Source organism: Dama dama, chromosome 12, assembly GCF_033118175.1.
Source record: "Dama dama isolate Ldn47 chromosome 12, ASM3311817v1, whole genome shotgun sequence".
Taxonomy (NCBI): Eukaryota; Metazoa; Chordata; class Mammalia; order Artiodactyla; family Cervidae; genus Dama; species Dama dama.
The window spans coordinates 4,819,002-4,891,090 of NC_083692.1; the positions used below are offsets into that span (position 1 = coordinate 4,819,002).

The 72,089-nt window shown below is 40.6% G+C and overlaps 1 protein-coding gene across 2 annotated transcripts; it reads left to right on the forward strand.

The window, feature by feature from the left end:
* The first annotated feature begins 6,798 nt into the window (after positions 1 to 6,798).
* GALC (galactosylceramidase) lies at positions 6,799 to 58,122 on the forward strand. 2 transcript variants are annotated; one of them, XM_061156492.1, is made up of 17 exons: positions 6,799 to 7,115; positions 18,020 to 18,088; positions 18,348 to 18,411; positions 19,938 to 20,051; positions 24,543 to 24,682; positions 26,724 to 26,762; positions 28,509 to 28,639; positions 34,144 to 34,299; positions 35,232 to 35,356; positions 36,766 to 36,893; positions 43,078 to 43,167; positions 43,888 to 43,974; positions 46,047 to 46,197; positions 47,437 to 47,617; positions 52,737 to 52,900; positions 54,264 to 54,340; positions 56,277 to 58,122. In XM_061156492.1, the coding sequence occupies exons 1-17, from the start codon at positions 6,906 to 6,908 to the stop codon at positions 56,421 to 56,423; spliced, it is 2,073 nt and encodes a 690-aa protein (XP_061012475.1). In that variant the 5' UTR covers positions 6,799 to 6,905; the 3' UTR covers positions 56,424 to 58,122. The 2 variants fall into 2 exon arrangements, with proteins under 2 accessions (XP_061012475.1, XP_061012476.1); XM_061156493.1 differs by lacking the exon at positions 6,799 to 7,115 and adding an exon at positions 17,704 to 17,847.
* Positions 58,123 to 72,089: the final 13,967 nt, after the last annotated feature.

Consider the following 72,089-nt stretch of genomic DNA (forward strand, 5'->3'; position numbering starts at 1 on the left):
TGTACTAGACGGATTCCACTTCAGATGCCAGTCACAAGACTTGGGTCTCCACTACTTTGGACCAACTGGCTGTAATTTGGGAGCTCTCTGACCCCTTCCTCAGGGTCAGTAATTTGCCAAAATAGCTCTTAGAATTCAGGAAGGAGTATTACTGACATGTACTAGCTTATTATAACTGAACCACTTGGAGAAGGAAATGGCAAATCACTCCAGTATTTTTGCCTGGGAAATCCCATGGATAGAGGATCCTGGAAGGATACAGTCCATGGGCTCACAAAAGAGTCAGGTGTGACTTAGTGACTAAACCACCACCACAACTTAACCACTGTTAGCTATTATTATGGGCTGAATTGTGTCTGCCTAAACTGTGTATACTGAAGCCCTAACCCCAGTACCCAGAATGTGACTGTATTTGGAGACAGGACCTTTATAGAGGCGATTAAGTAAAAATGAAACTCTTAACATGGGCCCCATCCAATCTGACTGGTGTCGTTATAAGAAGAAGAAATTTGGGCACACACAGAGACACCAGGGAAGCACATGCCCAGAGGAAAGGCCGTGTGAGGATGCAAAGCGATGGTGGCCACCTGCATGCCAAAGAGAGAGACCTCAGAAGAAACCGAGATTTCCTACACCTTGCTGTTGAACTTCAGAACTCTGAGAAAATAAGTTTCTATTGTTTAAACCACTGTTTTGCTGCATTTGTTATGGCAGCCCCAGCAAAGAGTTGGTACTGTTCAAATTCATTTTTAGCAGGCAGAGGTAGACGTTTTCTGGGTGTGTAGAGCTGGCATACCTTATATCTGCTCAGTCCAATATTGGGACCACTGATCATGTGTGGCTGTTGTGCATTTGAGATGGGGCTAATTTGAACTGAGACGCGCTATCTGTATAAAATGACTTGCCTGGTGGCTCAGTGGTAAAGAATCCACCTGCCAACGCAGGAGACACAGGAGATGTGGGTTCCATCCCTGGGTCAGGAAGATCCCCTGGAGAAGGAAATGGCAACCCACTCCAGTATTCTTGCCTGGAGAATCCCATGGACAGAAGGAGCCTGGCATGTTACAGTCCATGGGGTTGCAGAAGAGTCAGAAGTGACTGAACAACAACAATCTATAAATTACAAGTCTAGATTTTTGAGAACTTCATAAACCCCCCCCCCCAAAATGTTTTACTAATATATATTTATATTGACTACATTTTTATCAACAATACTTTGGATTTTTGTTTTTAGTTGCTGTCCAACTCTTTTGTGACCCCATGAATATTGAGCTAAATAAGACAAATCGTCAAAATTAATCTCATATGCTTTTTTGGGTCAACTTTAATGTGGCTACTAGAAAATTTCAAGTTATATACATGTTTGCCCTCTAATTATTGGAAAGAATTGTACTAGATGTTTAAAAAAAAATCTTCTGATCCATGGGTACTGTTATTTTTTTATGCCTAACACTTGAAATTAGGTGGATTCTAGAATTGTTACCCTGGCAGGAGTGCAGAATAAGGTACTGACAATCCAAAGATGAATAGATGTATCATGGGTGAAACAGAGGAGGACAGCAAAACTTCCTGGATTTCCTTAATTTGAACTAATCCTTGGAGAAGAAATGGCACCCCACTCCAGTACTCTTGCCTGGAAAATCTCATGGACGGAGGCGCCTGGTAGGCTGCAGTCCAAGGGGTCATGAAAAGTCAGACACGACTGAGCAACTTCACTTTCACTTTTCACTTTCATGCATTGGAGAGGGAAATGGCAACCCACTCCAGTGTTCTTGCCTGGAGAATCCCAGGGATGGGGGAACCTGGTGGGCTGCTGTCTATGGACACAACTGAAGTGACTTAGCAGCAGCAGCAGCATGCATTAATGGGGATTCCCAGGTGGCGCTATTGGTGAAGAACCTGCCTGCCAATGCAAGAGACATAAGAGACACAGGTTCGATCCCTGGCTCAGGAAGATCCTCTGGAGGAGAGCATGGCAACCCACTCCAGTATTCTTGCCTGGAGAATCCCATGGACAGAGGAGCCTAGTGGGCTATGGTCCATAGGGTCGTAAAGAGTCGGACATAACTCACGTGACTTAGCACACACACGTGCATTAACAATTACCAACAAAAGAACTACACGGGGTGAAGGCAGTGTTTAAAGTTGGTGGGGGGATGCAGATATAGAGGCTGAGAATTCTTTGCGGTTATCATTTCCAGTCTCATTATAACCTGGTGTATCAGTCAGAGTTCTTTGCTGTGGGCAACAGCACCATCTTTGGCTAACCCTGAGCAAAAAATGAAAGACTGAGAAATTGAGATAGGGCACAGAATTGCTGCTGAGGCTGCAGAATCAGCCTTGTGAAATGGGCTCCTGGCAAACGACCAGAAGGGCAGCTCACGTCATCCTGCCTGAGCCCTTAGGATGGCGCTCCTTCCCCTACTGCCCAGGGACTTCCGGTCCCTCTGGGGCACCTCTAGCACTGCCTCCTCTGGACTCTGCTCCTGGCTGATTTCTCAGCGGCCTGTACATTTAAGCACGCTTCCAAGAACAAAGTCCGAGGTTTGGGGAACTGACTGAGGGGTCCTGGTCACTGGGGCTCCAGAGCTCACGTGCTTTGGAGGGTGAGAAAAGGGACAGAGGGGCGCCTTAGCTCCTGAAGGAGGTGGGATCTCCCTCCCACAACTCCCAAGACTCACACAATGGGGGATCAGCCACACACAGGAAGGCACAGATTTGGATGACCGTAGACAACAAAATTCAAACCAGTACAAAGACAGGAAGAATCCTTTCCCTCAGGATTGTCTTGGTTCTGTGGAGAGCAGTAAACTCAAGCATTGTGTTCTAGTTAAATCTGTATTCCACTGATGTTACTGTTCAGATAATAAGCCCTTCAATAGCTTGTAGGATATGCTGATCATTCTTCTAAGTGTTATATAAATATTAATTCAGCTGAATATTAACAGTTCTACCATCATCTCTATTTATGGATGGTTAAACTGAAGCCTGAAGAAGTAAAGAAACCTGGCCGAAATCACACAGCTAGCAGGTGGAAGGAGAGATTTGAAGCTGTGCAGTCTGGCTCCAGTGCTGATCGTATAACTACTCTACCACATTGCTTCTTATTCTAGCAGTTTTTATCTGTAGTTATACTTAAGAAAATGTTTAGCAAACAATACATAATTTATTCCATTATGTGGATTCTGTCCATTGAACTATCTTTACTGTCTGCATAAAGCCCTGAGTTAACTGAGAGAAGTCATGGAACAGGGAGTGATGTAATTAACAACTGAAATCAAACAACTTTTGTAAAAGTTGTAAAGATCAGATAAATGGCAGATGTTATAGGATAATTCATAAAAAGAGAATACTTCACACTTTTGACCCTGGAGGACTCTTACTTTAAGAAATGCTTCCAATTTATCTGGATGTAATTTTTTTTCTTATCCCCTTATATGATTATTTAGTGACTTTCCTAAAAATCAAACTTTTATTTTGTTGTGTCAAGAAATTGAGTCTTATACAGACCCCAAGTTATACAGGAATTTATCCCTATTTTCTAATAGAACTTTTATGTTTCCATTTTTTTTAAAAACATTTAGAGCTTTGTCCATTTGGCAGTTATACTTAGATGTGGTATGAGGCATAGATCAAAAATTTGATCTTTTTCTCAATATCACGTTTTAAAAAGCCCATCTTTCCCAGTGATTGGAGGCACCATCACACCAGTGATTTCTGTTTAAGTTCAATTTAAGTTTAATTTCAACACATATACTGAGTACCCACCTTGGGTTGCACATTGCTGCACTTAAGTACAAAGAAGAAGAAGACTTGGCCTGTAGCCTTGAATTTCTGGCAGCCTAATTCAGACTCCTAAAAGTAAAACCATTTCTGAAAGTGAGATAGCAGACTTTATCAGCAACGTTTCATCTTTCAGACAAGATTGTGCTCACTTTCCTCAAAAGATCATCTGATTCTGATCACATGTTCACTTTAGAAAACTGAGAAATTTGCTGGGGCTGAAATGCAGTTTGACACTCAGAAACACTGTTTATTTAAGAGAAAAAACTCCTTATTTTTAAAACTCATCTGACTTTTGAGAACTGAGAGACCCCGTTTTCTTATTGTCTGGTATATTTCAGGGATCCTGATAAAACAGGAGCGAGGGAAGCCGAACACACCGTCACTTGTCTGGTAACTGCTGTTTCCCTCTATTTCACATCTTCAACAAGTAGCAGTGCTGTGCCCAGCAGTTCAAGTCTCTCTTTCTTAGCTTGCACTTACTGCTTTTTTATTAGAAACTTTCTTATCTAATGGTTTCCTGAGCATAAATGAGAAATTTGAAACATGAGATGTTTTCCCTGATAAGGAATTTCTTTGGTTATGAACTAATAGGAACTAGTTGTACACATTTTCTGTTAAACATTCTGTTTCCTCTTGCCCAGCTTTGCACACTGCACAAATATTTATAGGGTGCCCCCCAAATACAAGGTACACCGGTGCACTACAGGATGACATATGCTGGGTTCTGGTTTCCAAGTTCCCAATTTTGCTTGTGTTGTATTTTCCCTCTATTTCCACCTTGGTGCTTCCCTTCTGGTTTCATTATTGTGCATGTGTTTTAGGGCTTTCCCCATGGCTCGGCTGGCAAAGAACCTGCCTGCCAATGCTGGAGATGCATGTAGACTTGGGTTCAATCCCTGGAGAGGGGAATTGCAACCTGCTCCAGTATTCTTGCCTGGAAACTCCCATGGACAGAGCTACAGTCCATGGGGTCGCAGTGCATATCACAGATAAAAAATCTCAGGGTTGGTAGGAAGCTTAACATTTACTTATCAACCACGTCTGGCATCCACTGGTGCTCCAACCTATGTTTACAAGTTTATTAGAACAGATGGATCAGCGTTCTGGGAAAGGAAATCCATGGAACTTGAATAGCTACACACTTGAATACAGTATAATCACATGGAATGGTGATTATAAGGAAAGTAGGTCAGATAAGTGCTGTATGGAAAAAAGAACACATAAAAGAAAACAAATGACAATATACAGGGAACTATATAACTTATCCTTCAAGCCAGAACATTTTTGAGGGTGAAAGGGCCACTATTAATAATTGGGTTAGGACATTAGACACCAGCTGCGAGTGTTTGGTAATAGTAGATCGACAGTAACTTAGGGAAATGTTAAGAGTAAGCATACTGGCCACTACGAACCTACAGATATCCTTAAGGGCCTGATGAGTGTGTTTATGGTACTGCTCAGATAAACTTTTCTTCTTAATATAATTGTAGTCTTGACACTTAAATTTAGGTTTGCAGTAAAGGGGCAAACAATCAGATTCCACATAGAACCCTGTAGACAAAGGCTCCCTCGGCCTAAATAGCCTTTGGGCCGTCTCCCTGCTTTTTGCGGTATCCCAGATTTGTGCAGGCACTGATAACCAACTCCATGGCTTTGTCTAGAGAGATATTGGGCCCAGAGATACTTTCTCTGCAGTCTCTCAGTAGTCTCTCCAAATTGCTTCAATGCCAAGGAAATCAGAAACCTCAGCTTAGTGTCAGATGTGACAGGAATCCCAGCACAATTCACAACTTTCTTACCAATTTAGGGGTATCTGCTGGGAACCATTTCAACTGGCAACAGAAAGTACCCTACGCAGCTACACAGTAGGTATCAGGATGATTTACCAGTGAACACTTCCTAAGTGGGTGACACTCTCAGCTCAGATTTACTGCGTTGTCTGTTTCCTTGTTTGTATGCCATTTAATCAAATGTCCCCCCTGCAGCTGGTCTTCTTGTTTCCTCTTACATAATGGGGAAACTCAGGCTCAGGAAGCTAAGTGATCCACCGGAAGTGACAGCTGAATGGGGACTAAGACAGAGGCTGTGAGCCGGGTCCTCTTTCTAGTTCAGCCACCTACTCGCACATGATACAAGTTCCCGGAGACGCTTCAGTTCAGTTGCTCAGTTGTGGCCAACTCTTTGTGACCCCATGGACTGCAGCACACCAGGCCTCCCTGTCCATCACCAACTCCCGGAGTTTACCCAAACTCATGTCCATTACGTAAGTGATACCATCGAACCATCTCATCCTCTGTTGCCTGCTTCTCCTCCCGCCTTCAATCTTTCACAGCATCAGGGTCTTTTCCAATGAGTTTTTCGCATCATGTGATGCGATGAATATCGCATCCAATGAATATCCAATGAATATTCAGGACTGATTTCCTTTAAGATTTACTGGTTGGATCTCCTTGCAGTCCAAGGGACTCTCAAGAGTCTTCTCCAACACCACAGTTCAAAAGCATCAATTCTTCACGCTCAGCTTTCTTTACAGTCCAACTCTCACATCCATACATGACCACTGGAAAAAGCAGAGCCTTGACTAGACAGACCTTTGTTGACAAAGTAACGTCTCTGCTTTTCAATATGCTGTCTAGGTTGGTCATAATTTTCTTCCAAAGAGCAAATGTCTTTTAATTTCATGGCTGCAGTCACCATTTGCAGTGATTTTGGAGCCCCCCCCAAATAAAGTCTGTCACTGTTTCCCCATCTATTTGGCATGAAGTGATGTGACTGGATGTCACGATCTCAGTTTTCTGAATGTTGATGCTTGGGGAGGTCCACGGTAGGCCATTCACTGCACGGCTCCCTTGGCCTTGGATAGCCATCTTTTTCTTTGACAAAATGCTCAGTAGGTGATGCCAGAGGCGGGGCACCTAAGTGACAAACGCAGAAACCTGCAGTCAAGCCCTGACGTAGGGCCCGCTAGAAAAGGCTCGCTCCCCACCCCCCACAACACGAAGGCGGCGGCGTCAGCGACCTGCAGCCCACACTCAACATGGCGGCGGCGGCACCCGCAGCCTCCTGCCCTTCTCCATCAGGGCGGCGACCGGACCCGCCTCCCTGGGCGCCCGAGTCATATGACCTGTCACACAATGGCTGAGCGCCTAATTCAGGCCTCCCGGCAACGCCGGGCGAAAGCCATGATGGCCGCCGCGGGTTTGGCGGGCCAAGCCGCGGTGCCCCTGCTGCTGTGCGCGCTGCTGGCACCCAGCGGCGCGTACGTGCTCGACGACTCCGACGGGCTGGGCCGGGAGTTCGACGGCATCGGAGCGGTCAGCGGCGGCGGGGTGAGGAGCGGAGCGGGGCGGGGGGCGTCCGGTCCCGCCCCGTCCCACAAGCCCCCGCGGCGCGGCCCCAGCGTTTCGACGCGCGCGCGTCGCCGCCTGAGGCGGGCGCCGGTCCGTGGCTGTCTAGACGCCGCGGCCGCGCGACTGTACCCCGCGTTTGTTGGTTTAAGATGACCCCAATAGAGACAGTTAGGTTAACCAGATGAGGGTCCAGAGGTTCGCCGAGTTAGTGACAGGTCTAGATAGTGACAGGGCGGGGGGCTCAAACCCTCCCTCAACTTGAGCAGGGGGGCCTGAGGGGAAGGGTCTCTTCACCTTGAGAGGGCACTCCGGGAGGCTCGCTCCAGAGATGGCCAGGGGCCCGAAGAGCGTCCGTCTGCCGGAGAGGATACCCCGGAGGGATGTTTTGACTGCACCTGTTATTTTTGGGGGGCGGGGGGTTGGAGAGTCCCGGACCAGGACTGCAGCTTGCGGTTGGGCTCTTTCCAAGGGGGCAGGCGTCCGGTAGGTTTTTGTTTAAAGGGACGACAGGTGCCTCTGGTTCTCTTTAGGAAGGTGGGAAGCCAGAAACTGGGGCATTTAAAAGTCTTTTTTTCTAATGTCAGGCTGGTCACACCAGTATCAGCTGATAGTCTCGGATTGTTGAACTGTTGGATCACTGTTTTGCCCTCGGATGGCAAAGGCCTAAGGGGGTGAGTTGCCCGCTGGAAGAGGCCTCGTTGGTGGCTGTTTATGTGTACGAAGAGAGGGAAACGTTAAGGTACATAAGAAGTCACCTGGTCTTTTTGTTTAAACGCAGACTGGCCTCGCCAGCTCCCATTCGTTCTTTAAAGTTCTGGCGTGGCGCCTGAGAACCTGCATTTTAACAAATTTTTAACAAAGGCACCAATTGATTCTCGTTGTAGGTATTGAGAGAACTCTTTTATTGATTCAAGGATCTCTGGAGCAAGCCTGTTTTTTTTTTTTTTTTTTTTTTTTAACGAATTTTTAACTTTAGAAATAGTTTCAGATTTACAGAAAAATTGCCAAGACCATACAGAGTTGTCATATACCCTGTAACCAAGTTTTCTCCTATTATCAGCATCTCACGTTGGTATGGGACATTTGTCCCAACCAATGTTGATTGCGTTAATGAAAGTCCTTACTTCCTTTCACATTTCCTTAGTTACCCAATGCTCTTTTTCAGTTTCAAGATCCCACACACGATACTAATTACACTTGATTGGCCTGTCTCCTTAGTCTTTTCTAGACTGTGTCAGTTGGGGTAAGTTCCTCTTATCTAGGCATTCTAAAATACTTAAGGGAGACCTGAGGGCCATACCAGCTTAATGCAAAGTCTGCATGGACACAGCTGGTAATTTCCTTAGTTCCCTAGTTATGCTAACAGGTGGCTCCCAAGCCTGGGAGCTTGCTTCAGTGGCATGATTGTTCTTGGCTCCTAACAATTTGCTTAGTCCTGTCAGCTTGTTCTCTGTAACCGTTGTCTTGCCTTTGTTTTATCCCGTTGTGTTTATAGCCTTTGAGTTCATGGTGTTTGTGGTGGCAGGTCTTTGGATGAGAGGAATTTTCTTTTTTGTTCCCCAGGACAGAGGTAGAGCTGATTTAATTTGAAAATGGCAAGGCTGAACTCTTGAATGGGTTGTTTGTTGAATTGAGTCAGATGGCATATGTGTCCTTGGAAGCAATTCAGAGCTAGCTTGAACGCTTGCTTGCTGGGTGGCTGTTTTGGGCTGGTCTCATCCTGTTGATAACCAGTGTTGTTGTTGCACTGGCCCCTGTGGTTCTTATGATTGCAAGATACCCTTGGCGATAACCATCAGAAAACTTTGAACAAAAGAAGAAGTTTATTACTCATAGGTTCTGGAAAGCACATGGCATACCTGGGTCACACCTGGTGATTGTAGGTAGAGAGAGAGAGGGTGTGGGCCTGGGCTTCTGCTTTCATTAGGGTCAAGGGTGGAGGTCTTGGGCTTTGTGGCTTACTTTTCATTGGTGAACTGAAACCTTACGTGTGGGAACTTAAAGTTCAGGGAAAGAAAAAGTGGCCCTAATGATGGTCAGTTAAACTGACTGAGATCTGGCAAAGAAGTCCCCCCTCTCCCCAACGTCAGCTTGGCTCTGGGTTCTTTGGCTGCAGTGTGTTTATTTGAGACAGTCATCTCGGAAGTGGATACGTCTTTGAAGTGGATGCTTTGCAATCAAAGCTTGAGTCCTACACTTACATTACAAAAAAGGAAAATCCTGACCATTGGGGATTGCACTACAAGCCACCCTTAATGCCTAGGTATCAGAGTAAGTGGTGAGGACCTTAAACTGCCTGAATAGCTGATTTACTGAAAGTAAGGGATAGGGCCTGTTGTAATTTAGAAAGGATTATAGTAGCACTCCCGTAATTATACTACAGTCAATAGTTTGCAATCCAGTTGGTAGCCATTGTCCTAAGCTTAAAAGGTCACACCTTGAAACCAGGTGAGTGATCTTGGGGCCCGAGGAATCTGTTCAAAGATTAGGTAATACTGTGATTAACATTTTGGGTCATCTGATAGGAGTGGGTTTGAGTCTATCCTGGGTTGGTTGAATGCTCCATATCTCACCCAGCCACGGTCAGTTCCGTTAAAGGGTTGTGTCTCATTTCAGGAGACAGTGATGCAAGTGTGCTTACAAGGTTAGGTCTATATGGTGCAAATACTTGATTCAGTTTATGTAATATACATTTCTATGAAAACAAAAGAAAACAATGGCTAATGGAGCAGATTGTAAACCTGTTCTGAATCCTGAGGGCAGCCAGTTGTGATTTCTAGATGTAGAACATCTTCAGATGGAGTGGGGACAGATGGTGGCAATCATAGATCTTCCTGGATTGAGTTTGACTATCTCTGGGGATCTTTCTGAGTGGTCCACACAGCAACAGGCATGAAGGTTGTTCAGATATGAAGTGTTGTAATTTCTCTGGAGTTTGTATAAAGTTATAACACTTTAGGTTGCATAACTTCAGGAAAAGGGAAATTTTAGTTCTTAATAATTTAAAGTCAGAAAGGTGGGAGAAAGAAACATTAGTTTGGAATGCTGTATTCAGATATTGGAGGAAGTGAAAAGAATTCAGTATTCGGTCCAGTTTACAGGTAGAAAACAAACCTCAAAGACAATTAATAGGACTAGAATCTGATACTGGGCTTCCCTGGTGGCTCAGATGGTAAAGAGTCTGCCTGTAGTACAGGAGACCCCGGTTTGATCCCTGCGTCAGGAAGATCCCCTGGAGAAGGAAATGGTAATCCACTCCAGTATTCTTGCCTGGAAAATCCCATGGACGGAGGAGCCTGGAAGGCTACAGTATGATAATCTGCAGAGTGTACTCTAGCTCTTCACTGAAATATAATTTTCTCTCTATCATCACCCCTTACTTCCACCTTTTATTAGAGATAACCAAAATAAAGCTAATTTGCTTGCAAAATAAGTATAGTCTTATTAAACTTGCCCTGATTATATAAGTGCAGCCAAAATAATAATTTTAAGCGTGCTCTGTTGGACATTTGCACAAGGAATCACAGATTGGGCTATTATAAATCTCTCTCAAGGCTAGGAAGCCAAGCCGTGAACTTATCATCAGACTTTCTCTGCAATCCTGATAGATTTGGGTGAATTCCTTTCTTCTCGAGGTCCACCAACATTCTGAGATTCCTGCATCTGCCAAGAAGTGCCCTTTCTTACTTAGCTGGTCAGGCTCCTGGGAACCCTGTAAGCCAGTTACCAGGCTGATTTTCCAGGGAGCTCTATTGGCTCCATGTGCTGTGCTTAGTCTCTCAGTCATGTCCGAGTCTTTGTGACCCCGTGGACTGTGACCCACCCAGCTCCACTGTCCGTGGGGATTCTCCAGGTAGGAATGCTGGAGTGGACTGCCATGCCTGCAGCCCACTGCAGTGGGTTGCAGTGCACCCGCCTGCAATGTGGCAGACCTGGGTTTGATCCCTGGGTTGGGAAGATCACCTGGAGGAGGGAGCGGCTACCCACTCCAGTATTCTTGCCTGAAGACTGCAGCCAAAATGGTGGTACAGAGTTCACTGACATTGGCTCCATTAGTTCAGTTCAGTTACACAGTCGTGTCTGTCTGTGACCCCATGGACTGCAGCACATCAGGCTTCCCTGTGCATCACCAACTCCCGGAGCTTGCTCAAGCTCATGTCCATTGAGTCGGTGATGCCATGCAACCATCTCATCCTGTCATTCCCTTCTCCTGCCGTCAGTCTTTCCCAGCATCAGGGTCTTTTCCAGTGAGTCAGTTCTTCGAATCAGGTGGCCAAAGTATTGGAGTTTCAGCTTCAGCATCAGTCCTTCCAATGAATATTCAGGACTGATTCGCTTTAGGATGGACTGGTTGGATCTCCTTGCAGTCCAAGGGACTCTCAAGAGTCTTCTCCAACAGCATAGTTCAAAAGCATCAATTCTTCAGCGTTCAGCTTTCTTTATAGAAAGCTTTGGGCATGTTTCTTTATATGCTCAAAGAAGGGCAGTGCCAAAGAATGTTCAAACTATTGCACAATTGCACTCATCTCACACGCTAGCAGAGTAATGCTCAAAATTCTCTGCCAGGCTTCAACAGTATGTGAACTGTGAACTTCCATATGTTCAAGCTGGTTTTAAAAAAGGCAGAGGAACCAGAGATCAAATTGCTAGCATCCATCAGATCATCAAAAAAGCAAGAGAGTTCCAGAAAAAATGTCGTCTACTGCTTTATTGATTATGCCAAAGCCTTTGACTGTGTAGTTCACAACAAACTGTGGAAAATTCTTCAAGAGATGGGACTACCAGACCACCTTACCTGTCTCCTGAGACATCTGTATGCAGGTCAACAAGCAACAGAACTGGACGTGGAACAACAGACTGGTTCAAAATTGGGAAAGGAGTATGTCAAGGCTGTATATTGTCACCCTACTTATTTAACTTATATGCAGAGTACATCATGTGAAATGCCAGGCTAGATGAAGTGCAAGCTGGAATCAAGGTTGCTGGGAGAAATATCAATAACCTCAGATATGCAGATGATACCACCCTTATGGCAGAAAGGGAAGAGGAACTAAAGAGCCTCTTGATGAAAGGGAGAGAGGTGAGGGAAAAAGCTGGCTTAAAACTCAACATTCACAAAACTAAGATCATGGCATCTGGTCCTATCACTTCATGGCAAATAGATGGGGAAACTGACAGACTTTATTTTTGGGGGTTTCAAAATCACTGCAGATGGTTACTGCAGTCATGAAATTAAAAGACACTTGCTTTTTGGAAGAAAAACCATGATCAACCTAGACAGCATATTAAAAAGCAGAGACATTACTTTGCTGACAATGGTCTGTCTAGTCAAAGCTATGGTTTTTCCAGTAGTCATGTATAGATGTGAGAGCTGGACTATAAAGAAAGCTGAGCACTGAAGAATTGACTCCGTAGGTTAACCTAAATTTTTAAAATCTGGTCATATCTGAGTCTATGTAGGTCTCTCTCAAATATGACATGTTAGTTAAAACCTTGGTAATATAACCAGTGTTTCTAGTTGTTTCCTGTTAGGAGGAGGACAGATTCTTAGTAAACTTATGCAAATAATTATATTGCTATGAAAATAAGAATACTCACAAAGAGTTTTTGAATATTGGAGGGATCAGATAGGGAGAAATTTGTTTTATTTTTGTTTACAAGGATACACTTAGCAAATTGCTACAAGTCATAGACAAGTTAGGAAAAAGGTTTTCCACAAATCTGGAAGAAGTAAAACATTCAAGAAGCAACAATGTTTTGGATAAAAAGTCATAAAAATTATAATTATCCTCATCAGTTCATTCAGTTCCCTATAATTCTTATTGATCTTGATCTTTTGTTAGCAGTTTTATGATTCTTGTTTTACTTTAGAGTTCTGTAAATTCTTACCTAGTTCATCAATATGATCTGAAAGTTATCAGAATCCTGTAGTTTAAGCGAAGAGTTCTCTCCAAAAGTCTTGAAGATGAAGCACTTTTGGAAGAACATTTTTGCCAAAACATTAGTAAAGCAATAACTATCTGTAAATGACAAAAAGGCTTAAACACGGGCATATTAAAAATCTGATAAAGTTCATTGTAATTCAGTTGATAAGGAAATTTGGTTATTTCTGTAACCTATAGCATTTTAAGATAATAACTAGATTTGCAAGTGATAGCATTATACCAGGACATAGCAGATGTCTAGGAATTTCATGTAATTTCTGGAACATGTATGTTAATAACATGTATCAATACAAATGTCGACTAAAGAAAGTTTAGCATTACATCTTACTTGACAATGCTTGCTATGCAGTTTAACATGGCAAATAAGCCTAATTAGTTTCATGTCTTTTTATAAGGAGAAAGAACACATCTTTGAGATGTCCAGGGCCCATCTGGAGAAATCTCAAGAAATTAATATGAGGTCAAAAAGACTTCATTTAGAATTTATTTGGGGAAGTTTGTCAAAAATAAAAAGATGTTAAAACACTTGATTAAATAGGGTCATTGGTCACTGTGAAACAATACTTAATTATCCATTTAACCAAAATGACAAGAACTTCACAGGCAAATATATAAAGTTACATAGTTTAAACCCAGTTTAACCATCCCCACCCACAACCTTAGCTCTTCTAATAGAGAAGACTCAGGGTTTCTTTTTTTTTAAGTAAAGATTTGATAAAGATAATGTGAAGCATAGAATATTATTTTGATAATATCTGAATCTTCATTTCCTACGTAGGTTCCTTAGAAGGTAAAGAATCTTTCCCAAGCTTATCAAGAACAGACCAATAATCTAATAAAAATTTGTCTTTTTAGAAGATTAAGAATAATTTTTAGTTTTTCATAAGTATGCTATTTATTAAAGAAATCCTTATAATTTCATTTTTAGCCAGCTTGACTACACAAGGTAATATTCCCTCTCCCAGCTTCTATATCCATTCATTTTGTCTACTCTAGGACAAAATTACTTTCATTTCCCTTAACAGAAATATATCTCCCTACCTCATACCTTTTCTTAGCCAAAATACATCCTATTTTTCTTGAATTGTTTCTCATATTATTTCTAGTATTTTTAATTACATATATTAATTAGAGTACTTAACTCTTACAAACCTTAATTTCTAGTGACAGGATGTGTCTACTGATAGATCTAAATATCTTTTGTTTCTTTGTAATAAGAAACCAAAAGTAGATAAACCTGTGTTCAGTAATTAATGTTGCAGCATTTTATATTATTTGGAAATTATGTGTGTGATGAATTTCCATCATTTAACTTAGCAAAACTCTAAGGTTTCAAGTTACCAATGAGATTTGGATGACTAGTTTTAAGTAGACATACCATAAAACATAATTATTTTTGAAAAGTGGATTCCTGGGCAATCAGAACTTCAGTTAGGCCCTTGCACTCCAGAAAGAAAAAGACAGTGGATGACTAAATCTTTAGTCTGATCACAGATCTGACCTTCTGCTCTGGGCAAAAAATCTTTTCCCTAAGCCAGCTGATTTTTACACTTTTATTTCCAAGTGTTGCAGCTTTACTCATAGGTGTTGGTACATAGTTCAAGATAAACAGTAGACTAATGTGCTAATGTATTTATCCTTTACTACTATTGTTCTCTTTTTTATTTTGGTGGTTTAAACCTAGAATAGCCAGTATTTCATAAAATGAGGATTCATCATGTCCTAACACCTTTACTTTGATGTTAAATCCATTGTTCAACTTGCTCAAAGTGGAAATCTTTTGTTATTTTATGTTTATTAACTCTGTTTAAAATGAGGTTTGTTTCATAACTCAGAACAGGAAACTCTTTTCTGATAGTGTCCCTGTGTGTAGTGTATTACTCATCTCAGAAGTTCAGTAAATACTGATTGAATGAAAATGATTGCAATACTACATTTGCACGTCACTCCTTTCTGGAGTTCCAGGATGTAGCACAGTTTGTGGCAGTAAGTGTTTGGAATATTCTCATTTAATCTGCGTATTTGGTAGGGAAAGCAGTGTGGTGCACCTGGACTTAAGACCAGATTGCCAGGGATCTGTTCTGGGCCTCCTTGTCACTCACTGTACAGCCTTGGGCAGGTTATTTAAACTCTCTGTAGCTCAGATTTTTTTCTGGGCACACAGTGATACCTCCCTGGTTGGAACATTGTGAGGATAGGTGTCAAAGATCAAAAGATGGCATCTATAACATGACTAATTTTGGTTAATATCGTTCTGTTTCATACATTAGGGGGAAGGAAGTTATCCAAGGATTTTAAGTGAAAAATACATTCAGTGCCTGCTATTTATTGAGAACATAACTGTTTTCCAATTTTTGTGCTAAGGCTTCATCCTAGGTTATAAACAACTCCAGGCCTTATTTAGGGAGCATGATTAGTAGCAATAATTTGGTGATTTGTTATTGCTTCATGGTACATTTCAATACTTGGCTATACTGCTAACTATTGCCATTGATAAAACTAATGCTTTTGCACTGGGTGTGACTATCAGCTGGCAATATCCTAATGACGTGGTATGATTGCTCAAAGTTGGCCCCTTATTTGTTAAGGATGGAAGAGCATAGAGAGCAAAACAAGCTCCAGACAGCAAAACACACTGTTCTAGCAGCAGTATATGTTGTTGGCATGATGCAGAGCAGGCAGCATTGTTTCCCTGGGGTCAAGACTAGGTTAGCGTGCATATGCAGCACTCATTCGCTTTAATGTTTGAGCCTCTACCAGTCTGTAAGCTCTTTGAGGAAGTGACTGTATTTTTAAAAGCAATTTGTGTATACAATGCCTGTCATCTCTAGAGAGCTTACTATGTGCCTGCTACTGTGCTAAGTCCTTGCCTATATCTGAATTTAGTCTTGGGACAGCTGAATGAGTAAGACGACCCTTGGCAAATGATAATTTGCCCTTGGTCACACTGCTTGTAAATGACGTAATCAGGATTCCAGCTCCATGGACTCAAAGACTATATTATGTTGCCTGTCCTGGTGAAGCAAATGATAACAAAAGAGATATTAAATAAATGCTTATTGAATAAGAGAATAAATGGGGATATGAACTTGAATGAGGCCCAGTCATTGTCCCCAAGGATCTTAGAGGTGAAGCAGTGATGATGGTGCGGGGATAGAGGGATTAATGGTAGCACCATGGACCTGTTGCTGAGGGAGGCCACAGTCCACAGGAGAGGCACCTATGTCACAACGCTGAGGAAGAGCAGAGGGGATTCTTCGTTGAAGAGGTGGAGTTTGACCGGAAAACTTGAACTGGATTTGGTCAGATGAGGGTGTAGAGTACATTTGATAGATGAATGGATAAAGAGGCTGTGGTACCATAAATATAATGGAACATTACCCAGCCATAAAAAGGAACACATTTGAGTCAGTTCTAATGAGGTGGATGAACCTAGAGCCTATTACACAGAGTGGAGTAAGTCCAAAAGAGACAAATATTGTATATTAATATATATTTATGGACTCTAGAAAGATGGTCTGATGAACCTATTTGCAAGGCAGTAATGGAGACAGAAGAAAGATATATTAGTCTGTTATACCTACATAGATGATGTGAGAATCCAAATAATTAAGGAATTTGGGTATAAAACTGAACAATCTGAACTTTATTCTGAAAGCTCTTGGGGGGGAGGGAAATTCTTTTATCTCTATTCTTCCACCTTTCTTTATCCATGCATTTTGATGCCAGTCTTTTAAAATTTTTATTTATTTTTAATTGGAGGATAATTGCTTTACAGTGTTGTGTTGGTTTCTGCCATACGACATGAATCAGCCACAGGTATACATGTGTCCCCTCCCTTTTGAACCTCCCTCTCACTTCCCACCCGTCCCCCGCTCTCGGTTGTCACAGAGCACTGGTTTGCACTCTGAGTCCCAGCAGATTCCCACTGGCTGTTTCACGTGTGGCAATGTATGCATTTCCATGCTGTCGTCTCAGTCTGTCCCACCCTCTCCTTCCTTCAGTGTGTCCACGAGTCTTCTCTGTGTCTGCATCTCCATCGCTGCCCTGCAGATAGGCTCACCAGTACCATCTTTCTAGATTCCATATATGTGCGTTAATATATGATACTTGTTTTTCTCTTTCTGACTACTTCACTCTGTATAATATGCTCTAGGTTCATCTATCACATTAGAACTGACTCAAATGCATTCCTTTTTATGACTGAGTAATATTCCGCTGTGTATATGTACCATAGCTTCTTTATCCATTCGTCTGTTGATGGGCATCTAGGTTGCCTCCGTGTCCTAGCTATTGTAAATAGTGCTTATGCCAGTCTTGTGTGAGGTTTCCTATACAGCCTGGCCTGGGGACCATTGTGTCATCATTCTTAACAGCAAGAGATGGCACCTATAAATCTCTAATAAGACTGAGGAGAGTAGAGGTTCCTTAGAATTGCTGCTTCTAATATTTTCCTACAAGATATTGAGGGAAAAATTGCCTGAGATTCATCTTTCCCATTCTTGGCCCCCAGATATTGTAGGTGACAAACAGTCTTGAGGTAGAGAAACTGTTTTATTTCTTCTAATAACCACTCTCTTAGTCTAGGTCCTCAAGATAAATCTATAATAATGAGATTCATCAATAGACTTAGCAACCTTAACCTCCCAGCCAACCGTCACCAACCCTCATCTCAGTAGAAGAGAAATGTGGTTGTTGCTGGGAACTTGTGTTTTAGCTGTTGGACAGACATCAGCCCTATTTACCCAGCGATGAGCAAGACAAAGGTAGGCGAACAAAGAACCTGGGAAACGACTTCCCACAGCTCGGTGCTGCCCAAGAGCTGGCTAACTGTGGACGTGCTAGATGGCATGGCATGCATAAACATCGTGAATAAGTGCTTATGATTATATTTGTTTTATTTATGCTTTTGAAAACTCTTCTTTTTTTCTTTTTTAGGCAACCTCCCGACTTCTAGTAAATTACCCAGAGCCCTACCGTTCTGAAATACTGGATTATCTCTTTAAGGTAGTGAACAAATAATGATTTAATGGTATCTGTGATATTTTAGAAACTGTTGTGAGTTTCAGCAATAGTCTTTAGCATCTTCACAATTCTAGTTTTTAAAAATCTGGTAGATTACTTTTGGAATAAGTTGCTATCTATTTGAAGTTTTGCTTTGGTTTTCTTATCTGTAAAATCAAAGGCAGTGATTAGTAATTGTCTTGAAATGTTTTATCCTTCATATAATGAACCACACTGTAAATATTGTTACTTCTTTCCCCAGCCAAACTTCGGTGCCTCCTTGCATATTCTAAAAGTTGAAATAGGTGGTGATGGGCAGACAACAGGTAGGAGGATTTGGGGACTGGGATATTTGCCTCCAATATTTGAACCTCTACCTAAACTCATAGACTGTGGTTTCAGAATATAAATAATGCCAACATTTCTGATTTTGACTACTGTTTAGATTGTTCTTTATTGTTCCTTTTTCATTATAGTTATTTTAAAAATATTAAATCAACACATGTATTTTTTCATACAAAGCAGCTTGTGGACTTTAGATTTCTTATTTAGTTGAAGAATCAGTAGTAAAAAAATCCACAGTTTTTTATAAACTAATAGTCACTAGAAAGAGAATAGGGAGAGAGTGAAATTTTACTGAGAAGTTTTAAGGAAGTAAGTTTAACGTATTAAACATGTAAAAAAAAGGTGTTATTAGCTTTAAATAAAATATGTGGCAAAATATAATTGGTATTTCAGAGATACAGCATTTTTGTCCTTTAAAAATAAAATAATTTTAACCAGTAAATTTGCAGTCTTTATTGTCATCATTTTGATTGGCTTTGTGTAAAACATGCAGTCAATTAAAAATTTTTTAGGTCTCTGGTTTTTGGGAAGAAGAAAATTCTCTCAATGATTATATATAGCTTATTTTTTTATAGATTAGACTCCATTGTAGTAAACCTTAGAGAATTGTCTATATGCCCATGTTTCTGTTAGTGACTTGTAAGTAATTTTTGTTAAATAGATATATCTGTGTGGTGGTATTGGTATTTAATTTATGCTGAAGGAAAAAATGCAAATTAAAAACAAAAGAAAACCCCATAACAAAACCATCCCCTAGCTGTTATAGGAAGACATGCATTTTATCAGGAAACCCTTTTTTGCAGAGTAGATAATGGCTGGCCATCTTCATTTGCTTAAGCTAGGTTAGAGATAGAGATACAGAAGCAGGTAGTTCTTGTGAATTCTGATTTTTATGTTTAAGAAGAAAAGGGCTAGGGCGCCTCTCCCAGGCCAGATGTTTGTGAAACATAACATGTGAGGATTGATGTTATTTACCTACCTAGACACCCTATAGAGATTACTATAGAATTTTCTTACAATGGGAAAGTGTGCTCATTCCTATTTTCTCAGTATTCTGTTGTCTTGATTTATGGAGGCATGTTATAGGCCCAAGGCACAGGGTTTGGAAATTGGAGCTTAGCAGCTCAGGATTCACGTCTGGGATTGAGATGCTAGAAGTTGAGGTGGGCTGAACTTAGAGCTGGGCGTGGGGATTTGAAAGCCTGAGAGACCAACTCCCAGCAGGATATTAGTCCTAGAAATTTTCAACTATATAAGCTGATAACACTCACAGCTTATGATAGAAAGTTGTGGTTTATTATTTAAGACTTTTGTGATGCTCAGGGTAATGGAAAAGTGCAGTAATACGCTTTGATCATCTACCTTTAAGTTTTATAAGATGATTCTTAGGTGCCCCAGGTCAGGATTGGAACTGAAACCTACTTCTCTGCAATATGTTTGTGTGTGTAGAGTGTGGCCTATGAAGCACCATTCATAGTTTCCTTCTGCTTTGCTCTCTTCCCTTCAGATGGCACAGAGCCCTCCCACATGCACTACGCATTAGATGAGAATTATTTCCGAGGATATGAATGGTGGTTAATGAAGGAAGCTAAGAAGCGAAACCCTAATATTACACTCATAGGTAAGAAGTGAAGTTTGCCATACTTTTGTAGCCTGCTTCCTTTTAATTTTAAAGTTCTGAATTGTGTGTGGAGTACCTGTTACTGCTGAAGAGCTAATCTTGTGGTTAACATTGCCAGTAGGCTACCAGCAGCCAAGCCATGTGCCGGGCATGCGTCTTCCTTTGCTCATGTATAGTGTCCGATGCTTATCCTGCCGATGCTTATCCTGCCTCTGGAGGGAGGCATTGTCTTCTCATTTTACAGAAGCAGTGGAGGCTTAGAGAGTTACACCACTGACTTAAGGTTGGAACATTAGTAACCGTCGAAGTCATATTTAGAACCTAAGTCTATTCTGTGTTTTTCTTTTTTTTGTGGTATTATACTAATTTCCTCAACAGAATGTCTCATTAAAATTTGTAAAAGGACAGTGTTTATAAGATTGTATATTGTATATGCAACGGTGTCAACTTAAAGAAATGTACCATGTGAGAGTTACGAGTTAAGTTTTCTTTGGGGCAAAATGAGGATTGCAGCACGGGAGACAGCACTTGAGAAGGAGGAAAGAGCGCCCCCAGAGAGGTGGGGGGGGGTCGGTGTGTATGTGGTTTTGGTGAGGGGAGCACATGCAATCAGGTCCACACTTTCGTGGAAGGTTTCTGCTGGTCACAAGGAGCAGGCATCCCCATGAAGGAGTTCAGCGCTTTTCTGGAGACGAGGAGATACAAGAACTGGGCTCATAAGGTGGGCTCCTGAGAGTATGTATCCCAGAGTGCCTCATTTCTGCTCTCCACCCTGACTCCTTGCAGTGGGTGTTGAAAATCAGCAGTACAGCACACACGATTCATCCTTGTAAGGCAGGTGGAGGTGCCAGTTTCTAGTCGATAGCAGTATATCTCAACTCACTTGCAAAATGGGGTGTTACATACAGTAGTGGATCCCATTTCTAGAAGAGGTGCATACAAAAGTGATTTTTGTTGTTGTTTGTTTTGAACCTCAAGGATGTGGTGGTCACTTTTCTTGTGGAGCGTAAATTCCAGTGGCAGGATAATTTCTCACATGGGACTATATTCCTTGTGCTGTTCTCCTATAGCAGTGTACAGATCTATAAAAGATTTCAAACACACACAGTTGAAGCATACTTTAATCATTTGAAATGACCTCGGTTATTTCAAATAGGCTTACACATTCAGGCTAAATTATGTGATTTATTGAGATCCATTTTTAGGGCTTCAGTTCAGTTCAGTCGCTCAGTCATGTCTGACTCTTTGTGATCCCATGGACTGCAGCACGCCAGGCCTCCCTGTCCGTCACCAACTCCTGGAGCTTGCTCAGACTCATGTCCATCCAACCATCTCATCCTCTGTCGTGCCCTTCTGCTACTGCCCTCAATCTTTCCCGTGGTCTTTTTCCAGTGAGTCAGTTCTTCGCATCAGGGGGCCAAAGTTTTCAAGCTTCAGCTTCAGTATCAGTCCTTCCAATGAATATTCAGGACTGATTTCCTTTAGGATTGATTGGTTTGATCTCCTTGCAGTCCAAGGGACTCGGAAGAGTCTTCTCCAACACCACAGTTCAAAAGCATCAATTCTTCGGCGCTTAGCTTTCTTTATAGCCCAACTTTCACATCCGTACATGACTACTGGAAAAACCATAGGTTTGACTAGACAGACCTTTGTTGGCAAAGTAATGTCTCTGCTTTTTAATATGCTGTATAGGTTGGTCATAGCTTTTCTTTCAAGGAGGAAGCGTCTTTTAATTTCATGACTGCAGTCACCATCTGCAATGATTTTGGAGTCCCAAAAAATAAAGTTTGTCACTGTTTCCATTATTTCCCCATCTATTTGCCATGAAGTGATGGGACCACATGCCATGACTTAGTTTTGTGAATGTTGAACTTCAAGTCAGCTTTTTCACTTTCCTGTTTCACTTTGATCAAGAGGCTCTGTAGTTCCTCTTCCCTTTCTGCCATAAGGGTGGTATCATCTGCATATCTGAGGTTATTGATATTTCTCCCAGCAATCTTGATTTCAGCTTGCACTTTATCCAGTGCAGCATTTCGCATGATGTACTCTGCATGTAAGTTAAATAAGCAGGTTGACAGTATACAGCCTTGACATACTCCTTCTCCAATTTGGAACCAGTCTGTTATTCCATGTCCGGTTCTTACTGTTGCTTCTTGACCTGCATACAGATTTTTTAGGAGGCAGGTCAGGTGGTCTGGTATTCCTATCTTTTGAAGTATTTTCCACAGTTTGTTGTGATCCACACAGTCAAAGGCTTTGGCATAGTCAATAAAGCAGAAGTAGATGCTTCTATGGAACTCTCTTGCTTTTTTGATGCTCCAATGGATGTTGGCATTTTGATCTCTGGTTCCTCTGCCTCTTCTAAATCCAGCTTGAACATCTGGAAGGTCACGGTTTACGTGCTGGTGAAGCCTGGCTTAGAGAATTTTGAGCATTAGTTTGCTAGCATGTGAGATGAGTGCAATTGTGCGGTAGTTTGAGCATTCTTTGGCATTGTCTTTCTTTGGGACTGGAATGAAAACTAACCTTTTCCAGTCCTGTGGCCACTGCTGAGTTTTCCAAATTTGCTGGCATATTGAGCGCAGCACTTTCACACCATCATCTTTCAGGATTTGAAGTAGCTCAACTGGAATTCCATAACTTCCACTAGCTTTGTTCATAGAATGCTTCCTAAAGCCCACTTGACTTCACATTCCAGGATGTCTGGCTCTAGGTGGGTTATCACACCATCATGATTATCTGGGTCGTGAAGATCTTTTTTATACAGTTCTGTGTATTCTTGCCACCTCTTCTTAATATCTTCTGCTTCTGTTAGGTCCATACCATTTCTGTCCTTTACTGTACCCATCTTTGCATGAAAAGTTCCCTTGGTATCTCTAATTTTCTTGAAGAGATCTCTAGTCTTTCCTGTCCTGTTGTTTTCCTCTATTTCTTTGCACTGATCACTGAGGAAGGCTTTCTTTTCTCTCCTTGCTGTTCTTTGGAACTCTGCATTCAAATGGGTATATCTTTCCTTTTCTCTTTTGCCTTTAGCTTCTCTTCTTTTCTCAGCTATTTGTAAGGCCTCCTCAGACAACCATTTTGCCTTTTTGCATTTCTTTTTCTTGCTGATGGTCCTAACTTATAGGGGTTAACTTCACATTATTTTAAAAATCATTTTCAACCATCAAAGGACAAGTGTAAGTTTTTCTAAGTTAAAAAAATGAGGAGTCAGTGTGTTCTTTCTAAATAGACTTTTGTAAGAGTTTTCAGAAATTGAGCAGTAAAAAGCATCATTGACTTAAGCACATACTTGACCCCTGGGCTGCTTTCAAGGTCAGTTCTCATTTAAATGCAGAAAATCTGGCAGGCTGAACCCTCTCCTAACAAAGACTTACTCATGGTGGGCCTTTAGAATGTATTTGGGATTTCACTGTTTTAAAACATTCCATTATTTTAATGTCACATTTCTTGTGTAGGTACAACTTAGGCATTCTTCTAGAGTTTAGAAAAATAAGCATTTTGTCATTTTGATTTTAATTTTTTTCAGTGGTAAACTAGATTGGTAACATATTAACAGTTAAGGAACTTAATGTTGACCTTATTTTAATATATTAGTAAGAGAATTAGGATTTAGAATCATAATTAGTGCTGCTTTTCTCTCTCTTTTTTTTTAAAAAACTTAATAATAACTGGGGTATTAGAAGAATGTGGATTATTTGTTCAATAACATACAACAACAGCATATTTCCCTATTGAGTCACTGGCACTTATATTGCCATAAAGAAAAACTAGTTTTGCAAAATCTGATTACCTTACTCCTTAGTATTTAATAGCTTCCAGTCGTAAGAAGATGTGGTAGTGAGTGAGGAGTTTGTGTTGTACTTGCCTCACAGAAGTCATTAAGCATAGTGTTAGTTGCTCAGTCATGCCCACCTCTCCGTGACCCCATGGACTGTAGCCTGCCAGGCTCCTCTGTCCGTAGAACTCTCCAGGCAAGGATACTGGAGTGGACAGGCATTTTCTCCAGGGGATCTTTCTGACCCAGGGATCACCCCGGGGTCTCCTGCCTTGCAGGCGGGTTCTTTACTGTCTGAGTCACCACCAGGTTAAGCATAAACCTTTCAAAACTCTTTGATTTGCATTCAGAGAACAAAAATTGTACATTGAATATCTTTTTAGCAGGGGTGGGGATATTAAATTATATGTTACATTTGTTTCTGTTGGTAAATATCATTGAGAAAAGGGTTTTTGTTTTTTTTTTTTTATTTCTTTTTATTGGAAGAGCACTTAGAATCATGGAACCTGACTCTCAGGATCAGTAAGGAAATATTATGTTCATAAGCTGGAAGGGATTTTGAGAGTTTGTGCCTGGTATGCCATCTTTCCTTTGGTCAGACCGTCATTGGCTGTGTGCTTAGCCCGTGTCGGTTCCTTTCTGTTTGTTTTGCTCTGGTTTTCGTGGTGCTGCACTGCTGTACCTGCTCCAACTCTGCCTGTTCGTCTCCACAGGGCTGCCGTGGTCGTTCCCCGGATGGCTGGGGAAGGGCTTCAACTGGCCTTACGTCAATCTTCAGCTGACCGCCTACTACATCGTGACCTGGATTGTGGGGTCCAAGCATTATCACGATCTGGACATTGATTATATCGGAGTCAGTAATATATTTTTCAGAACATGATTAAGCTTTGGACATTTATTTATAATTTTTAAAAGTAATTTCTGGCACTTTGTTGACATTTTTGTGTCCTGAGACTAATTTGTTCTGTTGATGTCTGTTGACAAGTTATCTCTATGTCACCATTGATCCTTCCTCTCTGTCCATCCAAATCTTCCCACTTTTGAAACCTGTATGTAGTTTATGCCTCCCTGCACTGTTTTTGTTTTGGTTTTGTTTTTGGTACCACCCCAGCTCAAATTCTTCTTCTAAACTTTCCCTAGTTTTTCTGTTAATAATTCTTAAAACAATAATGTGTTTACTTTTATAGTTTAGTGATTAATCTCATTTTGCTCCCTCAATCTTCCGTGGTCCTAAAGTAGAGGGTAGCAGACTTCTAAAAGTGCTAGAGAGTAGATATTTTAAGTTTTGTGGATCATAAGGCAATATTAAGGATATTATGTAGGTAGTTATATAACCATTTAAAATGTAACCACTTAAAACTGTAAAATCCATTTTTAGCTTTCAGGCTGTAAAAAATATGAATAGTGGGTCTGATTAGGCAGGCTGTTAGAAATATGCCTACCCTTGTCCTGAGTTGTTACTTAATAGTTTTTAATGGTTTAAAAATGCGAGACATAGCATCTTGTGTTTCTAGCTGGTCTGTTGGCTGGCTGGAGGCGTGCCTCACCCTGCACTGTGCCCCTCCGGAGCCTCATACACACACATAGTGGGTCTCTATACACTTTGGGTAGTAAATATGCTGTCAAAACTGGTTTTAAAAGCTTTCATGGAGTTAGCCAGCAGTGACAGGGCCGCTGCTGTGTTGCAGGCATTGTGACTGACGTGTCTGGGGACAGCACGGTTAATAAGCCCTCGAGGAGTTGGGTGAGAGGGCTGGATGCTGCCGCAGGCTCACTGCAGATCCTAGACGCGGTGTGGGGCCTGAGGGCAGACTGGGGCTGCAGGAAGCCGGAAGCAGGGACACACTGTTTTTGTTATGCTTCTCTAGACTATAACTGAAAATTAGTCTGTTGTGTTTGAGAACACAAATATTTTTAACCCATAGTGAAACTAAATGTAGGCGTGAGTCCTGCAACATTCTATTATGGTAAAGTCACAGAAAATGTTTCTGTTAGAAAATGGGTTATTCACATCTCTTTTAGACTCTTCATAACCACGTGCCATGGTAAGGAAGTTTCTTTGATCAGATCACTTTTCAGTTGGTAAAGAATCTGCCTGCAGTGCAGGAGACCTGGGTCAGGAAGATCCCCTGGAGAAGGGCATGGCAACCCACTCCAGTCTTCTTGCCTGGAGAATCCCATGGACAGAGGAGCATGGTGGGCTCCTGTCCATGGGGCTGCAAGAGTCGGACACAACTTAGCAACTGAACCACCACCACCAGAATCACTGGAGTGAAAAGAGTATTTGGAACCTAGGCCCATCTCTCAGGTGCAAAATGAAAGTCTTAGCGAAGTTCTGTTTCAACACTGAAACCTCATGCTATGTGATTCTAAGCCTAAGAGATTTGTGCATGTTCCTTTTATCTGTCTTCACTAAGAGTTTGCTTTCGTGATGTAGCACATAATTGTGATTCTCTGTGTGTGCTAAAAACATGAGTCCTGTGCAGTGTCCTTATTCATCCTTGGCTTTCAGGTGTAAGTGTAGGGACTGCTGAGAATGACTGCCACAGTCCTAGGTGTGGTGAGGGCCCAGTGCCTGCTGTAGTTCCTGGCATACACTGTTTCGCCAGTCTTTATGGACTGATTTCAACAGTCCATTTTTAGAAATCTCTGGAGTAAGTGACATTTTGAAAAATACCCTCCAAATATGTTAAGGTTTTTAAAAATACTATTTTAATTAAAATTATGTTGTCTTATAAATATCTATAAATTTAATAGTAGGACACTCTATTAAGTAAGAAAAATGGCTTTCCAGATAATACGAAAGATGGTGAGAGAAGAGGCATCTTAGTGGTAGTGTTTATATTCTGACACAAAATCTTACAATTCTGACATTTTGACTTTTTGTTTTGTAGATTTGGAATGAGAGGGCATTTGACATTAATTATATCAAGGTCTGTACAACTTTAAAGTCTTTTTATCTTTAAGTTATTAGTGAAAAATTCCTTTATAGTTCCATGGAAATCAGTAGGAGGAACACTGTATTTTTTACAACACAGTGATGTGATTTGCCAGTTGTAACATAAAATTATATAATTCCTTTTAATCCCCCCCAAAATTGCCTTTGTCGATAGAGTTGTGGTGTATTTTTCTATTTAAAAGTTCAATATTTATATAATTATGATAATTGTTATGAAACAACTATATCATTTAGATTTTTAGAACTTCAAGAAATGTATTTTTCTTTTATTGTCATGTATCAAATTTGTAGTATATTATCTCATTCTTGTTTTCTTTGGAATGCCTGTTACATTGGAGGGTGTTGTATTTTTCTATTTGTGATTAGCAAATAGATAGCAACTAATATTTGCAAAGTGTGTTTCTTTTTGAGGTACTTTCCCTAAATGTGTATCTCTCTCTACTTCTTAACTGTCTCCTTTAATGGGTAGCTACTGTTGTTGCTATTTTTTAGGAAAGGAAAATCTGAGAGTAATAACCCTTTCCATCACTGGAAAACAAATGGCAGTTTAACTTTTCAAGTGGAGATATTCTCTGGTTTACTTTATAGTTCTGTTTGTCTTGTTTTATATGTCTTTTCTCTAAGAAATAGAATTTCGTGGTCACATTTTCTTTCAGTTATTTTTTTTTCTTTAAATTGAGTGTCTTATTCTCTTAAGCACGTAATATCCACTAAATTTATTTCGTTTATTTATTCAATCCGTCAGCCAGGAAGCATTTACTCAACACCTAGTTTGTCAGACATTGTATATATGCTTGGAATACAAGGATAAAATGTATGTTTTCTCCCCAAAAGGAGTTCACATTTGGGGGCTGTAGAGTCTCATATGACCAGCTGAAAAATCAGTCATGATTTATTTAGCAGAATAATGCACATAGAGGGCTTGTCAGAAGGTGCAGAGAGGAGGCGATGCCTGCACTTGAGGGTCAGGGAATTCTCTTTAAAGACTAGCTGGCATCTTCAAGCTGGGATGGATAGGCGCTCCACAAGTTGCTAAGGCAGACCATGCCATTGGGAAGACGTAAAGACTGAGAGATCAAGGGGTTTGGGGGCAGAGCAAGTGGAGAAAGATGGATTAGACCAGTAGGGGCACTGAGCCATCAGTAGGCCGGTATGTTTTGGATTAACGGCACGATTTAGTCACTAGCTGTGTGGAGGAGAAGGCGTAGATTGAGAGGATTGACTGCAGCCAGAGCCAGGCAACTCAAAGCTACCTGCAGGGGGCAGGCGTTGCCAGGGGAGGGGTGAGCGCGGCGGTGGGGGTGGGGGGCTGTGGAGGGGCCAGTGGAGCAGTGTAAGACGGAAGCGCAGGGCCGCCCGTGGCAAGCTGGGAGTAGGGTGACTACAGGTCTGATGAGGGCAGCAGGAGGACGGGGCAGAGCCAAGCTAGCGCCCGTATCCCGCGCAGCCCTGTAGTCAGGCAGACCGTGTTGCTGCAGTGAGGAGCGCTCATCTTCCCAAACTTGACATTTCACATTTCTTTTTACATTCCCATAAAGTAGATTATCTTAGTGATAGTGCTTTTTTACCTCTCCACATGGGGCGCATTTCTATTGAGAAATAATGTTGACAGTCTCATCCTGCTTGTTGAATCTGAAGACACTTCAGCTCACTTGGTCGTAAGTCAGCAGCTGAAAACTCATTTTTAACCTTTCCTGTGTTCTGCTTATCTCTCTGAAAGGTGTTAAGAAGAATGCTGAACCATCAAGGTCTCCAGCACGTGAAAATCATAGCAAGTGATAATCTCTGGGAGCCCATTTCTGCTTCTATGCTGCTCGACCCTGAGCTCTTGAAGGTGATTGATGTAATAGGGTAAGGAATGTTTTACTCTGAGAGTGAACAGTTTCTATTGGTTGCTCTGACTATCGACAGCGCCTTTGTTTTTGTCTGCTTCTCCCCTTTTGATTGTATTTGCAGAAGGTTGCTTTCTTGTATTTACTTAACTAAAGCATATAGAAATGATGCTTCATTCCTTTTTTTCTTTGAAAGGTATGTATTTTGGTGTATTTTGGGAATCTTTCTATGACAATGTAATAATGTATTGATGACTTTTGAAATATTGTGTCAGTGTTCAGAAATACAAAACATGATTTTATTTAGATTAAGGGGCAGAGTAGTGTTTACAATTTAGAAATTATGAAGGCAGTGTTGTCTCTCCCTCACCCTAAGTGTTCCTGTCTTGCTCGATTTGGATTCTAACTCAAGGAGCTTATTCTCATGGGGAGACTCTACCATTCCAGAAAGGATTTGTTGTTGTTCAGTCGCTCAGTGGTGTTCGACTTTTTGTGACCCCAGCACACAAAGCCTTTCCTGTCCTTCACTATCTCCCAGGGTTTGATTCAGTGGACATGAGTTGGAGCAGTGATGCCATCCAACCATCTCATCCTCTGTCATCACCTTCTCCTCCCGCCTTCAATCTTTCCCAGCATCAGGGTCTTTTCTAGTGAGTCAGTTCTTCCCATCAGGTGGCCAAAGTATTGGAGTTTCAGCTTCAGCGTCAGTCCTTCCAATGAATATTCAGGACTGATTTCCTGTAGGAGGGACTGGTTGGATCTCCTTGCTGTCCAAGGGACTCTCAAGCACCTTCTCCAACCCTACAGTTCAAAAGGGTCTTTGGTGCTCAGCCTTTCTTACGGTCCAGCTCTCACATCCATACATGACTACTGGAAAATCCATAGCTTAGATTATTTGCTGCCTATTTCTGAAATAGTTAAGAGTTTCAGTTTGTATTGTTTACTATGGGGACCGCTAGCCACAGGTGTTTATGGAACGCTTGAAATGTGGTTAGTCTGAACTGAGGAGTGTTATAAGTATAAAACACACACCAAATTTTAAAGATATATTAATAATAAAAAGGTAAGTTATTAATGATTTTTCATATTGATTACATGTGTTGAATGATAGTATTTTGGGTATATTGGGTTAAACAAAATATATGATTAAAATTTTGTGTTTTAAAAACGTAGCTACTGGAAGATTTAAAATTACTTTGTATAGCTCACATTGTATTCCTATTGGACCAATCCGGTTTAAACTGTCACAGCATTGTGTTTAACCTCTTAGTGAATTTATTGTTGGGGCCTTGGCCCCAATTTCCAGCCTGTGAAGACCTTTGCCCTTTAGCTGGTTGATGTCGGTGCTTCCACTCTGCCTCTGTGGAATGAGTACCTGTTGGTCACCTGTCACCTCCACTGTTTCCACATTCTGTCTGCCGATCCTGATGCTGCAGGACTCCTGGGGACTCGTTGTCACCTGGTTTTGATGGGGGTATTGTCTGTGGGTTTTAATTTCCGTCATCAGGTTGGTCTGTTTGGTTTCAGGAGGAGTATTGTGGGGAGTTTCAGAAACTGGGCTGCTACCACAATCCACCTCATCTATAAGTTCTATTTCTCCTGTAATACACATATGTTTTTCTGATAGGATAAACTTTGGTTTACTTTCAGTGACCTTAATCTTGTCATTTAAAGTTTGAAAAATCATGCCATGAAATAATAGAGACGTTTTGCCTAATTATATGCATTTAAAAATTATATTCTTAAAGAACTTTTACATTATTTTGTTGAACTATAGATCTGGGCATCACAAGAGACCTGGGTTTTAGTATCAGTTCTACCCCTCTTTTCTCAGATCATTTGATAAATCACTCAGGTTTAAAATGTAACAGTTTCTTTATTTTCTGAATGAGAGATATAATACCTATTACTATAGCTTTGAAAGAGATGTTTTTTGGGGTTTTAAAAATAATGCATACTCTTTATAGAAAATTTGGAAACTGTAGAAAACTATAGAGTTGGAACTTACTCATAATCTTAATATCTAGAGATCATTAATAGCATAATAGCATATTATTTTACAAGGTATTATTTTTTATATAAATATTTTTTATTTTTACCAGAGACATACCAGATATACATTTGACTGAGTGATAACTAGATGAGTCTTAAAATTAGCATTTCTTTGAGGTGTCAAAACTGAATATTATGATCATAGAATGAAGTTCTGGGATATAGAATAAGGGTTTCCCAGGTGGTGTTAGTGGTAAATAACTTGCCTACCAGTGCGGGAGACATAAAAGACACGTGTCTGATCCCTGAGTCGGGAAGATCCCCAGGAGGAGGGCATGGCAATCTACTCCAGTATTCTTGCCTGGAGAATCCCACGGACAGAGGAACTGGAAAGGCTATAGTCCACAGGGTCGCAGAGAGTCAGACATGACTTTGAAGTGACTTAGATCAGATCATCAAAATGTTAAAGTTTGTTAAAATTATGTAATTGCATAGAATTGTCAGATTTTCCAATTTGGGATTTATAGTTCCAGAACATGAATTCTTAACCCTGTTAGATGCTAGCTTTCTTTTTGAGTATCTGTTGTGTATTTTTACAATACTGAATAGGTGCCTATTTTCACCTGAGGTCAGTGATTCAATGAAGCCGTGTGGATTCTCATTTTCCTCTGATTCCTTATTTTATATTCTTTATTATATATTCATTTTTCCTTATGAAACCATGGAACACCAGATTGATGTGCCTTATTTCATCTTTACTAGGATAATTAATTCCCAGGTAGGATTTTTTTTTCTTAAAAAGATTCATGACCTAAATGGAATTAAATAACTAAAAACTAAAGTTTGTTGTTTTTCAGTCGCTCAGTCATGTTCAGCTCTCTGTGACCCCATGGACTGCAGCATGCCAGGCTTCCCTGTCCTTCACCATCTCCTGGAGCTTGCTCAAACTCCTCTCCATTGCATCAGTGATGCCATCTAACCATCTCATCCTCTGTCATCCCCTTCTCATGCCTTCAATCTTTCCCAGCATCAGAGTCTTTTCCATTGAGTCAGCTTTTCACATCAGGTGGCCAAAGTATTGGAGCTTCAGCATCTGTCCTTCCAATGAATATTTAGGACTAATTTCCTTTAGGATGGACTGGTTTGGTTTTGCAGTCCAAGGGACTCTCAAGAGTCTTCTCCAACATCACAGTTCAAAAGCATCAATTCTTCAGTGCTCAGCATTTTTATGGTCCAACTCTTATATCTATACATGACTATAGCTTTGACTATACAGACCTTTGTTGGCAAAGTAGTGTCTCTGCTTTTTAATACACTCTTCAGGTTTGTCATAGCTTTTCGTCCAAGGAGCAAGCATCGTTGAATTTCATGGCTGCAGTCACCATCTGCAGTGATTTTGGAGCCCAAGAAAATAAAGTCTGTTACTGTTTCCCCATCTATTTGCCATGAAGTGATGGGACTGGATGCCATGGATCTTTGTTTTTTGAATGTTGAGTTTTAAGCCAACTTTTTCACTCTCCTCTTTCACTTTCATAAAGAGGCTCTTTAATTCTTCTTTGCTTTCTGCCATAAGGGTGGTATCATCTGCATATCTGAGGTTATTGATATTTCTCCTGGCAATCTTGATGCCAGCTTGTGCTTCATTCAGCCTGGCATTTCATGTGATGTACTCTGTATATAAGTGAAATAAGCAGGGTGATAATATACAGTTTGATGTAGTCCTTTCCCAATTTTGAACCAGTCCATTGTTCCATGTCCTGTTCTAACTGTTGCTTCTTGACCTGCATACAGGTTTCTCAGGAGACAGGGAAGGTGGTCTGGTAGTCCCATCTCCTTCAGAATTTTCCAGAGTAAAATAGGTCTTCGCAATCATTCTTTTAATGTTAAGAATACTACTATACCAAACCACAAAGATGAGAATCGTGATATGATTCAATCTCTATTATTTTGCTTGTATTTTTGTTAAATTTTTTGTCAATAGTTGTTGGCTTAAGAAGTATACACTTTTCTCCCTAGAGTTCATGTGCTGTCTAATTCTTACACTGTTAGCCTCTTTTCTATTTTACATTTGAAATTTCTTAATTGTTTTTATATTCAATAATCAGTCACTTCCACAACCATCATTATGACAGTATTTTATTCTTGGAACAATAAATATACACTTTCAGTTGAAATATATATTTCAGTTGACTCCTCTCATATGCTAGAAAAGGGAGAGGTTCACTGCCCTGGGAAGAGTTTCTCTGCCTCTGCATTGTTGATATTTTTTGTTGGATAGTTCTTTGTTGTGGGGACCTGCTATGGGCATTGTAGGGTGTTTAGCTGTGTCTCTGGCCTGTGTGCCCTAGATAATGGTAGCAACTGCTGCCATACCTTCTCCTCCAGACAAAATCACCCAAGTTGAGAACTACCACTGCTCTGGGATAATAACTTCTTATTTTTATTCAAATAAGAGTCCTCTGTGGGTTTTTGTTGGTTTTGTTTTAGTGTTTTTGTTTTTGCCAGGGAATAAATGCCAAGCTGTCTTCCTTTGTATGAAGGGTAGAGCAGGGGAGAAAATACTATTGATACTTTATGTAATAAGCTTATTAGTCTTTTTCTTTTCTTTTTTTAAGATAAAAACATATCTCTTTGTAACAAATGAACTGGGTCTTCCTTGTGATACTTCTCTAGTGGTGGCCTGTGGGCTTCTGTCATTATTGCTTCACAGCATGTGGGTTCCCTGACCAGGAATTGAACCTGCGTCCCTTGCATTGCAAGGCAGATTCTTAACCACTGGGTTGCCAGGGAAGTCTTACTTTTGGTTTTCTTTTTCACTCCTTTCTTTCTACTGTCCAAGCTCACTACATCTCTTGGGAAGTCTAGATCCTGTCTCCACCTCATTCATCTCTTGGAATTTTCTAAGCCTCTTCTGCTGTCTCCATCTGTCGACATCCTTCCCTTCTTGTTACGGTTTCCAGAAAGAAGTCGTCCCTCATCCACTGATGATCTTCCCCCTTTTCTGTGTGTTGCACGTGCATCTCATCCTCAGGGCATCCTGAGACCCAGGGGTGGGAAGCAGATGCTTACATGCAGCCTGACATCCACCTGGAAGATGCCTGTTATTTGAAAGTAGAAAACCTTGGCAAAGACACGTATGTTTGTTCACTCAGTGAAAGTTGTAGTTGCTTAGTTGTGTCTGACTCTGTGACCCCAGGGAATAGTTCATGGAATTCTCCAGGCCAGAATACTGGAGTGGGTAGCCGTTCCCTTCTTCAGGAGATCTTTGCTTCCCAGGGATTGAACCCAGGTCTCCCAGATTGCAGGCAGATTCTTTACTGGCTGAGCCACCAGGAAAGCCCAAGAACACTGGAGTGGGTAGCCTATCCCTTCTCCCGCGAATCTTCCCGACCCAGGAATTGAACCGGGGTCTCCCTGCCTTGCAGGCGGATTCTTTCCCAGCTGAGCTAACCAGGAGGGTATTTACTCAATAAGTAGACATAAGTGCTGTGTTCTGACTTTTTGCATTTCCTCCCCCGCTTTCTTTTCTAGAGCTCATTACCCTGGGACACTTACAGTAAAGGACGCTAGGTTGACTAAGAAGAAGCTGTGGTCTTCTGAAGATTTTAGCACTGTAAACGGTGATGTGGGTGCAGGCTGCTGGGGTCGTATATTGAATCAGAATTACATCAATGGCTACATGACTTCGTAAGTAATTAAAACTTTTAAAGGTTTTTATTTTGAAAAATTTCAAAGCATAATAGGTAGAAAAAAGTACAATGGACTTCCATAGTCTCACAACCTAAATTCAGTGATTATAAGCATTTGCCTTATTTTGTTCGTCTATCCTATACCTAACATGCGTCAGCTCTAGAAAGAAAAGGCAGGAAGCTGCGAACAGGAATAAAGCTTATTTTGGGGTCTGATATATTGTCTCAGATATGGTTAAGTTATTTCCCTGGCCTGGTGATAGCTGTTCATTCTTAGATGCTTTTGTTCCCTTAAAATCAGTTACTACTGAGACCACTTCTACAGGGGCAAGCATTGCATTGTGGGCGGGCTTAGATCACAAAGTTGCTTAGGCCTAAAAGGCTCCTCTTATGTCAAGAGAGTTCTGTGTGGTCCTCTCCCTCTGGGAACCCCTTTCCTGCCTGCTACACCATGACTTGACCCTGGCAGTCAGACTGTTAAGAGTTCTCATTGTAAAACTTTACAGCAGCTGAGTCAGGTCATGAAATTATGTCATGCAACTGGGCCATTAAGAAGGCTGACTGTCAAAAAGAAAGTAGGTATAGATAAAGTCTTTATCTGTGTTTGACTCACGTTTGTGCCATATGTGGTACTGGTAGGTCGTGACTCTTTTTCTGGTTATACAGTTGTGCAGTAAAAATTGTACACCTCATATACATTTGTATTTTTTATTATATGATTCACTATTAAAATGATTGCATCCATCACTTGATTTTTCAAAATATGGGTGAACTTAGGCAACTTAAATTTTCTTGTTTTGGGTGGTAATTTTACCACTTACATATATTTGTATAAACTTTGCTAAGGTCTTTTATACTATAGGCTTCTAGACATTTACATTTTTATTACAAGCTGCTTTGGTGTTTCTCTTTTACCAAACAATCTTTTAGAACCATCGCTTGGAATTTGGTGGCTAGTTACTATCAGCAGTTGCCATATGGGCGTTGTGGACTGATGACTGCCCAGGAGCCATGGAGCGGGCACTACGTAGTAGAAGCTCCTATCTGGGTATCAGGTATGGTTCAGATTCTATCTCTTACTCTCTGACTTTCTTTCTGAGAGACAAAGCAGAAAACACCTAGAGGGAGTTACAGAAATATTGTGTATGTGTGTGTGCACGTGCATGTGTGTGCACACACACGTTAGTTTTAAGTGTATCTCTGTTTTAGCAAGATTTGTCATAGTGTTTTATAAGACTCTTTCGGTAACTAAGCTACTCTCTGTATTCCATTCTTGATTATTCTAAGACCAGGCTCTTCTTCACAGCTGATGTATTTTTCACAGAGATTTGTAGTCATGACATTATTCTAAACTCAGGTTGTTTTTTAATAAATATGAAAATGCTAAGTTTTGAATTTGCATATCCTGATTGGTTAACTCCTTAAATGTTGAAATAGTTGGTCCCACATTATTTCAATGAACTAATGTACTTTTATAATTTTGTCACTGTTTCTTGGGGGGTTAATTTTGTCACTTCCCAAAATGAGACAAGGAGTCTCACTCAGTACATTTCTAGGACAAGCTATGGAGGTGCCCAATAAATAAGTATTGTGAAAATAAACTTGTTTAAAACCATAAAGCTTAGTTTTTGAAGTATTTTATTAACTTTTTGAAAACCATATTCTTTGTAGGTATATTAAGGTGGTTTAAATAGAGATCAACAAAAACTGGGAGGAGATAACTTTATTTACTGCTGGAATAAAGCACTTTTTCAGTAGTCTTGAACTGACAGAGTGTGGTTTATTTATTTTTTACCAGTCATTCTAAGAATATTCCCATAGTTACACCATTTAACTAGGCTAATTACTCAAAAGTTGAAACATGATGCTGGCAAATATTTTTTCCAAAATAGAAATTAGCTGTTAGACTCAGTCATACTTGGGAAAGTTTTCCTTTTAACCTTCTCGGTTCTTTGGTCAATCTAATAATGGACAAAAGACAGATCACCAGGAAAAAAAAAAAAAAAACACATTTAATTTACACATTTAATTTTGTACGTAAAAATATGGGACTCAAGTTTGCAGTCAGGCAATTGAGGCTTTATAAATGCCATCCTAAGCCAAGGAATGAGATAGGGACCTGGAGCTTCACAGGGGAAGAAGACCATTCATAGGAAGAGAAGAACAGATATTTGCTCTGCCATGCAGACAAGTCTTTCAGATAAAAAGTTATTGCTGGTAATAGCTGTCTTTCTGGGCTGGGTCTTCTGTCTAGATTCTTTCAGGCAGTTGAAGGAGAGAGAAATTTTTCTTTAGTCTTCTGGGTCTTGATTGCCAGCAGTTCAAAATAACACACGTGCTAAAGTGGGACATTCTGGGCGGCGTATTCTGTTCTCTTTTCAAGTAAGTAATAGCTTTTTGTTTCTGGAAGAGTCCTGTTGTCGCCACTGTAATGTCATTTGGGTCTCTCTCTGCTTTTCTATAGCTCATACCACTCAGTTTACTCAGCCAGGTTGGTATTACCTGAAGACAGTCGGCCGTTTAGAGAGAGGAGGAAGCTATGTAGCTCTGACGGATGGCTTAGGTAACCTCACCATCATCGTTGAAACTATGGTAATTCTTTGTTGTTTTTATTGGATTAATTCACTTTGTTAGTATTGGAGGAAAAAAGCATAAAACGTAACTGAACACCTTAAAAAAATAAAGGAGCTTTTCTTTTCCGTGTAGGATCCCAGGACTGGGATGACCAGTCTGTGGCTTGACCCGGTCACTCTCCGGGCTGAGGGTCCACCTGTGCAAACCTTCTCTTCCTTTCAGATTCCTCCCAGGGGTGAAGGACCCAACTTCATGCCTTTTTTCCCCATTCTACCCAGCTACATGGAAATCTTTCTTGCAGCTTTGGTTGTAAAGAAATTCTGCCAGTTCTTCAAGTAGCTGAAGGGAAAGGGCTTGCTGCTGCTGCTGCTAAGTCACTTCAGTTGTGTCCGACTCTGTGTGACCCCATAGACGGCAGCTCACTAGGCTCCTCTGTCCCTGGGATTCTCCAGGCAAGAGTACTGGAGTGGGTTGCCATTGCCTTCTCCGGAAAGGGCATGAGAAATACTGATATTTGGCTTCTCTCCCACAGGTATTGTCGCCTTCACCTGGGAACTGGGAGGGAGGGAGTCCTGTGTTCTTGGCTGTTTCTACTTGGCCTGGAGTTTCTGTCAGTCCATCCCGAGAGGGATAGGGAGGGATGGCTTGTGGTTTAAATGCCATATACTCTTGATGCTCATACTGAGTTTTAGTAGATTTTCTTGAATATTTCTGCATTTGTAGTGTGCCCTTAGGATCATTTCCAGACTTTAGCATTATTATTATTTAAATAATTTTCACCAGTTTCGTTGGGAGCATATTTATGGAGCTCTTCACACTGACATTCTAGAAGCAGATCTCTCCTTTACTCATTAGATATGGTTTCCTTCAGTTCTTTGAACATTTTTAAATACCTGATTTAATGTCTTTGTCTAGGAACTATAATATCTAATAGGTAATGACTAGGCTTTCTCAGACATAGTTTCTGTCAACTGCTTTTATATCTGTATATGGGCCATTCTTTCCTGTTTGTTTGCAAATATCATAATGATTTGTTGAAAGCTAGACACGTTACATAAAATAATCTGGACACTCTGGACATCAGATTCTTTCTCCTCTCTAGCGTTTGTGGTTATTGCTTTTTGTCATGGTTGCTGCTGCTCATTTGCTTTGTGATTTTCCTGAACAGTTTCTGTAGTTGAATCTCTGCTCAGTTTTCTTATCAGTCAGATCATGATGGTTCAGCTGGCCTCATGTTTGGAGCTAGCCAGTGTCCCAGCCTTTGCTGACGGGCCCTGTGTGTGTAACGGGGGCGCGCTTCAATGCCCAGGCGGGCCATTTACAGCTCTGCCTTAGCTCTTACTTCCTGTCTGAGCCAAGCTCCCAGGGAGGCTTGAATTTCCCAGTAAAGCCATCTGGGGCTACAGTTTTCTTTGTGGGAAAGCTGTTAACTATAATTTCATCTTCCTTTACAGATAAAGGGGTATTTGGTTTGTCCACATCTTCTTAGTGAGCTTTGGGTTTTTGTGTCTTCACACAAATTTGTCCATTTCATTTACGTTGTTAAATTTCTCAGCACAAAGTTACTGCTGTTATTCCCCACTGTTCTTTTAATATATGTATCTACTTTGTGTTAATGTCACCTCTCTTAATGTTCATAAGTGCAGTTTGTATTTTCTTTCTTATCCTAGTTTCCTGATGAGTCTGGCTAGAAGTTTATTCAGTTCTATTAATCTTCTCAAAGAGTCAGCTTTTGGTTTCTCAATTATACACTTTTGTTTTTCTGGTTTTGTTTGATTTATCCTTTCATCTCTATTATTTTCTTTCCTCTGCTTACTTTGTCTTTTTAAATTGAATTAAAAGTTTTACTGAAATATAACTGATTTACAATATTGTATTAGTTTCAGGTACACAGCATAATGATTCAGTATTTTTATAGGCTGTGCTCCCTTTAAAATTAATGCAATATAATGTCTATATTTCTCTGTGCTGTACAGTATACCCTTGTTGATTATCTGTTTTATACATAGTAGTTTCCATCTCTGAATCCCATACCCTGTGCTTACTTGGTTTTAATTTGCTCTTCTTTTGCTAGTATCTTAAGCTAAAGTTTCTGTTTTAGTGGCTTCCCACAAATCCTGATGTGTTGCATTTTTATTTTTGTAAGTTCAAAATTCTTTCTCGTTTCCCCTTTTATTTTTTTCTTTGAGACAAAGATTATTTAGAAATTTGTTATTTAGTTTCTAAATATTTGGGGATTTTTTCAGACATTTTTGTTATTCATTTCTGACTTAATTCTGTTGTGGTCAGAGAATAGACTCTGTGGGACTTGAATCTTTTTGAATTTATGGAGACTTCTATTGTGGCTAAGAATGTGGTATACTTTGGTAAATGTTCCTTGTACACATGAAAAGAATACATATTCTGCAGTTATGGATGAAGTGATCTATAGATATTAATCCAGGCAAATTGTTTGATAGTTTTGTTAAATCACCTGTATCTTTGTTGATATTCTGTCTAGTTGTGTATCAGTTATTGAGGGGAGGTATTAAAATCTCTAATTACAATTTAAAAATTTCCCACAAAACCTGGCCCAGAACCTTATACTGTTAAGTCCTCTGTGATTGTTAAATCTTGTAAAGTAGGAATGATGTCACAGACTTCTTTCGATCCACACCACAGTAATGATGGCTTCCCTGGTGGCTCAGATGGCAAAGTGTCTGCCTGCAATGCAGGAGACCTGGGTTCGATCCCTCGGTTGGGAAGATCCCCTAGAGAAGGAAATGGCGATCTACTCCAGTACTCTTGCCTGGAAAATCCCATGGATAGAGGCGCCTGGTAGGTTATGGTACATGGGGTCGCAAAGAGTCGAACATGACTGAGTGACTTCACTTTCCTTTTTCCCTTTACTTTATGGTAATGATTATTTTGAAAAAGTGATGTTGACAATGAGATTTGTTGTATATATTTATCTGACTGCAGTTGTGCATTTAAAGGTTATACTTGGGTGAGATGCCTTCTCAGTGAAAACATCCCAAGCATTTCTTGTTTTTGGATGTATATCACTTAAAAAACAGAGCGTAAGTTTAATCTGGGTGTGCCATCAGATGACCCTGGAATTCAAAGTCTGACTCAGTCAAGATGCCATTGAGTTTTATTTTGAGTAGGTATATACAGTGTTGTTGTTGGTCAGTTGCTCAGTCGTGTCCGACTCTTTGTGACCCCGTGGACTACAGCATGCCACGCTTCCCTGTCCTTCACTATCTGCTGGAGCTTGCTCAAACTCATGTCCATCGAGTCGGTGATGCCATCAACCATCTCGTCCTCTGTTCTCCCCTTCTCCTCCTGCCTTCAGTCTTTCCCAGCATCAGGGTCTTCTCTAATGAGTCGGCTCTTTGCATTAGGTAGCTAAAGTATTGGAGCTTCAGCTTCAGCATCAGTCCTTCCGGTGAATATTCTGGACTGATTTCCTTTAGGATGGACTGGTTGGATCTTCTGCGATCCAAGGGACTCTCAAGAGGCTTCTCCAACACCACAGTTCAGAAACATCAATTCTTCAGTGCTCAGCCTTCTTTATGGTCCAACTCTCATACCCATACATGACTACCGGAAAAACCATGGCTTTGACTAGATGGACCTTTGTCGACAAAGTAATGTCTCCTTTTAATATGCTGTCTGGATTGGTCATAGCTTTTCTTGCAAGGAGCAAGTGTCTTTTAATTTCCTGGCTGAAGTCACCGTCTGCAGTGATTTTGGAGCCCCCCAAAATAAAGTCTGTCACTGTTTCTATTGTTTCCCTGTCTATTTGCCATGAAGTGATGGGACCAGATGCCATGATCTTAGTTTTCTGAACATTGAGTTTTAAGCTAACTTTTTCATTCTCCTCTTTCACTTTCATCAAGAGGCTCTTTAGTTTTTCTTTGCTTTCTGCCATAAGGGTGATGTCATCTGCATATCTGAGGTTATTGGTATTTCTCCCGGCAATCTTGATTCCAGCTTGTGCTTCATCCAGCTCAGCGTTTCTCAAGATATACTCTGCATATAAGTTAAAGAAGCACAGTGACAATATGCAGCCTTGACATACACCTTTCCCAATTTTGAACCAGTCTGTTGTCCCATGTCTGGTTCTGTTGCTTCTTGACCTGCCTACAGATTTTTCAGGAGGCAGGTAATGTGGTCTGGTATTCCCATCTCTCGATGAATTTTCCACACTTTGTTGTGGTTCACATAGTCAAAGGCTTTAGTGTAGTCAATGAAGGAGAAGTAGATGTTTTTCTGGAATTCTCTTGCTTTCTTGATGATAAAATGGATGTTGGCAATTTGACCTCAGATTCCTCTTCTTTTCTAAATCCAGCTTGAACATCTGGAAGTTCACGGTTCATGTACTGTTGAAGCCTGGCTTGGAGAATTTTGAGCATTACTTTGCTAGTGTGTGAAATGAGTGCAATTGTGTGGTAGTTTGAATACTCTTTGGCAATACCTATCTTTGGTATTGGAATGAAAACTGACCTTTTCCAGTCCTGTGGCCACTGCTGAGTTTTCCAAATTTACTGGCATATTGAGTGCAGCACTTTCACAGCATCAGTTTTAGGATTTGAAATAGCTCAACTGGAATTCTATCACCTCCACTAGCTTTGTTCATAGTGATGCTTCCTAAGGCCTACTTGATTTCTCACTCCAAGATATCTGGCTCTAGGTGAGTGATCACACCATCGTGGTTATCTGGGTCATGAAGATCTTTTCTGTATAGTTCTTCTGTGTATTTTTGCCACCTCTTCTTAATATCTTCTGCTTCTGTCCTTTATTGTGCCCATCTTTGCATGGAATGTTCCCTTGGTATCTCTAATTTTCTTGAAGAGATCTCTAGTCTTTCCCCTTCTAATGTTTTCTTTTGTTTCTTTGCAATTGATCGCTGAGGAAGGCTTTCCCTTCTCTCTTTGCTGTTCTTTGAAACTCTGCATTCAGATGGCAATACCCTTCCTTTTCCCCTTTGCCTATAGCTTCTCTTCTTTTCTCAGTTACTTGTAAGGCCTCCTCAGACAACCATTTTGACTTTTTGCATTTCTTTTTCTTGGGGGTGGTTTTGATCATCACCTCCTGTATAGTGTTATGAACCTTTGTCCATATTTCTTCAGGCACTCTGTCTATCAGATCTAATTTTTGAATCTATTTGTCACTTCTGCTGTATAATCTTAAGGAATTTGATTTAGGTCATACATGAATGGTTCAATGGTTTACCCTGCTGCAATAAGCAGTTCATGATCTGAGCCAGAGTCAGCTCCTGGTCTTGTTTTGGCTGACTGTATAGAACTTCTCCATCTTAAGCTACAAAGAATATAATCAGTCTGATTTCAGTGTTGACCATATGGTGATGTCCATGTGTAGAGTCATCTCTTGTGTTGTTGGAAGAAGGTGTTTGCCATGACCAGTGCATTCTCTTTGCAAAACTCTATTAGCCTTTGCCCTGCTTCATTCTGTACTCCAAGGCCAAATTTGCCTGTTACTCTAGTATCTCTTAATTTCCTACTTTTGTAGTCCAGTCCCCTGTGATGAAAAGGACATCTTTTTTTGGTGTTAGTTCTTAGTTCTGGAAGGTCTGGTAGGTCTTCATAGAACTGTTCAATTTCAGCTTCTTCAGCATTAGTGGTTGGGGTTTAGACTTGGATTACTGTGGTATTGAATAGTTTGCCTTGGAAATGAACAGACATTTCACATTGTGGATGTGACTAGTGATGGAAGAAAAGTCTGATGTTTTAAAGAACAGTATTGCATAGGCACACACAATAGACATTCAACAAAGGTTTTGTTAGAAAAAGTCTTTAAAAATTTGAAATACACTCTTTTTTTTTCCTTGCTTTATTTTATTTATTTTTTTCATTTATTTTTCTTAGTTGGAGGCTAATTACTTTACAATATTGTAGTGGTTTTTGCCATACATTGACATGAATCCGCCATGAATTTACATGTGTTCCCCATCCCGATCCCCCCTCCCACCTCCCTCTCCATCCCATCCTTCTGGGTCATCCCAGTGCACCAACCCCGAGCACCTGTCTCATGCATCCAGCCCGGGCTGGCGATCTGTTTCACCCTTGATAGTATACGTGTTTTGCTCTTTGTCACCTAGTGTGTGTCACTTCTGTTAATCTGGGTGCAGTAAATGACTTTCTCTTTAAAATGTCCTATGTCTCATCTAAATAACTTACATGATTTTTTTTCTCCTTAGAGTCATAAACATTCCAAGTGTATACGACCACTTCTTCCCTATTTCAATGTGTCACATCAGTTTGCTACGTTCGATCTTAAGGGTTCTTTTGTAAGTAAATAAGTGGAACTTTTATTTTGGTTTTGATTTGAGAATTTATATATTTTATCATGACCTAGGACGTTTTAAGTGAAATATTGTAAGCTATTAAGAGTTTGCATACGCATCGTTAAATGCCTTGGTGTGTTCTCTTTGCTGACTGGTTTTAGTCAGGAAGTACAGAAGCCACTAGGAGGTAATGCTCTTAGTGGTTTTGAAGAATCCTGACAAAAGTCACTTGCAAGAAGGTTGTTCTTTTTGGTAGAGCATCATTTGTGTAGTTGAGGAAGCTTTCCAGCACTGCTCTTTACAACATTCTATATAAAAAGATACAAAATTCTTGTTATTTCGACCTATTGTCAGATTTGAATACAGAAATACATACAGTGCACTTTCTACTAATTGCATAAGCATTGTTTTTTAATGCCAGAAAATTCTTAAAAATCTTTTTATATAGGTATAATAATAATGAGTATTTTTGAAGCAAAGATACAAATCTTTTTTAAACATTTGCCAAAAATCTGCAGTGTTTGTAGGAAATAAAGTATTTACTTGAATAATGTCTTCCTACTTTTGAAATGATTACTGCTTAAGGTTTGAGCTGGGTCTTTGGGTAGGTAGAGATAGAGTGCACATTGTCCTTGGTGCATTCTTGCTGGTACAGGTTTTGGAAGTCCTCCAAGAGAAGATGGTGAATCACTCAACAGTGCTGTCCTTGTGTTTCCTCCTCAGAGTGAAATACCAGAGCTGCAGGTGTGGTATACCAAGCTCGGAAAACCACCAGAGAGGTTTCTCTTCAAACAACTGGACTCTCTATGGGTAGTGTTAAATAAATTCCTACAGTTTGAGCACTGCAGCATTAGAGGGGACAGAAATTTGATTAATGAATTAGTTTTTAATTTCATAATTGATTTACGGCTGAAGCATAATAGAGATAAAGTTGCCCCCCATTTTTAAAATAGAAGGCCTCTTCAAGGAAGGATGTTTTGTTGGATGGGTTTGCTCTTGATGTGTAGTTTGTCTTGGTGAATGGTACCATCACTTGGTTGCCCAGGTCAGAAATTTGAGTCTCATTTGAGACTGTCATTCCCACCCATTCTTTGAATACCCTCAGTGATCAAGTACAGACAGTATCACCCACATAGTTCTCCTGCCCATGCCTTATTCTCCATTCCTACTGCTCCTGCTTGTTCAGTTCCTCATTATATCTCTCTTGGATTTCAGAAACTCTCTCTTGCTCTTTTAAGTCTCTCTGCCAAACATCACACTGCTCCCAGAGCTGGTTTTTGTCTGTCCTTTGCTCAAATGCCTTAATGATTTTGTCAGTTCACGTTCCTTAGTGTAACATGTGACCTCATTAATACCTCATGAGGTAAAAGAATGCTTTCTTTTTCTTTTTTATTATTATTATTATTATTTTTAAGAATGCTTTCTTTTCTAGAGGCCTGTCCTACCAAATTGATCTTTCTTCTCACACTAAACTTCTTGCAATTTTCAGAGCATGGGTATGCCAAGTTAATTACTTCTGTGACTTTGCACATGCTTTTTCTTCCTCCTGGGATGCCTTCTGTTTGTATTTTTATCATCCTTCAAGACTCAGCCCAAGTGTGGCTTTCTCTGAAGCCTTCCCACCAGTCTTAGGGTCATAGCCACCTGGGGATGTGTGTTTGCCTAGTAAGCACGTCCCCGCTGCACTGGATGCCTCGATGATTGAGTCCCCGCCTTATACATCCTTAAAGGTCCCTGCCTTTTTGTCCCAGGTGCCTAGTGTGGAGCTTAGTAAATGGTGGTTTCTTATCAGTAAATGTTTCAAAGACTGAATTGGTCCGTGCAAGCACATCACTTTACCTAATTGACACAAATCTACATTTTCTGGTAATTATTAATGTTCTGTGACTCAACTAGTCACTATCAATAAATGAACTAAGTGTGGCATCTACTTTTTGTACAACACATTGCTAGAAATAGTATCATGAAATTGATTTTCCCATAAGAAAAATGTATCATTTAGGGTTATTCCTAAGCCAGAATATGGTATTAGATATGTCATAGATCTGACCAACAATCTGTTAAAGCTAGGGTGTGATATAAACATGTTTAATTCCAAGTAGAAAAGGAGAGCTGCTCAGATTTCATGAAGTGGACCCACATTTAGTGCCAACATCAGTTATGCAAACGCTTTCACTGTCTTTAGAGGCCTGTATTTGCCGTAGGACACCTTTGATGTAGGGAATGTTTCTTCTGGGTCGCTCACTGAGCTTAGAACTTTATAAATATTGTCTCATTTAATACTCACAACAGCCCTATGTGGTGGTATTTTCTACTCATTTTAGAGATGAAGCGATTATGGCTTTAAGAGATTAAATTGCCAAAACATAAACCTAGTTTGCTAATTGAAATATGTATTGAACATGTAATGAGTAGGTAGGACTTTTTTTAATTAATAGTAAGGTTTTCTGTGTTTAATAGCTGAGTCAACAGTAAGATTTTACAGATTTTTCTACCTTAGTGAAGTCCTAAAAAATAAATAAGCAGATCTCATAGGTACATATATTGAATTTATACACAGGCTTTAAAGATCTTACAGTCTAATGGAAAAGCATAGACTGATAGAAATAGATTTGGGGATCATCTGTTCCATCTTCCTTGTATGAAGTGAAATTCTCCTAATATCCTTTCTAGAATGCAATTGTATAAAGTCTTCTAAACAACTTAAGAAAAAAGATTTCCAGGGCCTTGGTACTGAGTGTGTATATTAACAAATAATTAGGGACTTCCAACAGAAATCACTTTGGCATTTCTTAAGCTCGTTTTTTAAAAAGCTATTTTATTTGACTCGTGTGAGATGAGCCGAGGCGCCTGGCTTGACCACAGCGTCATTTCTCTCTCAGCTCCTCGACAGCGGTGGCAGCTTCACGCTGGAGCTGCAGGAGGACGAGCTGTTCACCCTCACCACGCTCACCTCCGGCCGCAAAGGCAGCTTCCCGTCGCCTCCGAAGTCCCAGCGCTTCCCCTCTGTCTATGAGGATAACTTCAACATTGGTAAGTCTTTGTACTGACACTTAACTTGGTTCCCATTTTCAGCAGTAATGGATCGATTTCTACCTATCAAACTGGTGCTAGATGGAGTCTGTGAGAAGTACATTGATTTAGTTCTAAATCTGTATGTGGTAAAAGGGACCTAATTTCTCTGTTACTTCCAAGTAACATCACACTTGAGGGCCCTGTAATTTTCAGTGCCAGAAAAAATTTAGAGGTTGTTGTTGGAACGGAAGTTGTACAGACCTTACTCAACTTACAGTAGGCTTAGGTCCTGATAAACCCACCATAAGTTGGAAATACCGTAAGTCAAAAACGTGCTTCATGTACTTGAATATACTTAGCCTACCAAACCTGTTAACGCAGTCGGCCTACCGTCAGTGTGCTCCGAGCACTTACGTGACCCAGCAGCTGGGGAGAATCGTCTACCACAAGGCCCAAAGAGGTGTGGCGTGTCTCCTGTCGCCTCTGATACTGTGAAGAAAGTGAGCCCAGGACGGTTGTCAGGGGCCAGAATGCTTCTCGGTGACTCTGTTGTTTACCCTTCGTGACTGTGTGGCTGACGGGGCTGTGGCTTTTTGCTGCTGACTGCCACTGCCCGCATCACGAGAGGGTGTGCTCATCAAAATTCAGAATTTGAGGCACAGTTTCTACTGAATGCATACCGCTTTCATACCATTGAAAACTTGGAAGTCGGGGCAGTTAAGTAACTTGCCTGGGGAACTGACTGAGCTAGACTTTGAACCCAGGTCTGCATGTTCCTGAACTCAGGATCTTTCCTCTTAAGCATTTGCATGGATTGACTATGTAAAGTCTGTATGTCAGACTGATCATATTGATATTTAATAAAGATTACATAAAGTCAGTAGCTCTTTAATTACCTAAACCCTACCCTTTGACTATTTATAAGTATCATTTCCCTGGTAGCTCAGTGTTAAAGAATCTGCCTGCCAATGCAGGAGATATGGGTTCAATCCCTGGGTCGGTAACATCCCCTAGAGAAAGAAATGACAACCCATTCCAGTATTCTTGCCTGGGAAATCCCATGGGCAGTTTGGCATGCTGCAGTTCATGGGGTCGCAAAGAGTTGGACATGACTTAGCAACTGAACAACAATAAAAAATATCATTTGCCAATTTAAAACTTTTCAAAAGTATATTAGAATGTACCAGAAAACATTAGAGAGGAGAGATGCTGTAAGGATTTGATAACTCAACACACAATTTATTGTGTTCTGAACAGATTACCCGTTTTTTAGTGAAGCTCCAAATTTTGCTGACCAGACCGGGGTGTTTGAATACTACGTGAATATGGAAGACCCCGGAGACCATCGCTTCACATTGCGCCAGGTTCTCAATCAGAGGCCCATCACGTGGGCTGCCGACGCCTTCAACACCATCAGCGTTATCGGGGATTACACGTGGTACGTAAAACTGACCTAGTCTTTACTGTAGATCTGGCGAAATAACCTTGTAATGTCATCAAGTACTTTCTGAAGCCAGGACTCTGCAGCAGCCCTCCTTGTCTGGGAACCTAACAGGTATGTGATGACTGTTGAATATCACAGTGGGCACAAACCAGCCAGTTGTTTTGTTGTTGTTTGGCGTCCTTCCCTCAGATTTCCCCAATTTATTAGTAATCGTTGCAGGATAAGATTTGGTTTTAATGTGAAATCTGAGGGCATTGGACCCAATTATAATTTAAACTTTATGTATAAGCAGACTTTGTGATATGCATGTTTTTAAGTTTTTGTTTTTGCTGGAGAGTTGATATGTTGATCTGGTGTTGCCACCTGCTGGATTCATACTTGAATTACACGGTTTTAGCCTTTGTGCAAAATCTGTTTACAAGGTGACAGTAGATGGCAATAGTAAAAAGCAAATCAGCTTTCAGTTGGCTAGTGAGTTTAACTAGTCTACTTACACAGTGAAACATAAATACGAGCATTCGGCCTCAGGGACGGTGATTATTAATGCAGAGCCACACAATAGCTGTGTCTGTAGCTCGGAAACCGGCAGGGAAGGGGAGGTAATGTGGAAGAGAGCCTTGAATTGTTTATTTGAGGAATGCTGCAGAAAGTCTTTATCCCTTCTGCAGAGCCTTAATCTGTGTTATAAAATGAAGTTCTAGTCGAAAGCTCTGATATAAGTCTTGAGAAACTTTCAGTTATCCAAAGCTCCTGGAACCGTTATAGCACCGTGAAGAATTATTAGGATAAAGAATTCTTACCTCACTTAGGATAACTTTGATGGATTATCTTTTTATACAACAGAAATACTGTTTATACCAGCATCTCTGTTCAGTTCAGTCGCTCAGTCGTGTCCGACTCTTTGAGACCCCATGGACTACAGCATGCCAGGCTTTCCTCTCTATCACCAACTCCCAGAGCTTGCTCAAACTCATGTCCATCAAGTCAGTGATGCCATTCAACCATCTCATCTTCTGTCATCCCCTTCTCCTCCTATCTTCAATCTTTCCCAGCATCAGGGTCTTTTCCAATGAGTCAGTTCTTCACATCAGGTGGCCAAAGTATTGCAGTTTCAGCTTCAACATCAGTCCTTCCAATGAATATTCAGGACTGATTTCCTTTAGGATGGACTGGTTGGATCTCCTTGCAGTCCAAGGGACTCAAGCATCTTCTGCAACACCACAGTTCAAAAGCATTAATTCTTTGACACTCAGCTTTCTTTATAGTCCAACTTTCACATCCACACATGACTACTGGAAAAACCACAGCTTTGACTAGATAGACCTTTGTTGGCAAAGTAATATCTCTGCTTTTTAATATGCCATCAAGGTTGGTCATAGCTTTTCTTCCAAGGAGTGAGTGTCTTTTAATTTCATGGCTGCAGTCACCATCTTCAGGGATTTTGTAGCCCAAGAAAATAAAGTCTCTCCGTGTTTCCACTATTTCCCATCTATTTGCCATGAAGTGACGGGACCGGATGCCATGATCTTAGTTTTCTGAATGTTGAGTTTTAAGCTAACTTTTTCACTCTCCTCTTTCACTTTCATCAAGAGGCTTTTTTTTAGTTCCTTTTCACTTTCTTCCATAAATGTGTAATCTGCATATCTGAGGTTATTGATATTTCTCCTGACAATCTTGATTCCAGCTTGTGCTTCATCCAGCCTGGCATTTTACATGATGTACTCTGCATATAAGTTAAATAAACAGGGTGACAATATACAGCCTTGACGGACTCCTTTCCCGATTTGGAGCCAGTCTGTTGTTCCATGTCCAGTTCTAACTGTTGCTTCCTGGCCTGTATACAGATTTCTCAAGAGGCAGGTAAGGTGGTCTGGTATTCTCATCTGTTGAAGAATTTTCCACAGTTTGTTGTGATCCACACAGTCAAAGGCTTTGGCATAGTCAATAAAGCAGAAGTAGATGGTTTTCTGGAGCTCTCTTGCTTTCTTGATGATCCAACAGATGTTGGCAATTTGATCTCTGTACTAGACACTTTATCTGAATATTCTGGTCATGTCAGTGGGCTTTGTGATCTCCTTTTTTTTTTTTTTTTTTACTAATGGTCTTATTGTAAGACAGGTGACTGGGTTTATTTGTCTAAGGGATGGGCCTTGTTATATTTTGACCAGTAGTCTGGAAGGCAGCTGCCATAGGTAACCTTTAACTTTGTGGGCCAACCCTTATCCCCCATGCCTATAAATATTCTACATGAAGTTCTCTCTGAACCCCAAATCTTTTGTTTCTGGCTGAGACTCTAGAAAAGCTGAGAGAATTTCATTGATGTAGAGAGATGGTATAGAACACCATCCAAGGATTAACCAAAACTCTTCATAACTTTGGGTTTTGCAGTATTTACGTAGCAGTACTGAATCTTACTCTTGCAGTGGGGAAGGAGGTAGGGAAGGGAGGATGAAGTGAAGTGGGGAGAGACGGAAAGAGTGACATATTCTGAAGGAAAAAGAACCAGGAAATCGCAATCACGCACGTCGAGAGAGGACTGCTTCCGTCCTTCTTACGCTCCGCCATCCTCCTGTTGTTTCACTGCTCAGGAGTACGTGCTGACCCTCGCCTGCGGCCAAACCCGAGCCACACTTCTGGGCCTGATTCCAAAATCTTTTAAAATTTGCTCTCCTCCTGTTTACTTTGTGTTGCTTCTCATTATCCTGTTCTGGGTGCAGGGGAGCCAGATCTGTTGAGAGATGTACAGGCATCCCACGTTCATTTCTGCCCTCTGGCCGTGATGCCCGTTTATTGCAGGGAGCGGAGGGAGTGAAGGCTGGGTAACACTGAACACTGGTCTGTGCTTCCCATGGCTGCTTTATGCTGAAGGCAGCACCCTGCCTGCCTTACAGACTGGGAACTGAGGCATGGGGTAAGATTGTTCAAGATCCCATACTTTTAAATTCCAGAACCAGGGCAAGAGGCCAGGTCTGTCCTCTGCTGGTGCCCCTGCTCCTTGGACTTCCGCTCACAGCCTTGTTTTAATCACTGTCTTCTCCCTGAGGGCAGGAAACAGGTTAGCAGAGTGTATCCACAGTGCTAGTGCAGTCAGTCAGCTCTATGCGTGCAGGGCGCCATCAGTTCTTAGAACTGGGTTTAGGACAGAACTTCCCTCACATTTAGGTTTAGTTACGTGTCAGCGCAGTAATTTGACTATAGAGGGTGGACTTTCCCAAAGCTACTTCAGGCTTTCATCTCATTAGCAAGCTTTGGCTGGGATCTGAGGACAATCACAAAACTATCTTTTTTCTGAACAGACCTGAACTCTGAATCCTTTTGATCAAATTTACTTAGTATGTTGGCTGGTTTTTATTCTCTCAGCACTTCTGAGGGGTTATGACTATGGAAGACGAAGCCAAACTTTTATTCTGTTTTATTCATTGTCTGTAAAATTGCCTGTAAGTTCTGATGCAAGAATCGTTTATTATGGAATGTGATGTAAAAAAGGAAAACATTTGATCTTCTGTCACTCTCACACTAAATAGAATGAGTTTATGGTGCTGACAGCTTCTGATGAACCAACAGAGAGGCAGGGGATTTAAGGAGCAAGTCCGATCCCAGGGGGTTTCATGCTGGTGGTAAAGAGAAGAGCACTCTCTGCAGTGGGAGGACATACAGGACAGACTGGGCTTTAGCTACTTAGCATTTGATCTTCCTGTAAAGTAGCCCAGCTTTGATTAAACGATTAAATGAGGATTTTTCTGATGGTTGTGTACCTGTTGTAGGTGCTTCTTTTTATATTTTCCTTTACAAAGTAACATTTCACTGCAAAATTCACTGATGAAAAATGTGAAAACCATATAATTCTAGATCTATTCTCCCCATTTCGATAAATGTATTTCTTGGCATTCTTAGTTTTAGATAAATTGCTTGCTTTATTGCTTGGTTGTGTGCAAGCTAATTCTTTCCCATTTGCACTTCAGATTTGAATAGGAGGGGAATTGTTTTCAAAGGTCATGTTGGATTGGGGTGATTGTGGGCTTCCCTGGTGACGCAGAGGTAAAGAATCTGCCTGCCAGTGCAAGAGATGTGGGTTTGATCGCTGGGTCAGGAAGATCCCATGGAGAAGGCAATGGCAACCCACTCCAGTAGTCTTGCCTGGAGAATTCCATGGACAGGGAAGCGTGGTGGGCTGCAGTTCTTGGGGTCACAAAGAGTTGGACACGACTTAGCAACTAGACAACAACAAATCACTGCAAAGGAAATCTGGTCGCATTTGTGAAAGGAAGCCCGGAGGAGAGCTCCTGCTTGGCTGAATCCTTCTCTTCCTTTGATACACTCTGTCAGTCAGCACTGCCAAAACCGGGACTTCACTGCCTGTTCATAGAGACACCCTCTCAGAGTGAGGCTCCTGGGCCTGCAGCGTCAGCGTCACCTGGCAGTCTGTCAGACGGCGCAGGGTCAAGGGCCCACCCTAGACCTGCTGAGTCAGACCCTGTGGGTGGGGCCGGCAGGCAGAATCGACACCCCCTCCAGGGTGATTTCCGTGGGGCTCAAGTCTGAAAATGCCTGCTGTAGAGTCAAGGTAGAGTTGACTCTGACTTGACAGAGAAAATAATTTTAGATCTTTCTTCTGTCATTTCTAAGTCTTGTTAGGGTTAAATGTAAAAATCAGCCTCAAAGTAACTTTACCCAGAGGCTCCTAATATGTAGTCTTCACTGCTTCTCTTTGCTGATGTAAATGTAATAAACCTTTTTGCTCAGACTTACATGGAAGCTTATCTTTTATGTATTCCTAGAAAAAAATGGATTCTTATTATTATATTCTTAGAACAAGAAGTTATTTTATTATAGAAATACAGGAAATGCATTCTTAGGAAACTTGAAAACAGTAAGTATTATTTTCCAATAGTAAGTCATTTAAGAGAGGCAATGAAATGACTTGACTTTAGTCATGTAAAATTTAAAACCATTATTGGGGAAGGTTCTTGAAGCCCATATCTGCTGTTAATGTGGACTTAGCGAAACACATACCCGCCTCAATTAGAAGTTTGGAAGCATGTGACTGTGAGGTGAGCATTGGTGCTGCATTTGCAATGACATAATTAAAAGTGCTAACACTCTGATTCTGCAGGTCCAATCTGACTATAAAGTGCGATGTGTACATAGAGACCCCTGAGAAGGGAGGCGTGTTCATTGCTGGAAGAGTCAATAAAGGTGGTATTTTGATTAGAAGTGCCAGGGGGATTTTCTTCTGGATTTTTGCAAATGGAACCTACAGAGTCACAGGCGATCTAGGTAAGTGGTTTCTTCTGTAGCACATGATTTACTATGTGATACGTTGCTGTGAGTGTCTGCTTGTTACCTGTGGGAGTAATGAAATACCTCACCATGTTTGAGCATCTAATTGGGAAGAGATTCAACGTGTGTAAGCAAACACCAAACAATTCCAAATTATAGTGTTAATTAATTAGTACAGAGGCAGCCTAGAGAAAGATGAAATTGTGCACAGTCTCTCGGGTACTGTAGACTTGAGCTAGGCTGGTAGAGTAGGGCGTGGGGGTAAGGAGAGAATACTCAGGAAATTAAAAAAAAGCAGAACTATGAGAATATTGCTGCTGTGCTTATGGAAATATAAAGGGAAGAATTAACTTGCTTAAAATGGACATACCCTATTTCCTAATTTAGTCAATAACTTGAAAACAGCTTGACTCTATTATTCATCTTAACAGTCTCTGTCTTATGTATAATATTATTTTATCTAGAATAGGTACTTAGAATCTGTTCAAGTTGAATCCCACCCACTTCACTTGGGTTTGGGTACACACCACTTTGTTGAAACTAGATCTTATTGGTGACTCTTTCTGATTCAAAGTCTCTTGACTTTCATCCTGCATTAATAAAAAGTCTTCTCTCCTATTGTTTTCCCCCTTTGCTTCTTCCTTAGGTTAAAGGGCTCTGATGATAAAATAGAAGTTAAAGAGTGAGTGGGTAATAAGGATATTAGAATAGAAATTGCATAATCATAGCATGACTGGTCTGGAAGGTACCTCGAATTTTCCAATCCAAAAGAGAGTGCCAGAGAGGTTAATTGATTTCCTGAAGGTCTCAAAATGAAGTAGTGGAAGAAGTGGAACTAGAGATTTAAGTCTGTCTTCAGTCCCCACTGCCCCGTGTCTTAAACTGCCCATTGAACATCTCATCCTGGGTTTCTGTCAGGCATTCAAATATAATACATTCAAAAACTGACATTATTTTCTCTCTAATTCTCTAATGTCAGTTACACTAGCTGGGAGTCTTATGGTAGTTTTTTGACTGTTCCTGCTTATCTTCCTTATCCGGTCCGATCAGGTATACATACAGACCTGAATATACATGCTAAGGCATCGTGTACCCTGCTTGATTTGTAAGTTTATTTTGCTCATTCTCTTGTGAGCTCATGTATTGTATATGGCTCAGGGTAGGATCTCTGCATGTTGAATGCATTCCTCAATGAAGGATGTTTTCTGTTTTAAATCAGTTGTAGATCTTGGAAATGTCGATCTTTATTATGACCGACTTTACTACATATGGATGCTCCTAAGAACCCCCAATGAGTTATGTGATTCAGTGATTTAGATTTTAAAAATATGTCAACTAGGATAATCTTTTTGTGTTACAGCCGGATGGATCATATATAGTTTAGGACATGCTGATGTTACAGCAAAAAAATGGTATACACTCACTTTAACTCTGAATGTAAGTATTGCCGATTCCAGTTCCTGGAGGTAAAATGTTCTTTTCTTGTGTCTTTTTTTTTGTTGTTGTTAACATTTTATGTTATCAGATGAGACTGGGAAAGTGTGATAAACAGTGGAAAACAGGCAGAGAACCTGCCATGATACCAGCAAACCACCAGTCCTTGGGATGCTAGCGTGTGTCTGGGTTATTTCACCTTTGTGAACCTCTGTGTCCTTATCTTTAAAATGGAAGTAAGCTCTGTGGGTTGTTTGAGAGTTAGATGATTATTATTTTTTTTCATTTGACACATTTTTATCAAGCGTCTACTATATGTACTGTTCTAAATACTAGGGATTCAGTAGTGAACTAGACAGGCAAGATTCCTGCTCTCTCAGAGCCTCTGTTCTTCTGGGACAGGAGTTATTAAGCTTTTTTTTTTTTCTGTAAAGGGCCAAAGAGGAACTATTTTAGGCCTTGAGCGCCCATGGTGTATTTTGCAGTTCTTCAGCTCTGCTTTTGTAGCGAGAGTGGAGCCTTTGACAGTAGGTGGAGGAAGGGGGGTGGCTGTGTTCCACTGAATTTATAAAAATAGGTGGCTGGGCTGTGGGCCAGGGCCGGCTGGCTCCTGCTATAAATAAGCAAATAAAATGTGAAGGTAAAAATGGGATCATGAGATAAAGTGGCTTCCCTGCCAGATTCTCCAGATAGTGGTCAGGGAAGGCCTTTTGGAGGTGGTGACCGAGCTGAGGTCTGAGCGGAGGGTGCGCTCTGACTGGCCGCGTGGGAGTGGCGGTCAGAGGCTTGGGCAGCCGATGCCGGGGGCGGGGCGGGGAGACGAGCGTCTGTGCTTAACGTGGTTTGTGTGCTGGAGCCCCGGGCTCAGTGTCATAGTCACCAGTCCCTCAGTGGCGAACAAGCACTTTCAGAGCTGGAGCGGGATCGCTGTGAGGTGTGCAGTAATGGGAGCGTATGTGGCTCTGCATGTGGAGTTGGGCAACTCGAATTCAGGTCTGAGCATCGCTGGTAAATCTGTGATTCTGATTGCTCGTCGCCATGTCTGCAGCCATAAAACACAAGAACTAAATGAAGGCCCATTCCATTGTAAGTGTAGGACTCGAGAGCAGATTTTATTCTGACTCCACCTAGTGCTTCGGATCTTCTGCTTTTCACCCTTTTGAAATTAGCTAGTTTTAAATGTGGCTGGAAGGAGTGTGTTGTGAATGTTTGCTCACAAGCAAGTTGTAATGGTAGAGCTGTGTGCCAGGCGCTCAGCTAAGTAGGAAGGGCAGCGTCTGAGCAAGGCGTTAGGTTTATCCTTCTCTGTCAAGTGACCCGTGCGTTGTTCCTGCGGATATTTCTCTCTTCCATCCACTCCCCCTGCCCCTCCCAGTCACCAGTTTAAATGCTGGTTACTGTTTTTCTAACATAAGGGTGAGCTTTTGATATGACCTCGAAGTGATATTCTGTACATGAGGATAAAACAATAAAATGAAGGTTAATTACACTTCTCCTGGCTGGGCTGATGCTCTTTAATGAAGACCTTAAATAAACATCTTGGCCCCTGTAGTCCTGTCTGAAGAGCTGGTAGCTGTAAGCTGCGAAGGACATAATTGCAACTACGTGTAAATAAGAAATGTGTTTTATTTTAGTGAGCTTTTGTCTACAATTTTATCATAATGTTATGAAAAGTGTTACATTCCTGCAGATTTTACAGCATTTTGGGAGTACAGGAAATATTGAGGTATTCTTGTGCCTTGAGAACTGTTTATATAAATAGATGAGAATTTCCTTTGAGAAAATTTCCCCTGCATTTCAAACTTCTGCTCAAAGTTGTGGGATCATTTTGCCTTGATGAGTCTTGCGTGAGAAGAATGTTTGCTGCACTGAGTGGGTGGGCCTTCCACTGAGCAGCAGGCTTTAGAGGACCGTTTTCCCGTGTCTCTCTCCACTCCAGGGTCGGTCCTCCTCCGGCAAGCTGAATGGCAAGACCCTCTGGAAGAACATCTCTGTGAACTTCCCAGGAAACGGCTGGGCCGCGATTGGGACTCACTCCTTTGAATTCGCGCAGTTTGACAACTTCCGTGTGGAAGCCTCGCACTAATCCACAGAGGGCCGCTGGACACTCTGCACTGTCCTTCTTTTTGGTTTTGGTTCAGAGCCAATTCTCGTTTTGATGATCAATATAGGAGCCTTTCAGGCGAAAAATAATGAAGAGGAAATGGGGAGAAAAATATATTTTTGCTGAGCCTCTTGAAGATTATTTTAGAACTAATTCCAAGGGGAAACAGATGAAGCTTTAACATGACTGGATGTGTCCCATACAGAGGACACGAAGTACACAGGTCCCATCCTTGGGAGTGGCTAGGGTGTTAGACCCCGAGGCCTTGTGTTAATGCCGAGGGAGCTTTCGTCATCTTACTTGCCCGTGCAGATGGCCAGGACGTGCTCGTCCGGGCGGTGTGTGTTCACGCTCAGCGTGTGTCCTCATCGCGGGCCGCGCTGCCCTCATAGGAAGCTGCAGACCCTGGAAGCACTGCTGTGTGGAAATCACTCCAACATGTTAGGCGTGCACTCTGAAAAGTATTTTTTTCTTTTCCTTTTTAAAGTGATATATTTTTGAATTATGATGAGTGAGATGATTTGAAAAATAACTCATTAATAACTACCTCTAAAGATATTTATACAGTAATAAATATTAGCAGATTAATTGGATTACCTGCATTTTTTTTTTTTTTTTTCTTTTGGGTCCAGCTTTTAGTCTTGTGACCCTTACAACTCTGTGAACGTTTTCCCCGGTGGCTGGAAGGAGGAAGAAAGCTCCCTGGCATGTAGCCAGTGCTGTTAGTGGGTCCAGAGGTAAAATTGTAGCACATTTTTTGTTTCATTTCTTGTTGTGCCTTTCTGGTCTGACTTCTGTTCTGGCATTGGTGACAAACTAAAATAACTAATGAATACTTCCATCTCCTTGTGCCTGGAAGATGATCACCTAACCTTTTGCTGGTTTATAGAACTGGATCACCCTCTAATATTTTGTTGTGGTTAGAAGTATTTATTTAATTGAAGTACAAATATGTTCAAGCGTAGGTGAGAATGTTTCTCATGCTTTATAATTTATATCTAATCATTAGTGTACCCCCTTGAAGCAAATCAGTTATTCATGTGGATAAAATAAATTTTTTTTTTTTAATAATGAAGGTTTAAAAGTTCATTGAACTAATTCTACAGTTTTGGAATTTATAATGATTTAATGTATGCTAAATTGACATGAAGTTTTGTATTACCATTAGAGACAAGAAACTAAGTTTTAGAATAAATCAGGTTACAGAGGAAAATTTTTAAATTAAAACCAGTTTAAGTGATGTCCAGTTTAGGTCACTACATATTTTTTAAAATTAACTTTATTGAGGTATAATTTACATATAGTAAAATGTTTACATTTTAAGTGTTCAGTTCCATGAGTCTTGGTAAATGGACAAACCAAGATATCAAACGGTTTTGTCACTCCAGAGAGTTCTCTCTTACACCTGTGCAGTCGTTTACCCTCACCCCACCCTGATCCCAGGCAATCACTGATCTGATTTCTGTCACTGTTGATAAATTTTCCTTGTTCCAAAACATTATAAAAACGGTATCATACACTTTGTACTCTTTTACGAATAATTTCTTTTACTTATCCTGAAGTTTTTGACATTTGTTTATGCGCTATGTATATCAATGATTTACTGTTGAAGGGGTATACCACAATTTGTTCCCCCAGCTTTCAGAATTACAAATAAAGTTGTTATGAACATTCGAGTACAGTCTTTTGTGTGGGCATGTTTTCATTTTTCAGGGGTGCATGCCAAGAAGTGAAATTGCTAGATCTTACTGGGAAGTGTGTGCTCAACTTTATAAGAAACTATCAAGCATTTCCAAGTTAATTGTATGATTTTGTACTCCCATTAGAAATGTTTGAGAATTTCAGTTGCTCTATATTCTTGTCAGTGCTTCCTGTTATTATTACTTTTAATTTTAACCCTTTCTTGTGACTCTGTAGTAGGTTCATTAGCTGCTAGGCATCTTTTCAAGGGCTTATTTCCCATTCATATATTTTCATGAAGTGTTTGTTCAAATCTTTTGCTCGTTTAAAAAATATGGTTCCTTGTCTTATTATTGAGTTGTAAGAGGTCTCTATACATTTCAGGTACAATTGTTTTCTAAACTCAGATATGTATTTTGTAGATTTTTCTTCAAGTCTATATCTTTTGAAAAATACAAAATTTGAATTTGGAAGTCCAATTTGTAATTTTTTTCCTTTTATGACAGGTGTGTTTTTGGTGTCCTAAGAAATCTTTGTTTGGCCCAAGTTCACAAGGATGTTTTCTTCTTTGTTGTCTAGAATCTTAGTGTATTTAGTTTTTGTATTCAGATCTGTGATCCCCTGTGCATTACTTTTTGCTATATGAAGAGAGATGAAAATTGAGGTTCATATTCTTCCTGTGTGAATATTTAGTTTCTCCAGCATCATTTGTTGAAAAGACTTCCTTTGTCAAAAATCAATTGACCATACACGTGTACAACCAATAATAGACTCTCTATTCTGTTCTACTGGTATGTATGTCTGTCTTTAGGCAAATACCACGTTCTCTTCATTAGCAAACACCCTTTCCAACAACACAGATGACTCTACACATAGACATCACCAAATGGTCAATACCGAAATCATATTGATTATGTTCTTTGCAGCTGAAGATGGAGAAGCTCTGTACAGTTAGCAAAAACAAGATCTGGAGCTGACTGTGGCTCACATCATCCACAAAATTTGGGCTTAACTTGAGGAAAGTAGGGAAGACCGCTAGGCCATTCACATATGGTCTAAATCAAACCCTTATAATTATACGGTAGAGGTGACGAACAGTAAAATGTGAGCTCAGCTTATATCCTCCAACTTTGTCCTTCAAAGTTGTTTTGAATAATCTAGATCCTTTACATTTCTATCAGTTTTTGACCCATATATTCCTACAAAATCCTTCCTAGAATTTTGAATGGAATCACACCAGCATTACAGATGGGAAGAATGGATATCTTAATAATGTCGACCCTTCAATCTGTGATCATGTTCCATCTCCATGTTTTGAGGCTTTCTATAATATCTGTCAGCAATTTCTGTAGTTTTCACTGTATAGTTTTTATACATATTTTATTTATCCTTAAATATTTTGTTTTTTGATGCTATTGTGAATGGTGTTCCTCCTTATTTTATTTTTCAGTTCTTTGTTGTGCATACATCAAGATACGGTTGATTTTCTTTTGTTGACCTGCAGTTCCACCACATTACTAAATTCACTTATTTTAGTAGCTTTTAAAAAAAACAAAATTTTTAGAATTTTCTACATAGATAATAATATCATCCGTGAATACAGATAGTTTTACTTCTTCCTTTCTCGTAGGTCTGCTTTGTTTCTGGTGTCCTACTGCACTGGCTAGGACTTCCAGTACAAGGTAGGGAAGACGTGGTAAGAACCGATGTCCTTGCTGTGTTCCTGATCTTAGGGAAGAAGTATCTTTTGTCATTAAGTGTGATGTTAGCGATAGTGTTTCTTTTCTGTAGATTCTCTTTATCTAGGGAAAGTTACCTTCAATTTCCAGTGTGTGGAGAATTTTATTGTGAATAGAGATTCAATTTATTAATAAGTTATATGATTTTTATGTACCTAATAAGATAGTTATATGATTTTTCTCCTTTATTTTGTGAAGACGGTATTTCATGTTTGATTTTTAAATATTAAAACAATTTTGCCTTCCTGGATATATCATGATCAAGTGGTGTTTATTACCCTGTTTATATTGTAGAGAATTTGATTCCATGGTATTTGGTTAAGGGTTTTTATGTTTATGTTTACATGGAATATGGGTCTAGTTTTTTTTTCTTAATGTCTTTGTCTGGTTTTAGCATGATGTTTTATAAACTCAATTGGCAAGTGTTCCCTCCTCTTCTTTATTTTTTGAAAGAGTTTGTGAGTTTCTTAAATCTTAGATGGAGTTGATAGTTGTATCAGTCAGGTTCCCTGAGGAGGCAGAAGCTACTCCAGGAAAAACTTCACATAGAGAGTTACTACCTAGTAACAGGATTAACTACTAAGAGGCAGAGAGCCCTGAAGAATACAGACGTGCAGCTCTGGAGACAGCCGCTTTCCTGGCCGGGCAGAGTCCTTGAGGAAGGAGCACAACTGGAGGAGGGTTTCCAGGCAAGGCCGAGATTCAGGTCTCTCTGGAGGTGGCGTGGCCGTGGTTCTGTGGATGGCCCAGAACCTCTGAGATGGTGCCGCTGCAGCTGGCAAGCAGCAACCTGGCTTTGGGGGTGGACTTGAGACTCACTGGGAAGCCGCCTCCTGGAAGGCTGCTGAACTTCAGAAAGTTACCCTTTGTGGCACTGGTGGAACTTTTCTGGGAAAACTGCTGGCGTGTTGGTGAAAATACCTGGCGGGTCAGGGCCACTGGTTGTCCCAAGCCCTCCCTGGAAGGGAAGCATCACAGGGTGTCCCCGAGGCTGCGGTGAGTCACTCACCACAGGAGCAGGGAGAAGAAAGCGCACTGTCTTGGGGATGGAAGCTCCTTGCTTCTGAATGTCCCCGTGGTACCCGCCTCTCTCTCTGGCAAAAGAAAGCGTTTACAGGCCCCAGTTCCAGTGTCACAAAGCAGGTCAGAAACTTAACCAGAAACAGATTTTTCCAATTTTTAAATGTCTTATGTCAGTTTTGGCAGTTTGTGTTTTTCAAGGAATTTCTACATTTTTTATAAGTTGTCTAGTGGCATAAACTGGTTTATAGTATTTCTTTATTGTCTATAAGACATTCCTGATATGGCCAGTCTGTGCCTATTCTCTTTACTAGTATAATTAGAGTTGTGTCAATTATCTTTCAAAGAGCCAGCTTTTGATTTCTTAGATTGTTTTTTCTTCCTTTGCTTCTTTATTTTCTGTTTTATTGATTGCTGCTTGTACCTTTGTTATTTATTTTCTTCAACTAACTTTGGGTTTAATTTTTCTTTTTTCTAGCTTCTTATGATGTCAGCTTAGATTTTTGATTTTGGATCTTCTTTTTCATAAATATAGGCGTTTAATACTAAACTTTTCTCTAAACACTAATTTAGCGGCATTCCCATATTTGGATATGTCATGTCTTCATTTTCATTCAGTTCAAAACGGTGTCTAATTTCCTTTGTATTTTCTTTTACTTTCGGGTTAGTTAGAAGCGCAGTGTTTTCCTCTGGCTGTGCTGCGTGGCGTGGGGTCCCCATTCCCCAACGTGGGGTTGAACTGTGACCCCCACACTGTCAGGGCAGAGTCCTAACCGCTGGATTGCCAGGGAAGTTCCAGAAGCGTGGTGTCTGATTTCCAATTATGTGAGGATGTTTTGGATTTCTTTGTTTGTTACTGATGTTAAACTTCATTTTGTTGTGGGTCAGAGAATATGCTATTTGATTTCAGTTATTTTAAATGTATCTAAATTGGGTTTACTACCTGATTTGTCTTAGCCCATATACCCTTGAAAAGAATACAGATTGTATAGTGAGTGGCTATGATGTTTAAAAATATTAATTGTCGTGTTGATTGATGGTCTGGTTTCAGAAGTCTAAGCCCTTACTGATTTTCTGTCCACCTTTCCGTCAGTCATTGAGAGAGGAGCGTTAAGTCTCCAAATACAATTGTGTATTTTCTCCTTCCCCTTTCAGCTCTGACAGTTTGATGGTTTTGGAGCTTTTAGAACTTTGTCAGGGCAGGTCCAGAGTAGCCTCTCCGCCAGGTCTGGAGTACTCCTTTTCCTGGGGCACCGCATTCTCTAGGAGTTCAAAGAGTTCTCCACTCTAGAGCTCCACTATTGTTTGGCTCTTGAACACCTCCCACCTCTGTGAGAATTTTACTAGTTGTTGAGCTCACAGGTCCTTGGTCACTGTTCTTCCCTGCTGATTCTTTGCCTGGCCTATGGAATTTCACACTATGAATACAAAGATTGGTCTGGAGCCAGAGATGCAAATAGGCCCCTCAGTGGATTTCTGGGCCTCTTTTCCTGGAGGCTTTCTCTCTGATGCTCTGCACTGCAGACTTGAGGTGTCTCGGCCTCCTCGAACTCTGATCCGCATCTCCACCACTCTACACGACCCCGCCTGGGGAAATACATTCCCTGCATTTCCCCTCTGTGTACTGGAACCTGCTAAATGCCTCCACAAGGAAACTGGGGAACACAGGGCTTGCCTCACTGATTTCTGCTCTTTCAGGGATCACAGTCCTGGGATGTGTTGTCTACTCTGAAACTGTTGCTTACAGCGGAAGGACGAGTCCATTTCCAGATAGTGTTCTTTCATGGCTGAAAAACTCTCCACTCATTCAGCTTGATATTTAGCCTTCACGAGTCTTTTCCAAAATCTTAACACTAATGGTATAAACCCCCTATTTATTAAGATTTTGATGTTGTTTCAGGTGGCAGCTTGATCTTCTCCAGTAGCTTTTAACTTTTTATGTAGAGAATGTCTCATGCTTCTTCATTCCGTATATTGGTGCACGCACACGAATAGGTGCCCAGCAAGGACTTGATTTCCGGTTAGGTTTGATTTGATATGCTGTGCTTACTTATGGCTCCTGGTAATCATGAGCTGTATTTATTAAAGCAGACACCAAGTCTCTAGATAAAAACCCTCTGTAAATGGCTGAAGTTACTTCACACACTGAGCAGTTTGAGCTGCCAAACAGCACACACTGGGCAGCTTACACACAGCAGATGTTTATTTCCTGTAGTTCTGAAGGTGGGGTAGTGTCCAAGATCCAGGCCCCGCATGCTCGCTGTCTGGTGAGGACTCCTTTCCTGGCTCATAGCAGCTCCTTCTCACTGAGTCCTCAGACAGCAGAAGGGGCTAGGGACCTCTTTTATGAAAATAATAATCCCCTACCCTCCTGGGGTTCTCTGCAAGGAGATCCAACCCTTCTATCCTAAAGGAAATGAGTCCTGAATATTCATTGGAAGGACTGATGCTGAAGCTGAAACTCCAATATTTTGGCCACCTGAGGGGAAGAACTGACTCATTGGAAAAGACCCTGATGCTGGGAAAGATTGAGGGCAGGAGGAGAAGGGGACCACAGAGGATGAGATGGTTGGATGGCATCACTGATTCAATGGACATGGGTTTGGGTGGACTCCGGGAGTTGGTGATGGACAGGGAGGCCTGGCGTGCTGCAGTCCATGGGGTCGCAGAGAATCAGACATGACTGAGTGACTGAACTGAACTGCCCTCATGACCCAATCACCTCCCAGAGGCCCCACGTCCCAACACCACTGTATTGGGTGTTAGGATTTGAACATATGAATCCTGGGATGTGGAGGACAGAAGCATCGGGTCAGAGCGCACACCTAAATGTCTCACCTGGAGGAGCACCACGACAGTGCTGAACGTGGTCCTAGGTCTGGGCTCTTACTTACTGATGGTTGAATGGCTTAAGCCTTCTGGGCTGAAGCTGCTGTTTCTATAAAACAAAGACTCGCGGCTGGCCCCTGAGACTCCTTCCAGCTCTTTCTCTGTAATTCTATGCCTTGTAAAATCTGCATGTCTTTATTGGATTCAAATTTTGCTTACCTGAAGAGGTAATTTTTTTCCGAATCAATAGTTTGCTATCCATTGTTTTCCATAGAGCAGATGATCAAACAATGCTTTGTACATTTTCACTCCAGCAAAATGGCTTCATCAAGTGAAATCATTTTGCAAATGCTAGTCTACTTCATTCTAAAGTAATATAGATAAGCCTTGTGGCAGATTCCATTCTTCGAGTTACGTGACTTGCTTAAGAAAGACCACTTTATCACTCTCACGGAGCTATTAGTAGTATTTCAAGCTATCATGGTGTCTAAACATTGTGATAAGTTAGACTAGAATCAAGCGATAATGAAGATGCAGAAACCACATGATTTAGAAACCACAACTTTGCTCGTAGATGGGTTCTTCATAACATTTGGTTTTTTCCTTTTGTCTTGTTGATGTTTTTCTTTCATCAAAGAAAGTATTACATCAAAGAAGTATTTGTTTCTTTCAAGTATGTCGGAAGTATCATGCTTTGATCCGATCATTCTGAAAATAGCCCTTTGCTTCCTTCAAGCACATGGATAACCTGAAGCGGTTTTAGACGCGTTCTTCTCCTCCTCACGTCCCCTCACCCTGTGGCCCTTCTTCCTCAGCCCCTCCTGTCCCACCTTCTTTCTCTCCTCCTCCCTCTTTCCTTCCCACTCTGATAGAATTGAACTTGATGTTCCACATGATTGACAATTATTAACTCAACTAGCAAAAATGCAAACACTTTTGAGGAATGGTGGGGATCCCTGGGCAAGAAACTTGAGGTGATTTTGTTCCCACTTGGTAGTTATAATTTTCACACTCACTGAGGGAGGGAAACCTTGTGAAACTCAGGGGATGGAAGGTTGTACTGAAAAGACAGTTTATTGCTTTCTGCATCTGCTTTGCAGATTGCACTGACGGATGTTTTCGAATTGTGTGGTAGGTACTGAACACAAGGTAGGGAGTTTCTAAGCCCGTGTCAAAGGTGGATATGGTTTCCACGTGCTTTGGGAACCAGTGTGGACTTCAGCAGCTATGATGTTGCTGCAGTGGATTTACTGCTCTGCTTGCGAACACTAACGGGCTGGCAGCCGATCGATTACCAGGAACAGGCAGAGGGTACAATTCCCTTCAAGGTGAGTAAGTGATACTATGCTTACCTGTGTGTGGCTTTTCCGTGTGGGGGACACAGTGGCATTCACCCAGGCGGGGCTGCACAGTTTCTGGCCCTGAAGTCTCATAAGAATTCTTAGCTTCTGGTGATACTGTCTAACAGGGGTGGAAATATGGTCAGACTGACTGCAAATGGGATTCAGTTTATCTCTACCCGCTTGTCTCTCCCCAGTTGCTCTGGAGACTAGACACGTACATGGCTTCTCCTTATGTGTAACTGGTAAAAGGCCAGGGTATTTGAGAATTTCCTGCAAGACTGGGTGAGTTGAAGATCAGTTTCCCCAGCAAGTCCAGGCCACAGAGCCCCCCAAGATCTCTTCCTGCGTACTCTCTATGGCAGATTTACGCTAACTCTGACAGTTGTTGTTCAGTTACTAAGTTGTGTCTGACTCTTTGTGACCCCGTGGACTGAAGCGCCCCAGGATTCCCTGTCCTTCACTGTCTCCTGGAGTTCACCCAAAGTCATGTGCATCAAGTCGGTGATGCCATCAACCATCTCATCCTCTGTCGTCCCCTTCTCCTCCTGCTTTCAATCTTTCCCAGCATCAGGGTCTTTCCAATGAGTCGGCTCTTTGCATCAGGTGACCAAAATATTGGAGATTCAGCTTCAGCATCAGTCCTTCCAATGAATATTCAGAGGTGATCTCCTTTAGGGGTGGCTGGTTGGATCTCCTTGCACTCTGATTACCTTTGCAAATAGTTAAGGCTTGCAAATAAAACTGAAACTATTAATTTTATGTGTCAACTTAGCTAAGCCATGATACTCAGATATTTCTTTTTTTATTTTATTTTATTTTATTTTTTTTTCCAGTGGGTTTTGTCATACATTGATATGAATCAGCCATGGATTTACATGTATTCCCAATCCCGATCCCCCCTCCCACCTCCCTCTCCACCCGATTCCTCTGGGTCTTCCCAGTGCACCAGGCCGGAGCACTTGTCTCATGCATCCCACCTGGGCTGGTGATCTGTTTCACCATAGATAGTATACATGCTGTTCTTTTGAAATATCCCACCCTCACATTCTCCCACAAAGTTCAAAAGTCTGTTCTGTATTTCTGTGTCTCTTTTTCTGTTCTGCATATAGGGTTATCGTTATCACCTTTCTAAATTCCATATACATGTGTCAGTATGCTGTAATGTTCTTTATCTTTCTGGCTTACTTCACTCTGTATAAGGGGCTCCAGCTTCATCCATCTCATTAGGACTGGTTCAAATGAATTCTTTTTAATGGCTGAGTAATATTCCATGGTGTATATGTACCACAGCTTCCTTATCCATTCATCTGCTGATGGGCATCTAGGTTGCTTCCATGTCCTGGCTATTATAAACAGTGCTGCGATGAACATTGGGGTGCACGTGTCTCTTTCAGATCTGGTTTCCTCAGTGTGTATGCCCAGAAGTGGGATTGCTGGGTCACATGGCAGTTCTATTTCCAGTTTTTTAAGAAATCTCCACACTGTTTTCCATAGCGGCTGTACTAGTTTGCATTCCCACCAACAGTGTAAGAGGGTTCCCTTTTCTCCACACCCTCTCCAGCATTTATTGCTTGTAGACTTTTGGATAGCAGCCATCCTGACTGGTGTGTAATGGTACCTCATTGTGGTTTTGATTTGCATTTCTCTAATAATGAGTGATGTTGAGCATCTTTTCATGTGTTTGTTAGCCATCTGTATGTCTTCTTTGGAGAAATGTCTGTTTAGTTCTTTGGCCCATTTTTTGATTGGGTCATTTATTTTTCTGGAATTGAGCTGCAGGAGTTGCTTGTATATTTTTGAGATTAATCCTTTGTCTGTTTCTTCATTTGCTATTATTTTCTCCCAATCTGAGGGCTGTCTTTTCACCTTACTTATAGTTTCCTTTGTAGTGCAAAAGCTTTTAAGTTTCATTAGGTCCCATTTGTTTAGTTTTGCTTTTATTTCCAATATTCTGGGAGGTGGGTCATAGAGGATCTTGCTTTGATTTATGTCGGAGAGTGTTTTGCCTATGTTCTCCTCTAGGAGTTTTATAGTTTCTGGTCTTACATTTAGATCTTTAATCCATTTTGAGTTTATTTTTGTGTATGGTGTTAGAAAGTGTTCTAGTTTCATTCTTTTACAAGTGGTTGACCAGTTTTCCCAGCACCACTTGTTAAAGAGGTTGTCTTTTTTCCATTGTATATCCTTGCCTCCTTTGTCAAAGATAAGGTGTCCATAGGTTCGTGGATTTATCTCTGGGCTTTCTATTCTGTTCCATTGATCTATATTTCTGTCTTTGTGCCAGTACCATACTGTCTTGATGACTGTGGCTTTGTAGTAGAGTCTGAAGTCAGGCAGGTTGATTCCTCCAGCTCCATTCTTCTTTCTCAAGATTACTTTGGCTATTCGAGGTTTTTTGTATTTCCATACAAATTGTGAAATTATTTGTTCTAGTTCTGTGAAAAATACCGTTGGTAGCTTGATAGGGATTGCATTGAATCTATAGACTGCTTTGGGTAGAATAGCCATTTTGACAATATTAATTCTTCCAATCCATGAACACGGTATGTTTCTCCATCTGTTTGTGTCCTCTTTGATTTCTTTCATCAGTGTTTTATAGTTTTCTATGTATAGGTCCTTTGTTTCTTTAGGTAGATATACTCCTAAGTATTTTATTCTTTTTGTTGCAATGGTGAATGGTATTGTTTCCTTAATTTCTCTGTCTGTTTTTTCATTGTTAGTATATAGGAATGCAAGGGATTTCTGTGTGTTAATTTTATATCCTGCAACTTTACTATATTCATTGATTAGCTCTAGTAATTTTCTGGTAGAGTCTTTAGGGTTTTCTATGTAGAGGATCATGTCATCTGCAAACAGTGAGAGTTTTACTTCTTCTTTTCCTATCTGGATTCCTTTTACTTCTTTTTCTGCTCTGATTGCTGTGGCCAGAACTTCCAACACTATGTTGAATAGTAGTGGTGAGAGTGGGCACCCTTGTCTTGTTCCTGATTTCAGGGGAAATGCCTTCAATTTTTCACCATTGAGGGTGATGCTTGCTGTGGGTTTGTCATATATAGCTTTTATTATGTTGAGGTATGTTCCTTCTATTCCTGCTTTTTGGAGAGTTTTAATCATAAATGAGTGTTGAATTTTGTCAAAGGCTTTCTCTGCATCTATTGAGATAATCATATGGTTTTTATCTTTCAATTTGTTAATGTGGTGTATTACATTGATTGATTTGTGGATATTAAAGAATCCTTGCATTCCTGGGATAAAGCCCACTTGGTCATGGTGTATGATTTTTTAAATATGTTGTTGGATTCTGTTTGCTAGAATTTTGTTAAGGATTTTTGCATCTATGTTCATCAGTGATATTGGCCTGTAGTTTTCTTTTTTTGTGGCATCTTTGTCTGGTTTTGGAATTAGGGTGATGGTGGCCTCATAGAATGAGTTTGGAAGCTTACCTTCTTCTGCAATTTTCTGGAAGAGTTTGAGTAAGATAGGTGTTAGCTCTTCTCTAAATTTTTGGTAGAATTCAGCTGTGAAGCCATCTGGTCCTGCGCTTTTGTTTGCTGGAAGATTTTTGATGACAGTTTCGATTTCCTTGCTTGTGATGGGTCTGTTAAGATCTTCTATTTCTTCCTGGTTCAGTTTTGGAAAGTTATACTTTTCTAAGAATTTGTCCATTTCATCCAAGTTGTCCATTTTATTGGCATAGAGCTGCTGGTAGTAGTCTCTTATGATCCTTTGTATTTCGGTGTTGTCTGTTGTGATCTCTCCATTTTCATTTCTAATTTTGTCAATTTGGTTTTTCTCTCTTTGTTTCTTAATGAGTCTTGCTAATGGTTTGTCAATTTTGTTTATTTTTTCAAAAAACCAGCTTTTAGCTTTGTTGATTTTTGCTATGGTCTCTTTAGGTTCTTTTGCATTTATTTCTGCCCTGATTTTTAAGATTTCTTTCCTTCTGCTAACTCTGGGGTTCTTCATTTCTTCCTTCTCTAATTGCTTTAGGTGTAGAGTTAGGTTATTTAATTGGTTTTTTTCCTGTTTCTTGATGTAAGCCTGTAATGCTATGAACCTTCCCCTTAGCACTGCTTTTACAGTGTCCCATAGGTTTTGGGTTGTTGTGTTTTCATTTTCATTCATTTCTATACATATTTTGATTTCTTTTTTGATTTCTTCTATGATTTGTTGATTATTCAGAAGCGTGTTATTTAGCCTCCATATGTTTGAAGTTTTAACAATTTTTTCCCTGTAATTGAGATCTAATCTTACTGCACTGTGGTCAGAAAAGATGACTGGAATGATTTCAGTTTTTTTGAATTTTCCAAGACCAGATTTATGGCCCAGGATGTGATCTATTCTGGAGAATGTTCTGTGTGCACTTGAGAAAAAGGTGAAGTTGATTGTTTTGGGGTGAAATGTCCTATAGATATCAATTAGGTCTAGCTGGTCCATTGTGTCATTTAAGGTTTGTGTTTCCTTGTTAATTTTCTGTTTAGTTGATCTATCCATAGTTGTGAGTGGGGTATTAAAGTCTCCCACTATTATTGTGTTACTATTAATTTCCTCTTTCATACTCGTTAGTGTTTGCCGCACATATTGCGGTGCTCCTATGTTGGGTGCATATATATTTATAATTGTTATATCTTCTTCTTTGATTGATCCTTTGATCATTATGTAGTGTCCTTCTTTGTCTCTTTTCACATCCTTTATTTGAAAGTCTATTTTATCTGATATGAGTATTGCGACTCCTGCTTTCTTTTGGTCTCCGTTTGCATGAAATATTTTTTTCCAGCCCTTCACTTTTAGTCTGTATGTGTCTCTTGCTTTGAGGTGGGTCTCTTGTAGACAGCATATATAGGGGTCTTGTTTTCGTATCCATTCAGCCAATCTTTGTCTTTTGGTTGGGGCATTCAACCCATTTACATTTAAGGTAATTATTGATAGGTGTGGTCCCGTTGCCATTTACTTTGTTGTTTTGGGTTCACGTTTATACAACCTTTCTGCATTTCCTGTCTAGAGAAGATCCTTTAGCATTTGTTGAAGAGCTGGTTTGGTGGTGCTGAATTCTCTCAGCTTTTGCTTATCTGTAAAGCTGTTGAATTCTCCTTCATATCTGAATGAGATCCTTGCTGGATACAGTAATCTAGGTTGTAGGTTATTCTCTTTCATTACTTTCAGTACGTCCTGCCATTCCCTTCTGGCCTGGAGGGTTTCTATTGATAGATCAGCTGTTATCCTTATGGGAATCCCTTTGTGTGTTATTTGTTGTTTTTCCCTTGCTGCTTTTAATATTTGTTCTTTGTGTTTGATCTTTGTTAATTTGATTAATATGTGTCTTGGGGTGTTTCGCCTTGGGTTTATCCTGTTTGGGACTCTCTGGGTTTCTTGGATTTGGGTGGCTATTTCCTTCCCCATTTTAGGGAAGTTTTCAGCTATTATCTCCTCGAGTATTTTCTCATGGCCTTTCTTTTTGTCTTCTTCTTCTGGAACTCCTATGATTCGAATGTTGGGGCGTTTCACAGTGTCCCAGAGGTCCCTGAGGTTGTCCTCATTTCTTTTGATCCTTTTTTCTTTTTTCCTCTCTGCTTCATTTATTTCCACCATTTTATCTTCTACCTCACTTATCCTATCTTCTGCCTCCGTTATTCTACTCTTGGTTCCCTCCAAAGTGTTTTTGATCTCATTCATTGCATTATTCATTTGTAATTGACTCTTTTTTATTTCTTCTAGGTCTTTATTAAACAGTTCTTGAATCTTTTCAATCTTTGTTTCCAGGCTATTTATCTGTAACTCCATTTTGTTTTCAAGATTTTGGATCATTTTTATTATCATTATTCTAAATTCTTTTTCAGGTAGAATCCCTATCTCCTCCTCTTTTGTTTGACTTGGTGGGCATTTTTCGTGTTCCTTTACCTGTTGGGTATTTCTTTGCCTTTTCATCTTGTTTAGATTGCTGTATCTGGAGTGGGCTTTCTGTATTCTGGAGGTCTGTGGTTCCTTTTTGTTGTGGAGGATTAACCCAGTGGGTGGGGTTAGACGATTGGCTTGTCGAGATTTCCTGGTTAGGGAAGCTTGCGTCAGTGTTCTGGTGCGTGGAACTTGATTTCTTCTCTTTGGAGAGCAATGGAGTGCCCAGTAATGAGTTTTGAGATGGGTCTATGTGTTAGGTGTGACCTTGGGCAGCCTGTATGTTGATGTTCAGGGCTATGTTCCTGCGTTGCTGGAGAATTTGCGTGGTATGTCTTGCTCTAAAACTTATTGACTCTTGTGTGGTGGTTGGTTTCAGTGTAGGTATGGAGGCTTTTGGACAGTCACTTATTACTTAAAGTTCCTTGTAGTCAGGAGTTTTCTGGTATTCTCAGGTTTTGGGCTTAAGTCTCCTGCCTCTGGATTTCAGTTTTATTCTTCCTGTAGTCTCAGGACTTCTCCAACTATACAGCCCTGATAAGAAAACTTCTAGGTTAATGGCTAAAAGATTCTCCCCCGTTAGGGACACCCAGAGAGGTTCACAGAGTCACATGAAGAAGAGGAGAGGGAGGAGGGAGATAGAGATGAACAGGAGGAGAAAAAGGGGGACTCAAGGGGAGAGAGACAGATCTACGCAGCTGTCTGTTCCCAGAGTGTTCTCCGTAGCCCAGTCACCTACAAAGATTCACAGAATTGGAATGGGAAGAGAAGGGGAAAGGAGGAAATAGAGGTGTTCTGAGATAGAAAACAGAGAGTCAAGATTGGGAGAGAATAATCTTCGGTTTAAAAATAGGGCTTCTCTTCTTTTTTTTTTTTTTTGTAAGGTTATAGTGTGTTGAAAATGAAAATTAAGGAGTAGTAGAGGAGTACTAGAGGACTTTAAAAGCAATAAGAGAAAAAGAAAAATAGAAAATAGAAGAGAAAAAGGAAAGAAAGGAAAAAAAAAAAGAGAAAGAAAAAGAAAAAAAAAAAGAAAGGAAAAAAAAATTTTTTTTTTCTTTCTTCTTTTTTTCTTTCCCCCTAATTAAAAAATCGTAAAAGTCTATGGAAATGAAAGTTAAGGAGTAATGGGGGAGTAATAGGGG

Coding starts and splice junctions, on each gene's coding strand:
- GALC (XM_061156492.1), top strand. CDS start 6,906: ATGACCTGTCACACAATGGCTGAGCGCCTAATTCAGGCCTCCCGGCAA. Junction 35,357..36,765: donor AGCTCCTATCTGGGTATCAG/GTATGGTTCAGA, acceptor GCTTTTCTATAG/CTCATACCACTCAGTTTACT. Junction 54,341..56,276: donor CACTCACTTTAACTCTGAAT/GTAAGTATTGCC, acceptor TCTCCACTCCAG/GGTCGGTCCTCCTCCGGCAA.